The sequence below is a fragment of the Dipodomys ordii genome, unplaced genomic scaffold, assembly GCF_000151885.1.
Source record: "Dipodomys ordii isolate 6190 unplaced genomic scaffold, Dord_2.0 Scaffold67, whole genome shotgun sequence".
Taxonomy (NCBI): Eukaryota; Metazoa; Chordata; class Mammalia; order Rodentia; family Heteromyidae; genus Dipodomys; species Dipodomys ordii.
Window position 1 is genome coordinate 8,446,380 of NW_012267283.1, and position 61,190 is coordinate 8,507,569.

General features: G+C 39.3%; 4 protein-coding genes across 12 annotated transcripts; 3 read left to right on the plus strand and 1 right to left on the minus strand.

Annotated features, from left to right (window-relative positions):
- Nucleotides 1–13,085: 13,085 nt before the first annotated feature.
- Nucleotides 13,086–24,807, plus strand: Aldob (aldolase B, fructose-bisphosphate). The gene is made up of 9 exons (XM_013023307.1): nt 13,086–13,182; nt 16,493–16,614; nt 17,338–17,549; nt 18,432–18,486; nt 19,268–19,428; nt 20,282–20,365; nt 21,354–21,528; nt 21,926–22,125; nt 24,316–24,807. The coding sequence occupies exons 2-9, from the start codon at nt 16,503–16,505 to the stop codon at nt 24,409–24,411; spliced, it is 1,095 nt and encodes a 364-aa protein (XP_012878761.1). The 5' UTR covers nt 13,086–13,182; nt 16,493–16,502; the 3' UTR covers nt 24,412–24,807.
- A 4,719-nt stretch (nt 24,808–29,526) lies between these two features.
- Znf189 (zinc finger protein 189) lies at nt 29,527–40,401 on the minus strand. 7 transcript variants are annotated; one of them, XM_013023297.1, is made up of 5 exons: nt 40,085–40,401; nt 39,819–39,919; nt 39,432–39,500; nt 39,231–39,315; nt 29,527–32,202 (listed from the first exon to the last, which is right to left on the minus strand). In XM_013023297.1, exons 3-5 carry the CDS (start codon nt 39,432–39,434, stop codon nt 30,476–30,478), a joined length of 1,815 nt encoding a protein of 604 aa, XP_012878751.1. In that variant the 5' UTR covers nt 39,435–39,500; nt 39,819–39,919; nt 40,085–40,401; the 3' UTR covers nt 29,527–30,475. The 7 variants fall into 7 exon arrangements, with proteins under 7 accessions (XP_012878751.1, XP_012878754.1, XP_012878750.1 ...); XM_013023300.1 differs by having other exon boundaries at nt 39,231–39,312; nt 39,432–39,554; XM_013023296.1 differs by having other exon boundaries at nt 39,432–39,554.
- Nucleotides 40,402–40,619: 218 nt separating this feature from the next.
- On the plus strand, nt 40,620–43,692 carry Mrpl50 (mitochondrial ribosomal protein L50). Its single transcript, XM_013023303.1, has 2 exons — nt 40,620–40,735; nt 43,198–43,692. The coding sequence occupies exons 1-2, from the start codon at nt 40,644–40,646 to the stop codon at nt 43,583–43,585; spliced, it is 480 nt and encodes a 159-aa protein (XP_012878757.1). The 5' UTR covers nt 40,620–40,643; the 3' UTR covers nt 43,586–43,692.
- Nucleotides 43,693–50,831: 7,139 nt separating this feature from the next.
- LOC105990724 (bile acid-CoA:amino acid N-acyltransferase-like) lies at nt 50,832–57,887 on the plus strand. 3 transcript variants are annotated; one of them, XM_013023204.1, is made up of 4 exons: nt 50,832–50,998; nt 52,393–52,945; nt 55,215–55,417; nt 56,482–57,887. In XM_013023204.1, the coding sequence occupies exons 2-4, from the start codon at nt 52,483–52,485 to the stop codon at nt 57,073–57,075; spliced, it is 1,260 nt and encodes a 419-aa protein (XP_012878658.1). In that variant the 5' UTR covers nt 50,832–50,998; nt 52,393–52,482; the 3' UTR covers nt 57,076–57,887. The 3 variants fall into 3 exon arrangements, with proteins under 3 accessions (XP_012878658.1, XP_012878657.1, XP_012878659.1); XM_013023203.1 differs by having other exon boundaries at nt 52,444–52,945; XM_013023205.1 differs by having other exon boundaries at nt 52,567–52,945.
- The last annotated feature ends 3,303 nt before the right edge of the window (nt 57,888–61,190 follow it).

Consider the following 61,190-nt stretch of genomic DNA (forward strand, 5'->3'; position numbering starts at 1 on the left):
CTAGGATGAGAGTGGTTTGATGGGCACCAGGTCTTTGTGTTTTCCATAGGCGCTTATTTGTTTCAAGATAGCAAGGAAGATATTTCTTTTCCCAATCATACCAGTAGCCACTGTTGTAGACTCAGTAAAAGGCTGAGTAAAGAGAAGTGGTTATGTCCATAGGCTCTGGGGCCGTAAATATTGGGATCATATCTCTGCTCATGAAAAGCCTGAGCAAGCGAGATAAATTCATGAACCTTCGACGTCTTCATCTGGAAAATGGCGATCATGATAACTCTCAAATAAGACAAGTATATAAGATGTTTGGTACATGTTGAAAGCAAGGCAACTCCTAGTTGTTGTTGCTGCTGTTCCTTGTCGCTTGTGGGGCCTGAACTCTGGGCCTGGGCGCTGTCCCTGTCCTCTTCAGCTCAAGGCTAGCGCTCTACCACTTGAGCCACAGTGCCACTTCTGGCTTTTCTGCATATGTGGTGCTGAGGAATCAAACCCAGTGAACCATGCATGTAAGGCAAGCACTCCACCACTGAGCTAACTTCCCAGCCTTTCCTAGTTGTTTTGATTTTGTATTTGAGGAGTAATGTTCAGAATGGGGCATTTTTTCTTTTTAAATATATTTTTTATTGTAAAAATAGTGTACAGAGGGGTTACAGTCACATGAGTAAGGTAATGAGTACATTTCCTATGGAGCATTGTTATCTCCTCCTTTGTTTTTCCCCTACTACCCCTTCCCTCCCCATCTCCCTAACTCCTCCCTCGCCCTCACAAGTTGTAAAGTTCATTTTCAATATAGTGTCTTGTACATCTCTTTGTTACAATGGGTCAACCTGTATCCCTATTTAAACATTTTGTTTTTTTCCCTTCTCCCCTCCCCCCCAAAAAAGTTAGAAAAGTGTATATACATGATGTAGGGCACCGGAATCAAATACAGTGAAAACAGGGGTTACACCATGGGGGAAGAACATACAAAAGAAACAAAAAAAATCACATAGTACATTATAAGTATGTTAAAAACAATAGCAAGCAAGAAAAAAAACACTTGTGTCCCTGTCTTGGGGTTCATTTCGCTTAACATCATCTTATATGGTCATATGTACATAGCTTTGATCCTTTCTGCTTGTCCTAGACATATACTAGTTATGGCAAATAAGGGAAACCATGAGACCTATGTTTCTTTGGGCCTGGCTTATTTCACGTAGAGCCCAGTTGCCGCAGCCCCCAAGAAGGTGGATAACATGGCAGGAACTCCCAAATACCTCTCAGTCCTATCTATCAACATTAACCGACTTAACTCTCCAGTTAAGCGACATAGACTGTCTAGTTGGATTAAAAAGCAAGATCCTTCTATCTGCTGCCTTCAGGAGTCACATCTCGCCCATAAAAACAAACACATTTTCAATGTTAAAGGCTGGAACAGAATCTACTAAGCAAATGGCCCCCATAAACAGGCGAGAGTTCAATCTTAGTATCATATAAAATAGACTTCAAATTAAAATTCGTGAGAAGAGATAAAGAAGGTCACTATATACTAATTAAGGGATCTTTCCTTCAGGAGGATATTACAATTCTAAATATCTATTCACCAAACAACGGAGCACCCAAATTTATCCAAGAAACACTACTTTCCCTCAAATCACATATAGATCCAAAGACATTAATTGTTGGGGATTTTAACACACCACTTTCCCCACTAGATAGATCAATTCATCAAAAACTCAACCGAGAAACCGCATAGATCAATTAGATTTAACAGACATCTACCGAACATTTCACCCAGCAGCATCAGAATACACGTTTTTCTCAGCAGCACATGAAACGTTTTCCAAAATAGACCACATTTTAGGCCACCAAGCAAACTTGTCCAAATTCAGAAATATTGAAGTTATAGCTTGCATTCTCTCAGACCACAAGGGCATAAAATTAGAACTCAGCACCAAAAGCCACCAAAGAAAGTCCTGTAACACATGAAGGCTGAACAACACACAGAATGGGGCATTTTAAGTTAGAGGTGCTGGTTAAAACGGAGACAATGGCAAGAGGAGAGTGAAGTATTTGTGGAGACGTACAGCTGATGGGATGTTCACTAAAAGATACAGATATTGTCTCTGGATCTGGCAATGTGCTTTGAGAACTAAATATGTTTGTTTTAGTCCAGAACAGAGAATAACAAAAAGACCCCAAAGCATAGCAGCTTAAAATAGATAGCAATGCATTTTGTCCTCATGAAACATCCAGAAGATAGGCAACTCTAGGGCTCTGTTACCCAGGCCTGGCTATGTGGGTGTTTGCCCTGTGTAGTCATACGAGATCTCATGCTCAGAAGCGCCCAGTGCTTGGTTTAATGATCAGCCGTCACCATCTTGAAAATCTCAGTAATTTTATATCTAAACACGTGTTAAGTAAAACCCAGTAAGAAAAGGGAACAAACCCAAGAAAAATGGAGACAGGAGGTGTTTTTATTTTACTTTTCTTGGTTCTTTTTAAAATTTTGTCTGCGTTTCCCCATTTGTTGCTGTTCCTGATTTCTGTACCTTTTGTCTTGTATATAAGTGTATCTGATTTGGGGAGGTGAAGGGGAAGCACAGAAATGGTGGGGCTAAGGGTGAACCAATTCAGCAGTGATAGCCACTAGATACTATGTTGGAAATGTACTCTGCGGGGAGAATGGGGATCAGGAGGGAAATAACTGGCAAAAAATGAGGGAGGGGTGACCCTGTTCAAAAAGCAATACACTCACAAAAAAGAAAAGAAATATACTCACTACCTGACTTATGTAACTGTAATCCCTCTGTATATCACCTTTACAATTAAAAGAAAAAGAAATGGAAAAAACTAAAATGAATTTGAGACGTTATAAAAGGGAACGTATACCTAAATAAAGGGGTACATAGTTGTGTGTGTATGGTTCCTTGGTGCCATATTTATAGAGAGTATAGACAATGCTCTATGAGAAGAGATTTCCAGTTGGTCCATGATGAATAGAGTTCAGGGAGAGTCTTAAAGTAAGGATTTGGGAGAAGGTACAGTTTGGAGAGGCTTTCCATTCAATCTAGAACTTGTCTCTATTATAGAAAGAAAACAAAGGAACTATAAGAAACTCAACCAAGGAGCCCTGTCACATCAATTCTTTTTGTATTACCTCCTAGAATCAGCCAGCTACTTACCCTGAAAATGATGACAGAAAAGAAAGAAAGATAAAGTGATCCCTTACTTCTGTTTCCTCTCAGTCCTTCCTTACACACCAGCAAGTTAAAGGTAGAGGCTGTTGATAGCAAGAGAAATGGAAACACTAAGTTATTTTTGTGTGGCATTTCCTCTCTTCTGGGAAGAATGAAATACATATGCATGTACAAACTACAGGATGCGAACTGTAAATTTTGTGATTCTATATACAGGTTGAATGTTCTTATGGTTCAATTTCAAGCTGGCATTGTATCATATAGAGATGGATGATTTAGATTTTAAGGTTTCTTTGCTTAGTTCATTCCATGGAGATAAAAATAACAGAGGAATAAATAGAAAGGGAACGACATTAATGAAGATGCATTGTATTCATATGTTGACATGTCGAACTGAAATCCCTCTGTACAACTACTCAAATACAACAATAAATAAAAAAGGGAAGCAAAAGCATATAGAAGAAAAGGAACTTGATAATTTTATGACTTTTTTTTAGTTTGTTGTTGGTCCTAGGGCTTGAACTCTGGACCTGGGCACTGTCCCTGTGCTTCTTTTGCTCAAGGCCAGTGCTCTACCACTTAAATCATAGTGAAACTTCTGGCTTTTTTGTTTTGAGTAGTTTGTTGGAGATAAGAGTCTCTCGGTACAAGTCGTTATGTCGAAAACGAACTTTACAACTTTCCTGCGGGGAGCGGGGGGGGGGGGGGGAGGGGGCGGGGAGGATTGAGTGGGGGAGGTGGGGGAGGATGGGAAGGGATGGGAAGGGGAAACAAAGGAGGAGGCTACAATGCTTGATAAGAAATGTACTCATTATCTTGCCCATGTAATTGTAACTCCTCTGTACAGTATTTTCACAATAAAAAAAAATGAGAAAAAAAGAAGACTTCTCATGGACTTTCTGACTGGGCTGGCTTTGAACTACAGTCCTCAATTCTCAGCCTCCTGAGTAGCTAGGATTACAGGCATGAGCCACTGGCCCCTGGCTAGTTTTACTAATAATGGCACTGTTCCTCTTCTTTTCGCTTGCGTTTTATATAGGAGCTCACAGATTGTGTAGCTCCTTCTTTAGACTGACTTCAACACCTTTTCAGGTCTAGCTCAAGAAAATGATGGTCATATCATCTGGAAATAAAGGAATTCCTGCCCCTTGTTAGTGCTTTTCTGGGTGGTTTTGAGAACTGTCCTATCCTCACAATCACAAAGGGATAGAACAAGTGTGCGTGCACACACCCACACCCACACCCCTGCAAGTTGTATCTTAGAACAGGACATATTCATCATACTCGAGCTCTCTGACCATGGCTCAGTCACTCTGATTCTTCTCCAAAGCCTCAGAGATTAAGATCTTTCTTCTGAACTTGGGCACAGTGCTTGCCTTGTTTCTCTTATGGCCTTATGCGGAAAGAAGAAACCAAATTGGTGATGTAATAGTCTACCTCTGAAGGAGGGTAAAACGTGTCCATGTAGGTCTAAAGGCTTTAATGAGTCACTTGTTGCTAGCAGAGCAGGTGGCTCTGACTGATAGCCCAATAAGCTGACTTGATAGGAGATTCAAGGGTTAGAGTTAACTTGGCACATACCACTCAGGAGAAGTGAGGCAAACCTTTGAAGGAAGAGAAGACAGAGGAGAGGTGAGGGGAGACGAGAGAAGGTGAGTGTCTGGCAGATGATACAAAGATAGTTCGGAACAAGGATGGCTAATGCTTGATTTTACATTGCCACCATGTGACACCTTCTCCTCTAAACCTTTACATGTGTCCACACAATGGGTTTCTGCCAATGGAATTCTGGGTTGGTTTGTTTTTGAGGGAAGCAAATGTCAAGTATCCCATCACAGCGAGGGCTGGACTGGTGCAGTGAAGCTGGGAGTTATGACCTCTGACCACGACTGGACTGATTCTGTGAAGTGGCAAGCGCTGAGCTAGGACGGGGTATGTTGGTACATAACTGACCCCAGAACTTGGGAGGCTGAGGCAGGAGGATCATGAGTGGGCCAGCCTAGAGTTTACTGTCTAAACAGAAGGAAAATGAACAGGAAGAAGAGGAGGAGAAGAGACAGGAGGAAGAGGAAAAGAAGAGACAAAAGGATAAGAGGATGGGAGATCTTATAACACAAAACCACGCCTGGGATTTCTCTAAAGCTAGAGAAAGACATTGGACTTTCTGAAAGTTCTAGAATGTTTGACCCAGTCTTCTCTGGATCTAAACATTCAAGAAGGAGCTGAGCTGAGCTCTGATACACGGGTAGATAGAATGCATACCTAGATAAATAGATACTTAGATACATAGAGGATGTCTACCTATCTGTATTTATCCATATTTAGGTATCTATCAGAGGGCTATATATATTTATATTTATATATGGTATTGCCTTATCTTCTCTATTAGACTTTCTGTCAGAAGGGACAGAGCGTGCTTTGTAGAAACCCTACAAGCAGCTTCCCTCAGGACAAACAAGAAGAAAGATCACAGAGACAAGACAAGCTGGATCTTGTCCTAATCCTTTGGGGGTTGGAGGAGGGGCAGAAGCAGAGTAAAGAGAACTGACAAATTTCCCTTTACACACTGTGAGCCAGCGCACACCCATGTTCATTGCAGCGTTGCTTACCATAGCTAAGATATGGAATCTACCCAGGTGCCTCTCAGTGGATGAATGAATCAAGAAAATGTGGTATTTATACACAATGGAATTCTAGGCCTCCACCAGAAAGAATGTTATTGCCCCATTTGTTAGGAAATGGAAAGGCTTGGAAAAATTATATTAAGTGAAGTAAGGCAGGCCCAAGGAAACAACAGGCTGCAGGGTTTCCCTCATTTGTAATAATTACAATGTGCTTATAAATCTACAAGTTAATCCAATGCATAGTAAAAGACAAATAATTACACTTGGACACGATTAAACAGCACTCCAAGCATTTGCACAGAGAGAACAAAGGAGGATATTCTTAGGAGAGGATCACAAGAGCTTCAAAGCTATGTGCATATGATCATATCAAATGATGCTTATTGAAATGAACTCCAAGAAATGGAAACAAGAGATTTTTTGGTACTGTTTGCAGTTCTTTTTTTCCCCTTTCTTTCATTTGTTTTATTCCCCATTGTTACTGTTTTTCATTTCTGTATCCCTTGTCTTGTATGTAAGTGTATCTGATTGGGGGAGGGGAAGGGGAATCAACAAAAATGATGAGACAAAGGGTGAACCAATGCAACAGTGATACTCACTAGACACTATGTTGGAAACTTTACAACTTGGAGTGGAGGGGTTCGGGAGGGGACGAAGGGGGAGAAAATGAGGTTGGGGGTAACAGTTCAAAAAGAAATGTATTTGTTACTTGGCTTGTGTAACTGAAACCCTTCTGTACATCATCTTTACAATAAAATTTAAATGAAAAAAAAAGCGAGAGAGCTGTCCACAATATTCCTGAACATAATTCCATTGAGTGACTGCCTCTTTATTCTTCCCACTTCTTGAGTGACAGCTTTCACATTTCCTCCTGAAACCAAGGGGGTCCCATTCTCCCTTGTTGCTCTCTGTTGCTCCAAAAAAGCAACAACAGAAGCGGGCACTGTGCCCCGGGATCAGGGTTGGAAACAGATCAAGAGCCAAGGAGGCTGTTGGCAGATCAGTACCGGAATCACTACTTGCACAGCCTCCTGCTGGGTGCAATGATTGGAAGCAAACCTCCCCTGGCCCCTGGCCACAGGGATAACTTGTTCCAGCCTCTTCTTTACACCTCCATCTGGCAATCCAGCACGTGGCTAGTGCCATAGGTCTCAGCTGGAGCACAGAGGACACGCTGGTCCCACGTAGCCAGGCCTTGTACTGACCTGGAAGGGTGTTGCTGATGAAATGACCTTGGCTGCCGGCCGGCAGACATCCATCCGTTTCTCCTCCTTTATGTCCCTTTTCCCTTTCTACCAAGAATAGTGTCATTTGCTCTATTCTCCTCAAGTCTCACCAGTTTCCTTCTGTATATAATTAACTGGTTCTTTTCCTCACAGGGGAAGAGTATTTTTGATTATTTATGTTCTTCATACTCTCTGTTGGGGGTACTTTTTCATAAGTGAGGACATGCAACTTGGAGATGTGTCCAGCTTAACTTCTCGACAATGTCCTCTAGCTATTAAGTCAAAATCTTGCTTTCTGATTCTCAAACTTTGTGTGTGTGTGTGTGTGTGTGTCCACCACAGGGGTACTAATGATGTCTAATTCTATGGCGTACCATGGTTGACAACACTAAGCAAAGTTGTGAGACTTCATAGTTTTCAAAGAGTTCATTCAGATGGCATCATCTGAGTGACACAGAAGCTCTGTAATGCTGGGTAAAACTGGTATTCCGAGGCTCTTGTGTACATCAGGAAAGGGAGGATACAAGGAGGCTAGATTGTCTTTCATTTCCTGGACAGTCAGAAGCAGGGCCACCCTCAGCACACAGAACCCCCTGCTTTCTCACTTGGGAGTTTTGCTTCTGGAAAAGCATTGTGTAATGTGTTTTCTACCTAAAGGCCAATAGTTTTACCAAAGAGTTAAGAAATACTTGTGAGACGTATTAGTCTGGGGGCACGGGGTGCCATAAATGACATAAGTAACCAATAACCTGATTAGATAGTGAGAGAGAAGTTGGACTTTGAAATGATTGAGCAAAAGGCAAAGAGAGAACACTGACAAAGTAGTAAATAACCCAGTGTGTGGGGGTATGTCTGGGAACATGGGGATGAGTGGCCACTGAGGTCCACAGTGTAGCTCTCTCCTGTCAGATAATTCCTGGTCCATCAGTAACTGAAATTCTTACCTATTCACTCTGTTCTTATGTTATCTTGACTGCATGGACATTTCTTGGGATAAAGAAAACCTCAACTTCTTTTCTCCCCCTTCTCCTCCTCCTCCTCCTCCTCCTTTGCCAGTCCTGGGTCTTGAACTCAGGGCCTAGGCACTGTCCCTGAGCTTCTTTTTCTCAAGGCTAGCACTTGAGCCACAGCACCATTTCTGGCTCTTTCTGTTTATGTGGTCCAAAGAATCGAACCCAGGGCTTCACGCATGCTAGGCAAACACTCTACCACTAAGCCACATTCCCAGTCCTCTTTCTTCCTTTTTGACAAGATCTCACTAACCTGACATCACACTGAGAATCCTCTGCCCTTCCCTCCTGAGTATTGGTGCGACAGGTGGGTACCACAACTATGCCCAGCTCAGAAACCACACATTCTTTTACATATATGAATTCTTGATGAAGGAATACTTCCTATTCTTGAGGAAGAATGAATGTGGTTTCAGGCAGCCATGATTCTTCTAGTCGCAATGTGTAGATGTGGTCTCCTTTTATGAGAGCTCTTTCTCCATTTCAAATTTCAGTTTCTGTCCTGAGAATGGGATTTTGAGGCTCTACAATATGGGCTTTTTTTTTTTTTTGCTGATCCTGGGGCTTGAACTCAGGGTGCTGTCCTCTTTGTGCTCTTTGTACTCGAGGCTAGTGCTCTACCACTTGAGCCACACTGCCACTTCCAGCTTTTTTGAGTAGTTTATTGGAGATCTGCCTGGGATGGCTACAAACCAGTATCCTCACATCTCAGCCTCCTGAGTAGCTAGGATTTTGGGATGAGCCAAAGAACAGTCTGTTGTTGTTGTCAGTCCCTAACTCCAGGCTTGGGTGTTATCCCTGAGCTTTTCTGCTCAAGGCTAGCTCTCTACCACTTGAGCCACAGCTCCACTTGGACACTCTTAGATTCATTGGTTCCTTCCTTTCCCTCTTGATAGGCCTTCTACTTTCATGTCTTTTTACACCCCTCCCCAATTTGGATTATATATATGAGAAATCATGAGATGCTTGGCTTATTTTGGAAATCAAAGTTTTTTTTTTGTTTGACTGCTTTTGTTTGTTTGTGTTCACTGCTAGGGATCAAACTCAGGGCCTCATGCATGCTAGGTGACGCTCTACCACTGAGCTTCACCTGCAGTCCCACTGAGCACGTTGTTTGAAGAGATATTTGTACATTCACAATCTTGGCAGCATTATTCACAATAGCCAAAAGTGGTAGCAGCCAAAGGGTCCACTGACTACTGAAAGAATGCACAGCATTTAGCAAATACAAACAATGGAACTTTCAGCCTTTGATGGTAACAAAATTCTGACATGCTGCATGAATGAAACTTGAGGGCATCGAGTGAAAGAAGCCCCTTATGAAAAGAAAACAGCATGATTCTACTTACAAGAAGTATTTGGAGTGGGCCAACTCCTAGCAGCAGAAAATAGAACCCTGGTTTCCAGGACCTAGGAGTAGTGGCACAGAAAGCATAATGGTTCAGTTCTACCCAAGTTCTGGGGCTTAGTTACATAACAGTGTACTTATACTTAATGCCACTGCCACAGACACCTAAAAGTTTTAAAAATGGTCATTTTCATGTCATGTGTATTTTCATCTTGACACTTTGTTTTTAAAAATTGAGAACTACGGTTCTTGTGTAACATTGCAGGGGACCTAGAGCATGACTTACTATAAAATTCCAAATAAACAAAATTAGAGGAAATTTCAAAACCTAGCTCCATTTTATAAGGAAGTGAGAGTTATATCAATTAATGATTTCAAAGACCCCAGGGGTAAACATTGTAAGCCAGTTATTCTAGGTATGTCTGACATTTATATTGAGTCATTTACCTATTTATTAATCCACTTACTTAGCCAAACTTGTTGCCTGCTGGGTTCTGGCCATGGCACTGGATGCAGAAGAGAGTGAGGAAGCACCAGTGCCCTGCTCTTCCAGGTCTAGCACACGGGCTGGATCCATCAGTCTGAAGTATGAATTGGCCATGAATGAACACTATTTAGGATGTTTCAGGTATTTTCTTCCTTGTAACTTCATGGAGTCATCTATGAACACTGTGAAAACCATAACCATCATAGTCTCTTACTGCTTTTTATACTTCTGACCTCAGCCCTCTCTTTCCATCTCTATAGTTGTTTAGTTTCTTAAGATTAGGCCCATATTATCCTTTTTATCGTCTCAATGAAAAGCATATCCACTACAAAATGTCTCCACAGCTAAAAAAAATGCCTTGCACAAAGAAACTCAAAGAAGATTTTGTGAACCATCCTAAAATAACACTAGCTCTGTCTCCATGACCAAACCAGTGGCTCCTGATTCCCAACCATGAAAGAAGCTTCCAATACACTAAGGGCATAGCTATATCACAGAGTGGAGAGGATATAATTCTTTGTCAGGATTCTTGCAACTGCATTGTGTAGATGTGGCTTTGAGTGAGAGCTCTTTTTTCTTTGTATAGCATCACTTTTACAGAACTGTGGGAGAGATGCATGTGTGATTGTGGATTCTCATCAGCTAAGCATGAAGACCTTTTACTTCTGTGTCACCCTCAGATATTGCAGGTATTGATAGTAATGATCATGGATGATATAATACTGCCTGTTAATGGGTGCCTCTAAATCACATTTGCAGTCTGATCCAGCGATTTAATTCTAAGTCATGTTATTACATTCATATTTCATAGCCACTTCCTAATGAAGGCATTACTCGCTTATTTAACAGTTGAGGGGAAAATCTGACCCCATGAATTCAAAACACATCCCAAATGTTTCCCAGCCTCAAAGTGTCATGCTCTTTCTAAATATTGTAAAACTCAATTTTGAACATTTTAAGGTTTGTGAGACTTAAAATAACAAGAACAAAATGCTTCCAGTGATTTCCTCACCAAAGTCCAAAATGACAAAATAATACAATAAAAAACAAGCAAGCAAGCAACAACAAAATGAAATTAAAAAGAAAAAAAAACACACCTCAACAACCCTGCATGTGGTCTGTTTTGGTCAGCAGTTGCCCTTTCTCTAAGGTCCAGTAAGTCATTAGCCCTTCTGAACTTTTCTGGACTTTGAGTTTCAGTTGTACGTGAAGCTGTGGGGGTGGCACATGCCACAGGAGCAGCAGGAGGTGGCTCTGCTCAGTAGCAGGCACACTGCTGTACCGCTCACATGCCTGCCCAGACTGCTGTTCACGTGAAATGATGCCTGCCCAGCAGGCCCAGGAATAGTTAGCTCTGCCAACCGAAGTCAAGTCTTTCTGACTAATGCAGGTTTAATGTCCAAGGTTATACACTGCTGATAGGAAAAGACTTCATCTATGCTATCTGTGGTCATCAGACTGGAAGCAGGACTGTGTTAGACCACCAACAGACTGCATGTACCGGTGCTTTGACTACATAGAAACAAGTTACTTTTCCAGTGAACCAAAGTTCCTTTAGCTCTTAATATTACTGTCATTGTTATTAGCAAGAGTAATGAGAGCTAGCAACATTCGTGGCCAGGTGGAATGTCTTAGCTGTGGTTCTAACCATCCCAGCTTCATCCCACCCAGATCATCACTATCTTCACTCTGCATTATTTTATCGCCATCTACCATATCTTCCTCCATTTTCTTCTAACAAAAATCATCCCAGATGAAACCTTCTATCTTCTGATCAAGTCACCTTGTCGAATCAAGTAGTGGACGCTTGTCTGAGCACCAAGTAGAGATGAGAGAACCAAAGAATGTGCCTATCATGAGGGTTGCAAATGGAGTCTATGGACTGATGGTAACTATACCTGGGCTGGCCCTCTGACATGTCTGAGATAGACCTTGGGCAAAACTTCCCAGGCCTCATGAACGTCAGTTTTAAACATTAAGTGATTATATTTTCTTCAATAATGACATTCATTGTCTATCTTAGAACTTTTAGAAGCTATTTGAACTTTGCTTTTAATTTGGAAAACTAATTCACTGCATTTCCACTCTTCATTGAAGTTTAACTTTTCCAACAACAGATTATAAAGTTAGTATTCAGGCACTTTTTTTTTGGTCTTGCTGTCCATTTTGTGTAAAAGGAATATGCTCCAGAGTTTTTTTATTTTTCTGCAATTATGGTCATTCCATTTTTTTAGAGTTCTCCTTCTTACCTCATTGAATGTTTCAGGAAGCATTTAATCTTCTTAACTACATTCTCTTGAATTAGTTTAGAGTTTGATCAGAGATGAAAATATGCATAATGAAACCATACTTGGTGCTGTATCTGGGGGTCCTGGTGGCTTAATTACTTTGTGTTTAATTCTAGTTTTTAGCAACTTTGAAGACAAGAGTATAAAGGCTGAAGTAGAATGACAATAGTACAAGTGAAAATGGCTTCTGGCATAATATACATTGAAGACTGGGAGGAGAGGGAAAACCTGAATTTTCAAAATAAGATGCTTGGATTTGATTTTTTCCTTCCCACCCCAAAAAAGGTACAACTTTCTTTGCATTTCTTTCATCAAAAGAATGTTCCATTTTAAGTACATATTACAGAAAAATTGTTGGAACTGACTACTAATGAAGTTTTGAAAATGTATAATGAAAATATTGTGTTGCTTGCCTAATTTGGAAATGACTCTGGGATGGCTATTGTATACAGGCATTTTATAAACTCAGTGCTCCTAGGAAGAGCTTCTTGACAGAGGAGGAAATCAAGGTTCAGAGCAAAATAAACAAAATTAACTAACTAAATAAAGTTAAAATAAACACATGACCTTGACCAAGGTCATGTGTTTATTTATTATAAAAGCTAAGCTAACATTTTTCTCAATACCCCTTGATGGACATTGGAGTTCAGTTATTTGTTAACTGATTGATAGGCAGAATCTCACAATCCAGTGTCTAAATTTCCTCACTCATGAAAAATGTAAGGTCTGAATTAGGAACTGCATAATCTAAAAATGTCTTTTGTGGCTTTAACAGTATATCAAGCATAGTGCATGTGAGCATGGGTATTACGAACTGGTTGCTTATTAGCCAATCAGAGATATTGAATTAATACCTCCCTATTGGTTGGTCTAAGATAAAGAGGGAAGGGCAAAACTTAAAAAAAAAAAAAGACTGGGATGAGACCTCTATAAAAACCATGTGTTCCCAGAGACCCGTCCATGTAGCAGCTACCACTTCACTGACAGCTTCCAATACCTAAGAGGACTCTGCTCCCTCAGACTGTAAGTAAAGAAAGTTCCTTTGGAAGCCTAGGCAGCTCGAGTGAACGTGAGGGTAATGATAGGGCTAAGCCTGGACAGGGGAAGGTTTGTTTGCCTTTGTTTTTAGGGAAATCTTGGTGTCTAGTAAGCAGAACTACTTATTCACCCCTTTCTTGAAGGTGACAAAATACTCTGGCTTGATTGCCACTTCCTGTTTACCTGTGTGAAACAGTTCCAAGTCTTTATTCTGAGAAAAATAAGGTGTGTGTGTGTGTGTGTGTGTGTGTTCAATTTTATCTTGGTTTGGTTTTGTTTTAGTTTTTGAGACAGGGTCTCATTTTATATCCTAAGTTGGCCTTGAACTTGCTAAATAGACCAGGCTGGTCTCGAATTGGTCCTCCTTCCTCAGCATTTTGACTGGTAGGATTACATGTGCTGTCCAAATAACTCAATCATAACTTAGAAAAGACATTGGATATAATCTTCCTGGGCCTCAGTTTACTTATGCCTAAAGTAGTAGACTCTAAGGTCACTTATAACTCTATCTTTACTATTCATATACCATTGTCCTAATTTGTGTATGTAGATTACCTCTCATATATATATATATATCATATGTGTATATCTATCTGTCTATCTATCTATCTGTCTGTCTGTCTATCTATCTATCTATTTATCTATCTGTATCTATAGACAGATATGTGCTGAGTAAGAAATCTAGAATGAATGAAGTGAAATGTGAGGGTTTTCTCATCAAGACTGATTACGGATGGCTTATGTAGATGTTCAAACAGTATACAAGTATATCTTTTTTATTTCTTAGTTAAAAACAGGGTGATTGTATGCATTGCATAGGTCTCTAAAACTTTTTCCTTTTCTTCATTTAAAAATATAATGTGAACAACTTCTCAATACACTTTAAAAATAGTTGACTAGAGACTTTAGTGATTACAGATTTAGGGAAGTAAAACTCAGGGCCAATCAATTTCCTTTCCAGGTTGGCCTACTTTCTCCGAGTGGTGAACATTGGCCTGTAACCCTGTTTTATGATTAACAGAGAGACAGTATTTGTGCTGATGTGGTACAGACCTTTAGTCCCTCTGTAAAATTTAACTTACTGCAAACAGAATGCGTTTGACTTTTCGCTGTTATTCTGAGTCAGCATACCCAGATAAGGAAAACAGATCAGTAATAGAAACATTGAAATCTTTAGGTGTGTTTTTTTTTTAACAAATTGGAAAAAACAAAATTGGAAAAAAATTTGCATTTGGGGTCTTTGTTGCCATTGTTATTTTTATTAGCATATGTTAATTATACAAAGAGATTTATTATTATTTTTCCATGCACATATAATAACTACATTTTGTATTTCATAAGACATCTTCATGCCTCTCATGCAAATTCAACAAGTACATTTTGAGTTGCTCTGGTGTTCAGGACGTTCACAGGTTACATGTGAGTTACTTATTCATAAGACAACCAGAATAAATATTGTCACCATCTGGTTCATGGTACACTAAGATGCAGCAAAGTTACTTGACTTGCCCATGGTTACACTTATGGGAGGAGGAGCTGGTCTTTGAACACAGGTTGGTCTGACTTAATAACAATAAATCTCTATGTAGATGCAATAGATGTTACAAATTGTTCATGTCTGTGTTACAGTGACTCACAGCTTGAGGGGCTTTCTGGCCAATTTCTTTCACCAACCCTAAGCTTTCCCTTGAATAGAAAAGATCACCATCACCCCTTATCCCAACTGTGGACCTTATTACTATCAGTTCTTGAGCAGATAATTTATTTTATTATTATTTTTGGGGGGGGTCCGGTCGTGGGGCCTGAACTCTGAGCCTGGGCGCTGTCCCTCAGCTCTTCAGCTCAAGGCTAGGGCTCTACCACTTGAGCCACAGCACCACTTCTGGCTTTTTTCTTTTTGCTTATGTGGTGCTGAGGAATCGAACCCAGGGCCTCATGCATGAAGGGCAAGCACTCTACCACTGAGCCACCTTCCCAGCCCTTGGTCAGACAATTTAAACTCTCTTATTTTCTCTTCTAGTCGGTTAAATGAGAGGACAAAAGTATTTAACTATTTTCTAAGATTATTGTAAGGAATAAATTACATGGTGCATGTCAAATAGATAGAAACCTTGGAAATAGCTATTTTTTCCTTTGCTTAGTTGAGGAAACTTAAAAAAAATCATTTTGACCTTTGTGCAAATGGATGTACTGAGAGGGAAAATTTGTACTTTGGTTTGAAGTCAATACTCTCAAATTGGATTTTGTCTGGTTGAAAACAGGAGGTCCACACCCAGAGCTAAAGATCTCTGACTATAATAACAAAAGTTAATTTATAAACAGGGCAAATCCCATCTGCCAGTGTCTGGGATATAATAGAGCCTTGAAAGATCAGCTTCTTTAGAAACTGATTCTTACTAGTTTTTCTTTGTCCTCCTGTGAAAGCATTATGGTTCCATTCCTTTGGCTAAAACATAATCTCCTCTTGAAATAGAGAGTAGCAAGTACAAGGTCATCAGTTTTACCTTCTTGAGAATTATTCAGTAGACATTGACTCTTTCTATCAAGGGCCAGGTATTAGAAGCCTGCCCTGAAGATATGCAGAAAATGTGAACAAGTGGGTTTGTCATAAAAGACAGGTATCTCTGTCTCATGCCGGTTTGGAATCTTGAGTCGCAGTCTCTCCTTGCTAAAGCAGCAAAGCTTAAAGTCACTGCAACCGAGATTATCATACAGTGTTAGCAGCCTCTATAGCCAGAAGAACCTCCAGGCCCTGAAGCATTTAGTAAAAATTTTCCCTGGTCTTAATCAACAAATCTCACTCAGAGGGTTGAGTGAAGGAGACTTGCGCCTCAGTCTCTCTAGCCTAAAGTAAAAGGCGTTAACTTCAAGGCCATGTGTAGGTTTCTACACTCAAACTGTTTCCTGGAAAAATAATCTGCTGGAAGTGCAGGCTAGAACCAAGTGGGGGATAGTTAGGAGGCTAGAGGCCTCACTGTCCCGTTCTTTAGCCAGTCAGGGCATCCCTTGGCAACAAAAATCCACAGAACAGAGAGCTGGTCCATCATTGAAGTTGTCTTTCTTTGTTAGATTTTAGTGGTCTTAGTGGTCTTAGTGATCTCCAAAATGTCCTCGAAAGCATTCTGTTTAGAATCACCATGAACACTGGTCATCTGGCCTTTATCCATGGTGACTACTTGCAGCTACTCAAGTGAAGTAAAACAACAAACTTACTTGTTGATCCATCTATGAAAATGAGCCAGAAGCATCACGGTCACCAATTTTCCATGCATGACCCTCTTGCATTTTTTTCCAGACCTGTCACCATGGCTCACCGATTTCCAGCCCTCACCCCAGACCAGAAGAAGGAGCTCTCAGAAATTGCTCAGCGCATTGTTGCTAATGGAAAGGGCATCTTGGCCGCCGATGAATCTGTAGGTGAGTGTGGGAAACAGGTCATACAACAGCGTTCTCTCATTTTCTGATAAGCATTCTTCCTCTTGGAGGAAGTAAAGACTCATGTACACATGAGTGGAAACAAGACTCAATGAGTCCCTATGTCTAGCAGACAGAGCTAAGAAAAGCATAGGGGAAGAGACTCCAAGGAGAGAGAGGGCATTTGAATTCAGTCAGTAGCAAGGCCAGGAACTCAGGAACCTGGATGAAGTCAATGAGGATTTAGTTTAAAGACCAATCAAGGAGTTCAGGGAACATCTATATCCTGAAGTAGGGCAGAATATGACTGCGGGAATCCCATGCTGGCACAGGCAGTGCTGTGGCAAGTTTGCACAGGCCGTCCTGAAATGATACATACTAGAGTCAAGAGCCTGCATCCTTCCTTCCACTGCATGCTCATCCAGTGAAACTGAGCACTAGATCAAGGGAGGGCTGGGGCCTGAGGGACTTCTATATGCATCTGGATCCAAGGGTAGCTTCTGTCCTGGTCCCTATACGTGCAGCAGTACATTTCCAATTCATCATGACAGGTTTGTACCCTGAGAAACAACAAAAAAAAGTCAGAAGCTATGAACATTTAAATTAAAAAAGAGAGAGTCTTGCTTTCCATCCTGGTGAGAATATTGACTAAGGTCACAGGAAAGTCCTGGCTTATTTCTTAACGCTGCCTTCACCACCCCAACTCTCCCAACTCTTATCCTTTAGGCACCATGGGAAACCGGCTGCAGAGGATCAAGGTAGAAAACACCGAAGAGAACCGCCGGCAGTTCCGAGAAATCCTCTTCACTGTGGACAATTCCATCAACAAGAGCATTGGGGGCGTGATTCTCTTCCACGAGACCCTCTACCAGAAGGACAGCCAGGGGAAGCTGTTCAGAAACATCCTGAAGGAGAAGGGAATTGTTGTGGGCATCAAGGTGAAATTTTTCACCCATACTTCACCCTGGCTTCCTCCCAGGCACAGGCCAGAATGGTGGCCAAGATAGGGCCTACACCAAAGGTTCTTAGTGTCTAATTTCTCACTCTTTTCCATCATCATCTTTCCATGGAGAACCAGATTATCTCTTAGACTTTTTTTCCAATGTGTTCATCTTTCTTGTTTTTTTTTTTTGTATGTGTTCACCTTTCATTCAGGTTTTCTACAAAATACTTCATCTTTTTACATCTGTACCTCTTATTAAAATATGAATATTTGTATCTTCCTCATGAAGTTCTTACAATAATGAATTATGTTTTCAAAACAGTTCCTATCACATAACTGTTCACTGAAGAGCAGCTCCTTTTAGTAGAAGCATTTGCTTTTCTTTTAACTACGTCTTCTGTTTCTCCATGAACTTCTCTGGTGAAAACCAGCGCTGACATAATTTACAATTCCAAACGCTCATTCCATCTTCAACACAACCTATGGAAGTAGACTTTGTTATTATCTTTATTTTAGAGAGAAGTAAAAACAGAACCTCATGGCATAATATAACTTTGTACACAGTCAAGACTATCCAACTCTTCAGTTCAAGGTCTTCTGCTATGTTGAGAGTAGATGTTGGACCCTTATTTTCTTTACTTCCCTCTTGTCAGACCACAATGCCTGGCAGGAGTGAGTATGCAGAAAATGTCAGAATTGACATTCCTACACTGCTCCTTCCAGGAAACATTCATTCTGCTGTGTACTGAACTGCAACCCTCAGTGATCACCAATTCACTCCTTGGTTTGTGAGAGCAAGGGGGTCACCCGGAGCCCTCCTTGTGTTTTACTGATACATGAACTCTACTAATTTATTGTTAATTATTTGTACCCACAGTTAGACCAAGGAGGCGCTCCCCTTGCAGGAACAAATAAAGAAACCACCATTCAAGGTAAGGATATTGCCTACTCTTATGAGTCACCCCCATATGTTTAGAAATGAAAGCTAGTAAAAAAAAAAGGGGGAGGGGGACAAGTTTTTAAAAATACAAAGATTGCAGTGTTTTTAGAGCCACTCACAACTAGTTTTCAGTCCCAGCATCTTGATAGAATGATAATGTGACATTGAGCCACTCACCTTAAAATAGGATAACAATATCTACTTTGCAGAATTGTTGTAGGACTATACACAATGTACATAAAGTGTGTGTCACAGTACCTCTCAGAGAAGAAACTCTGTACTGGGAACAATTTTAAAAGAACAATCCAGCAGCAGTAGAGAGGAAGGCCTACCAAGTTTTGGGCTCAAACATTTGAAATTGAATCCTCATTCCATTACATGCCAAATAATTTTGCAAAGTAATTTATTAACAGGTAGACCAATATTTTCCCCAACATTGGTTTAGCTAAGCAGAATTTGAATTCTAGCGGTCACTTGTTAGCTGAAAAAATTTCATGGTAAAGTCCCTTAATCACTTTGTACCTCATTTTCCTCATCTGTAAATGAGTTTATTATGAATTCCCTCTATCCTACATAGAGTATCCATTATGTACACCAAAGCCATAATTATTAAGCTTTGGGCCCAGTATTATGCTTGACACTTACGTGCTTAGATGCTGTTAATTCTCAAGGTCTGGGATTGAAAGTTAAGAGAGAACTTCACTTCTTCATAGGCCCCTCATGAACCAGATATTGGAGTATAAGGACATTTTTCTGCCTTTTGTGATTTGCAGGACTTGATGGTCTCTCAGAACGCTGTGCTCAGTACAAGAAAGAGGGTGTTGACTTCGGAAAGTGGCGTGCTGTGTTGAGGATAGATGATCAGTGCCCCTCCAGCCTTGCTATCCAGGAAAATGCCAATGCCTTGGCACGTTATGCCAGCATCTGTCAGCAGGTATGGGAATCTGCTTTTCCCTTAGACAAATAAACAGCAGACTGAAGCTTTCTTTAGAACTTTTCAATTTTACCATAACCTCTCAAATCTCATCTCTTCCCTCACTAGTATATTCTGGTGCCAGTTTTGTTCTATCACTTTTGCTATAATCAAGTATACAGGGAAACATTTGGTTCCACAAGCCAATTAGAGACTCACTAAGTGGTGGGTGCAAAGCCAATGCCATCAACTGCTTCCCTCTGTCCAAATCCTTAAGTCAAGTCTTAAAGATGATCAGGCTTTTGCTTGCTTGAATACCCTCCATAATGTCCAGGATAGTATCCTCTTTGATCCAGAGCTAGAAGATAGTATTTCTGACCTAGTCCCAATCCACATAATTACCTGGAGCATGAAGGTTTGATACCAAAGTTTCCAACCAAGTATTTCTGGGTCCAAATTAAGCTTGGTTTGTTTCTGTGGATACTATGTTGCAGTTACTGGAGTTTAAATCACCTGGAAATTTCCAGTTAGAACTGTACATTCTGCTTAAATTCCTTAACTAACTCACACTGTCCTAAAAAGTTGCCATTAAGGTTCTGAGGTAGCTAGAATAGTTTCTAAAGTAAAGTCCGGAAATGAAAGGGTTCTATTTTTATCCTTTTCCTGAAGCCTTTCCTTTATCCTTACTGTCCTTACTCTCCTTCCTGGGCTAAGCCACAAATCTCACTAGACACTTTACCAATTTCTTTTTACCACCTTCAACTCCATAAGGGCTTCATTTTACACCAACTACATCTGTTGACTCTGCTCCAAAGGAAAGGATCACATTTAACATGGATTCGCTTATCTTCCTTCCTTCCATTTTCTCTTTAAGAATGGGCTGGTGCCTATTGTTGAGCCAGAGGTACTTCCTGATGGGAGCCACGACTTGGAACACTGCCAGTATGTCACTGAGAAGGTACTTGGTCTTATGTATAAAGGCACAAATTCCAGTTGAAAAAAAAATCTTGTCTTAAGAATCAGCTGTTACTCAGAATATAAAGAATGTCATATTTGAAATACCCTTTAGCTCAGAATTGTTACATAGTATGGAGCTTGTGGAGAGGCACTCATCAATTCTCCTTTTGGGCATATAGTATGTGGCTGTTATGAAAAAGAATTTGCAATATGAAGGCTTAGGTTGGAGAATCTGTTTTCCCACAGTGGGACCTAGAGAGTCATATTATCTCCTTTGGACCTCAGCTTTATTATGCATATGCTAAGAATTTTTTAAATAAGACATGAGCTCACTTGAGAAAATGTAACTAGAACTTACATTGTTCACATTTAACTTTCTAGTCACAGTGGTTTGGAGAGGGCTTTTCCTCAGGCACTGTGAGAAAATATAATGACACCAGAGTTTAATTACTGCACTTGCAAAATTATGTAGCTGAAATGGGAGAGGAAAGCACTGTTACTAAAATGTATGTTCTTTTAATGACCTTTCAGCTTCTATGACAGTGAAAAGTAGATGTCACCAACTAGCTAAATAAGTCGCATTAGAGGGTACACTGATTAAAGGAAGAATCTCTAGGGGAAGCTAGAGTAGAGGTAGTGGGGAGAGGTAAGCTTGTGTTTAATAGCTATAGTACTGACTAGGAGAGACATAAAGGCTGGTTCAGAAGCTTTATACCCACACACAGAGGAGAGAAGATGAAGGGAGGGGTTAAGGGATTATAATAAAGGGGTTGAGCTTGTTCAAAGTGCACTGTATGTATCTATGGATTCTCTACAAGAAAACCCTCATTTACTATTAATGCAAAACAATGAGATTCATAAACCAAAAGCTGTGGTCACACAATACTTCGGAATTCCTTCAGTTTGCATTCTTGTGGTATAGAAGTATCACCATCTAAAACATCTGGTACTGATTCTGAATACACTGATTTGGATCACTTGTCCTTCAGGTTCTGGCTGCCGTCTACAAGGCCCTGAATGACCATCATGTTTACCTAGAAGGCACCCTGCTAAAGCCCAACATGGTGACTGCTGGTCATGCCTGCACCAAGAAATATACACCACAGCAAGTGGCCATGGCCACCGTCACAGCTCTCCACCGCACCGTTCCTGCAGCTGTTCCTGGTAAGACCTTGCTTCTCTAACTCTAGGTCTCAGTTACCATCCTTTGAAAGCCCCACAAGTATTTGTGTTTGTATGGAGTCTGCTTCTGTGCTTGAAACAAGATACCAGCCATCTCAACTTCAAGTGTCCAGCACTCCTACTCCACAATGACAAATATCCTGAGGCTCACATTCATTTATATCTCCTCAACATTTCACTCCACCCCCCTTATTTATTAAAGCCCTCTCTCCTTAACTTGCCTAACCTCAGCAAAGGCAAGCGACTTCTATGATGCAGTCCCATGCAAACCAAATACAGAGAAGTGAAACCTTACATTTCTTTTAGGCTCAGTGTTTGCTTTCTCAGGCAGGGTACATAAGGTGGGACTAATACAGTGGAATGGCCTTTCTCCTTCCAGGCATCTGCTTTTTGTCTGGTGGCATGAGTGAAGAGGATGCTACCCTCAACCTTAATGCTATCAACCTGTGCCCTCTGCCCAAGCCCTGGAAACTAAGTTTCTCTTATGGACGGGCCCTGCAGGCCAGTGCACTGGATGCCTGGCATGGCAAGGCTGCAAACAAGAAGGCAACGCAGGATGCTTTTATGAAACGAGCTGTGGTAAGATGCTCCTCCCTCTTATTTATGTGGTCAAGTTGTTACGTGGGCCTGACATTCTTGCATAGAGAAGCATTGGTTTCTTTAGGTAGTGTCCTGGACATCTTAAAATTTGTCATGAGAGATCTATAGGAAGACTGGAGCTACAAAGAGTTTTGAATTATCCATCATGCTAAGCAGGTTGATAACAGCAGTTGGAAAATTTCAGCAGGGGTGATTCAGAAGGAAGAAAAGGACCAAGGGATGAACATGGGATACCTTATATCAAGAAAAGGTGAACATGAAAATCAGCAATTAATAATTGGATGAACCAAAGATCCTGGGAAGAAATATAAATGAGTTACAATAGTAATATGACAGGATGAGAAAAGGCCTTTGGATTGGTGTTTAGGAGCACATTAGTGATCCTCAACAAACCAGTTCTTAAAAGGAGAGAGAAGAGAAGGTTCCTGTTTAAGAACTTTGTCAGAAAAGGATTCCTAAAGATGATCAGGATAAATGAGCACCAAAAATGGGTTATTCAACTAGAAACCATTATTTTTAAAATAATTTCTGTGAGCCAAACAAATGACTAAGGGAAACAAGTCAGACACAGACATTTCTTTCAAGGAGCTGGGAATTTTAATAAAACAGGAAAGAGCTTGGCATGATTAAATTACAACAAAAAGGAGCCTAAGGAGAGAATAAAGATTAGGGGACAGATATTCTTGAAGACAGAAATCTTGAGGATATGGGTGTACATGATACTAAATATTCCGTATGGGGGACATGGTTGGTTGTAGACAAAGGTGAGCGAAAGACAACAAAGAAGAAAGAGAATGGGGCATGATTGTAATAGGTTTGGTAGAAATGAAGAGATAAAGCAGTTGATCACCAATTACTCCTTCTGAGAATGATAAAAAAAATGAAGATTTCAATCCTGACAATGGAGAAGGCAAAAATAGTTGTTGAAGGAAATCATCTAGAAAATTGACCAGACATTATGGCCAGACATAGCCAAGTATCAAGTAAGGGGCAGCTGAAAGGAGAATGGATTTGTGGTTCATTAGTTAGTTCTTTCCTGAATTTTCCCCACAACTCTCTTAAAATCTTAAGAGAGATTGAGATTCCGATTCAAATGGGCATCATCCAGGTAAGTGAGTACAGTGTTTACAGGAGGGAGAAGAGTGGTGAATTTTAGTGATAGCTTCCTCTGGCTCATTGATTGTAGAGGAGTACCAGCAAGGATCCAAATTAACCGAAAGTTTGGAGATAAGGCTTTAAAGGAAAGGAATCCCAAAGGAGGATGGAAAGCCATTTCTGTACATTAGAAAAGTGTAAGCCATTTAGAGATTAGCACTTTTCTTTGGTGATAGGACACGGGACATGTATGTGGTGGCAAGTGGCCGACACACAACATGGACTAATAATTCTCAGTGCAGGTTGGAAGGGCCATCCACAGAGAGAAAGAAAGTAGGATTTCTTACCTAAGACAGTGGTGCTCAAGCTTGAGTATGTCCCCTGATCACCTCAGTGTTTGTGAAAATGCATGTTGCACAGTCTCTCCCACTGATTTCTTACTCAGTCTGGGGTGAGGCCACAGATTGTTCATTTCTAATAAGTTCCTAAGCAATGCTTATAGTTCATGAAAGACTCTTTGAGAACTACTGATAGAAGATGTTAACGTCATGGAGCATCTTGGAGAGAATAGACAAAAGCAACAATGAACTAGAAGAAATGGTACCACTGAGTGGCATTTGGTTAGCACTATAAAATTTCCATAAATTTACCGTTCCTAAGAATGTAGGTGGGGAATAAAATGAGACTATGTAACAGCTACATAAAAATTACATCTTCTTGTGGACAGATAGAACATGGAAAAAATTTTAAATAAGTATTTTCTTAGAATAGCGTTCAATACTGTATGAGTGGGAAATTTCTCAGCTTTAACTTCTAGTCATTTTGCAATATGGTTGGGACTAAAAAGAGTTTTTTCCCAGTAACTGACACAAACATCAGGCTTGCCAAAGAAATGATAGAAAAGTGCAGATTAAAAAGTAGAGATAACATATTCTGGAAGGAAGGGGTGCCTGCAGTCTGATCATGGAGGAGAGAGAAAAATGAAAGTGTAGGTGGTTTCAAATGAGAACTAGAGAGGTGCAAGTCTGGTCTGTTTTCCTTAACTCCCTGTCCTTTCTTGTGCTTGTTTTGTAGGCTAACTGCCAGGCAGCCCAAGGACAGTACGTCCACACAGGCTCTTCCGGTGCAGCTGCCACCCAGTCACTTTTCACTGCCTCTTATACTTACTAGGCCCTGATGTCCACCAGCTGGGTTCCAGCTCTTCTAGTGTCTTGGTGGGAGGCCAAAGGGAGTAACCCTTCAACCACCCCTGGCAAGTAGACAAAGATCAGACTAACCGCAATAGAAACCTCAAATCAGTTACTGAAACATGAGTAGGTATGTCAAGCGTCTGACAAAATTTCACACAGTAGTTTCCTTACATTTCCAGTTCACCATGTTCCAGAGTATTTAACCAAGGAAAGACTAGATTTTATTAAGAAAATGATTTCTTTGTCCAAATAACAATTTTTGAGTAAAACATACAAAAGCCCACGGTGGAGAAGTGCATCTTATGAAAGTCATAGGTTGGTAGGTTATAGAAACAGTTGCAACTGACAAAGAAATAAAATGTTCTGTACAACAGCAGTGGGACTGGGGTTTCGTTTTTCCTTTTTTGTTAATGAACTTAGTGTATTTCATTATCTTTTACTCTACTGGGCATGATTGGCATTAAAGGCTGGGATTCTCAACTTTGAGTCCTCACTGGAAATAGCAGATTCTCAGGCCAAATCTTATCCCAATTAAATCAGAAACTCTAGATATGGGCTCCTTGGAACTACTAGACTTTTAAGAAATTCTCTTGGTGATTGTACTGAGCAGCCAAGTTTGGGAACACTAGCCTAATTTCAAGTTGGAGGGTATGAAGTCAGCTATCATGTACAATGGTTTCTTGAAACTTGTGGAGGTGTTAAGAGAGTACATGTGATGCTGATGCTTGGAGCATTCTTCTGTAAGTGCCCAGGCTTGGTGAAATAGAAGACTTTCCTCTATACAGTCAAGCATGCAACCTAGTTTTGCAACTAATAATGGTCATATTACTATAGTGTATAAACTTTCACTTTTCTTAAGCTATAGAAAAAATACTACAGAACATCATAGTTACAAAAGGGAATTTAAAGATAACTTTGAACAATATAAAAAGAATGATTAAACTGATAGAACCTGGGAAAAAGTGAAAAAGTAGAGGAAAACAAAGGGAGTCAGGAATGTTACATAAACTCGATAGGTTAATAAAGGAAGATCTAGAGCTATGGCTTAGCGTAGAATGCCTGTCTAGAAAGCACAAGGCCGAGTTCAAATTCCAGTACCAATAAAGCACTAAAGGAAATGGATATACATCATTAAAAATGAATATTGCAAATTAAGACTATAGATGAACTTGTCTTAAATACCAAAGATATATTTTAAAAGATAATACAAGTAAACAGAGGCAGCATAAGCATTTTAAAGGTGTAAGATAGAACTAGGGTGAGTGTGGCTCAGGTGGTAGAGCCCCTTGGCTAGCAAGAGCTTGGGCCTGAGTTTAAACCCCAGTAGCGTTAAAAAAAAAAAAAAGCCGAAGCAGTCTTCTGAGGAGAAAGATTGGGGAGGAAGGCACAAGAAAGATCATTCCTACTCATTATGCACCTTCTATAGCATATGGATGCTTATTTTATATGCTTGTCATTCCTTTTCTAAAAACAATATTCATCTAAGCAATTTAAAAAAAGTCTAGGTTATTTAGACAAGGACTTTCACTTTATATATGTCAAAACCAAGCTCAGAGCAGTTAAATTACTTGCCAAGAGTCACACTTGTAATGAAGAGCTCAGAGGATAGAATTCAGGTCTCTTTCTCTTATAATGGACACGGAGCCACGAGGAAAGGTGTGTGATGTAAGACCTTGGATTTGTAGATATCTTCCCTTAGGAAGACAATAAAATTTGTCACTCCGCAAAATTACGGAGAAATGGAGTATGATAGTGGATTCCAACAATTTGCTGCCAGATTCCTTTGCTTAAAAAATTTATCTTTGAACTAATGATTTGCTTCATCTACTTTTTGACACTAATTTACTTCCAAAATTGTTTTATATGAAGCTGAGCACAGAGGGCTCACACCTATAATCCTAGCTACTCAGGTGTCTGAAATCCAGAGGATCTCAGTTTGGAGCCAGCCCAAACATTAAAACCTATGGGACTCATTGCTAAAATAACCAGAAAAAAAGGCTGGGCTGGAAGCATGTCTCAAGTGCTAGAGCACTGGCAGTTCAAATTCTGGTATGAGAGAGAAATCAGACATTAACTTAAGAGGAATTTGAATACTATCAAACTCTGTGATTTGAGCTCTAAAAAAAACTTATTTGATTCCTTCCTTCCCCTATTTTATCTGGTGTCTTCAAATCTTTATCACAAATCCCCAACTGTCCCCAGAAACTATGCCCAGTCCTCCTCTTTCCCTCACAAAACATGAATTTACTTATTTGCAAAATATGAGTCACTTCAGATGACTTCAATTTTCACCCTTCCTTAGTGAGACACTAGTAAATCTGACTTCTTTTTTCTCAAATAAGAGGAAGGTCCCAAAATGCTAGGAACATCAATGCTAGAATTCATGTTAGCTCATCCAATAATTTAATCAGCTCTCCTCCCATTGTTTTCTGTCTTCAACCTCTTGATTAGCTATCTTCCAAGACAAAAATGATCTCAATTTTATTTAATGTCAATCTACAGCCCTCTTTTTAAATTTAAATTTCATTTTGACAAATAATAATTGTGTGTATTTATCAGGCACAATGTTATACAACTTTCTTTATATCCAGACAAGTAATCTCCTTTATTCCTTTGTCAGATCTGGAAAACAGTAAAAAGAATGAAAAATAAGTTCTTGACACTTTTCTCAACTAAGACATCCATTCAACAGCTGTATCCTCCCATTACTGTTATTTTAGAAATAATTTGTTCACTTGCAAAGGGCCTAATTTCATAATAAACAAACATTAACCAATTAAATTTTACACTGAATGTAATTATCGTAAAATCTGTCTGTCTTGGCAGCTGATGCTCTCCTCTCCAGAAACTATTTAACCCTCTGATAATGATCCCTTCTCATCCCCAAAAGCTGCTCTTATAAAAATCCTTTAATGATTTCCTGACAACCATATCCAAAAATCTTCAGCTCTTCCTTCCTGTCCTCTGCAACACTAGTCCAGGTCACTTTCCTGTTGTCTTCTCTTTCTCTTCAAATTAACACTATACTCATTCTATTTATAAGTGCTCCTCAAACCTGTCTGTACACATTCCCTTCACTTCAGCTGAATCACTATAATTTCTCAACTACTCTACTGTAAGGCTGCTGAGGTTCTTTACATTATACTTTTGAGACAATAATTTTGCATGGAAATTGTTTTTGCTTTTTTTGGTGGTACTGGGGTTTGAGCAGGCACTCTACTACTTTGAATCACACACCCCAGGACATTTTGTTCTGATTTTCTAAACAGGGTCTCACATTTAAGCCCAGAATGGCCCTGACTAAAATCTTCCTATGCAGATATCCCATGTAGCTGGATGACAAATGAATGGCATCATGCCCAGCTTTTTATTGAATGAGGGTCTCGAGAACTTTTGCCCAGGTTAGCCTCAAACTATGAGCTTCTTGATTTCCATCTCCCAAGTAGCTAGGATTACAGGCATGACCACTGCACCAGGCTACATATGCAATTTCTGAAGCATAATGCACACCTAAGAAAGGTTAAGAACTATGCTCCTAAATCATTTCCCTCCCATTCATATACAAATATTGTGTACTGACTTAAAATAGAGGAAATTTAAGATGTTTTTGTGTAGTATTTGGAGAGTACACAAGGGGAATATTTAAGCAAAGTGTTTCTTAAGCTGGATGCTGGTATATACAATGGTGTACGTTTTTATTTTGCAAAAACTCAGACCTCTACAATCTAATACATACAGCATACTTAAATATACATCACCACAGAAACGTTAGGTAGAAGTCTGCAGAGCACAGTAACTTTCTTGATCTGTGGCCTTCTTACCTCCTGCTACATTACTGAATCATCAAGTAAACAAGAGTTCAACCCTGAAGTTACAAGAGTCTGTCAGAATTCTTTAATGTCACCTCCGCCAGTACACATATTAGTTAAAGCATCTCCTGTTGATATACTAACATTTTCTTTTTCTCTTCTTTTAGATTCTTCCTTTCCCTCCCCAGAGCCCTTTACACAATTCTATCCTTTTCTTGGGAGAGAAGTGAACACAACTAGTTTAAAGTAAAAACCATTCTTTGGGCTAGGTTTTTTAAATAAGCAATGAATGAAACATGCAGTTAAGAGTTATCCACTGTTACTGGAGTTTTCAGTTGTCACTCCAAATTCACATCCTTGGTTGTTAAAAAAAATTGTTAAAATTATATAATTCTATTATGTCATACAACTAGAGCCCCAAATATGGTGAAGTATTTTTTAAAAAAAGCACCAGAGTATCTTCTAAACAAGATTAGTATAAAATTTCAGTGAAAGACAAATGTTTTAATGTGCCTTCATTGAACACACACTTTGCATTAAGTTTCTTAAAAATCTTGAGAACAGAGGGACTTCATTTCTTAGTTAAGTCTATAGTCTGGGAATGACTGGTAAAACTAGGATAGGTAGATAATTTTATTGAAAAGGTTGCAGTTTGTTACTTTTTTACACTTTTCACTGTAAGACATTTTGTTTTGAAACCTTAAATGTAAAACTGTAAATAATTTTAACTGAGGGGGTGAACATGTACATACACTTCCACATGCACAAACATGAAAATTCAGAGACGAGGTTTAAAATTGCTAGAGTATATAAAAGAGGTCATTTGCTCAAACTATTAGAAAGTTAGATACTCAGAAACTAAACAAAATAGACTGTGTGTGTGTGTGTGTGTGCTGGTAATAGGTCTTAGACTCAGGGCCTGAGTGCTGTCCCTCAGATTTTTTGCTCAAGGCTCATGCTCTACTTCTGGCTTTTTGGTGGCTAATTGGAGATAAAAATCTCATACATTTTCTTGCTGGGATTGGCTCTGAACTGTAATCCTCAATCCTCAGATTTCAGCCTCTTTTGTAGCTAGAATTACAGATGAGAGCCACCAGTGCCCAGCTAAAGTTTATTTTGTACACACACACACACACACACACACACACACACACACACACACACACAAATCCTAGCAACAGGCTCAGCAAATAAGAGCAACTACTGTAAAATTTCTGATCTAATTTAAACATCCTAGCAAGGTATTTAATAGGACTGATTTTAATATTAAAGTAACAACTCTTAGGCAGAACAAAAACTAAAACAGATTTTAATGATTAAAACACATGAATTAATAGGTTTATAACAACCATTGAGGGAAGCCCTAGAACCAGGATTTCAAAACAGCATGCAAAAATCTACCAAAAAATCTGAAGCAATACCAAAATATCTCAGCTTTCTAGTATAAGCTTCATGTCTTTGTATTTCCAATTCTTGGTATTCAAAATATGTACAATTTCACATGCTCCTGGTGTGAATGAATAAGCTTATTCATAGAGTATTACATTTTTCACAGATGGGAGGACAAAAAGAACAGTACATTTCCCCAGTTTTTTGGGGGGGATTATGAGGGAAAGGCACTCCCAAAGATTCCTTGATAACGTCTTTGTAGGTTTCTTATCATATTAACATGTGAAATAAATGATGCACTCAGTTCACTGATCTGGAAACAAGGTATGGGGATCACCTTTCATTAACCCACATGCCAAACAACTGAAGAACCAAAAGCTTTGTATATTGGTTTCAAAACATCTGTGCTTTGTTTGACAATATACATATGCCTATGCTTAATCACTTGGATTAGCTATGAATAGCTAAACATTCTAGTGCAACTGAGGAATTGTCATATGAGATGGTACTTGAGAACTCTTTTAAGTCATTATTCTTAGTTTTCCAACAGCTTACAAGATCCTCCACCTTGACTCAACTCTCTCCTTCAGGACACCCTCCCAAATGCTCTGTACCTAGGTTCAACTTCTCTGCTGAATGATCTGTTAAAGAAAGATGCTTAATCTTTCTCCATGATTATGAAAGCAAAGAGCAACTGGAACTCATTTGCCCACAGACAGTTACTAAGAGGATCTTGCCTGAGGGCCAAGGAGAATTTGCTTTATTACTAAATCTGACCCACACTGAGCCATACTGAAACTGCACTTGGGTAGCTAGTCTCAAATTTAATCAAAACTATTTATTTCTCTACATTTGCTGCATCCATGCAGTATGTAATTTTTGATGCTGCATTAGAGAAATGCGGCAGGTAAAGGCTTCACCACAAGCATCACATTCATGGGTTTCTTGAGTTTTCATCTCTGCATGGATCTTCTGATGATTGACAAGGCTGCGCTGCTGACTGAAACTTTTGTCACACTTCTCACATTTATATGGTTTCTCCCCTGTATGTATTCTCTGATGTTGAATAAGACCCGAGTTCCGACTAAAGGCCTTCCCACATTCTTCACATTTATGGGGCTTATTACCTGTGTGAACACCCTGATGTCGAATAAGATTACAAAGCTGACTGAAGCTTTTGCCACACTGTCTGCACAGATAAGGTCTTTCGCCAGTGTGGATTCTCTGATGTTCAATAAGAAATGAGCTCCGACTGAAGCTTTTCCCACAAACAGTGCACAGGTAGGGTTTTTCACCAGTGTGGATTCTTTGATGTTGTACAAGATGAGCACTAACACTAAATGTTTTCCCACATTCATCACATTTGTAAGATTTTTCCTTAGGATAAACCTCTTGTTGTATAATAAGACTGCAATTTGGATCAAAACTTTCCTTAGTTTCACTGTATGGGTAAGTCTTTTCCCTAGTGTGAATTCTCTGATGCTGAATTAGACCTGAGCTTCTACTAAAGGCTTTTCCACATTCCTCACATTTATGAGGTTTGTCTCCTGTGTGAATTCGCTGATGACGAGTAAGGTTGCAAAGTTGACTGAAACTTTTCCCACATTCTTTGCACTGATAAGGTCGTTCACCAGTATGGATCCTCTGATGTTCAATAAGAAAGGAGCTCCGACTGAAGCTTTTTCCACATTCGATACAAAGAAAAGGCTTCTCACCAGTGTGAATTTTTTGGTGTTGAATAAGGTATGTACTTAGTCTAAAGGCTTTCCCACATTCACCACACTTATGGGGTCTTTCCCCAGTATGAATTCTCTGATGCTCAACAAGCAATGAATTTCGACTAAAGCTTTTCTTACATTTGGTACAGTGATAAGGCTTTTCACCAGTGTGAGTTCTTTGATGCTCAATCAGGTGTGACTTCCAACTGAAGGCTTTCCCACAGTCACTACATTTGTGGGGTTTCTCACCTGTGTGAATTCTTTGATGTTTAACAAGGCTCCTTCTCTGGCTGAAGCTCTGTTTACACTGATTACACTGATAGGGTCTCTCTCCAGTGTGGATTCTCTGATGTCTAATAAGGGTTGAGCTCACACTAAAGGTTTTTCCACAGTAATTACACTCATAGGGCCTTTCCCCAGTGTGAATTCTCTGATGTTCAATAACAAATGAGCTTCGACTAAAACTTTTCCCGCATTCGTTGCACTGAAAAGGTTTCTCACCAGTATGGACCCTTTGATGTTGAATGAAATGGGCCTTGCGGACAAAACCCTTTCCACATTCTTCACATTTATGGCATTTCTCTTCTGAGTTTGGTCTCTTACGGATAATATTAGTGTTTTCTCTGAATATTTTCTGTTCCTGGGTCAAAGATTCCCGTGGTATTTCCCATAAGAAGATCCCTCTCTGTTTATCTAATCTACCTACAAGTTCAAAGGTTTCTTGGCCCATGGGATCTTGCTCAATTTCACTTTTTATTCTTGTAACTATTACACCTTGTGGTTCCACATCTTCCTCAATTTCTTCAATTTCTTGTTTCACAATTGGCTCCTCATGCTTATCTCTGTTCAAAACATCTAGAATATTTGTAAATAAAATATGTAATGAATAGCCAAGTTCTTTAAAGGAAATAACAAACTTTAAATAAGGTAACTAAGATAAATTATTTGACTGAATCATGATACAGTCTGCTACTTACAGTATTATGGGAATTAAATTAGTTCATATATGGAAAAGTCTTGCTATGCAGTTCATGCTGGCTGGCCTCAAGCTCCTAGGCTCATCAAGTTCTCTTGCAGATGAGAAGCTCAACTATAGCATTTGTTACTGTATCTGGCTTAATATTAGTATTTGATATTTTTAGTTATCTGACTAAAAGAATAAGAAATTTTTTGAGAAGTGTATGAAGAGGGTTTAGGGGCCAAAAAATAAGAGTAGGAGTAAGAAGAGTAGAAGGGCTGTGAAATCCATAGGAATGATTATTATGAGTGAACAACAACAACAATAAAAGCAAAACACATAGTGGTGGGATTATCAAGGAAAAAAGGTAATGGAGGAAAAAAAAATTAGGTTCAGAAAAATTTAGGATGAGAAAGCATTTCTGGGATGTATGCAGACCAAATAATTGACAGAAAGGAACAGATTAGGGCTGGAAATGTGGCTCAGAGGTAGAGTGCTTGCCTAGCATACATGATCTGGATCTGATTCCTCAGTACCACATAAACAGAAAAAGCCAGAAGTAGAGCTTTGTCTCATGTGGCAAAGTGCTAGTCTTGAGCAGAAGAAGCTCAGGAACAGTGCCCAAGCCCTGAGTTCAAGCCCCAGGACTGGCTAAATAAATAAAAAAGCAATAGATTATAGGATCTTGGAATGATAAAAGACAAAGGACCAAGGGAAAAGAAACTAAAATTTATTCACTAACCATTAAAAGCATACAGACACTATGTAATGAGCCAACATTCAAAGGTAAGACATAAAGTCTCCTATGAACTACAATGAGTGCTTAATAAACATTTATATGATAGTAATTAAAAATTAGCTCCTAAAGATAAAATAGCTCAAAAAATGTATAAAGGGTTGAAGTAACATGGTATCTTATGAGCTGATAACTGACAGGAAAGAATTACTAAGCAACTGCTTAGAACCTTGATTTATTCTTTGCCTATTCAATGTTCTTTCCCAAATTACTTTTCGTGGACTGTTCCTTTCACATAATAAACAAGGGATAAAAGAATTTCCTTAACTTTTTGCCCTATCTATAAAATTATCTTCAATAGTACATGCAGATAGATTTTGCTCATATCCAACGATAACACATCTACCTCTTCCACATCCAATTCACTTTTGAGCATTTGTTCAATTACTGTTTCTGCTCTTCTCAACCCACGCTTTCCAATTATATGTTCCTATCATCATATAAATATATCTCATTTAATTTGAACCTGAAATGCTTTTCTTGATGAAAACCAAACTCTGAAAAGAAGATTTTAACACGATAGCTTCATTTCCTGCTTATCGTGTTCAATATTTTCTTATTCAATTTATTTTGCATACTATTACAAAATCTGTTTCTAGCACACAGGGAAACATCTCATCAAATCAACAAATAAAATGGGAATTTTTCAGTCCTTAGCACTTTCAGCAGCATCTGACACTGTTGGGTCATCCTCATTTTTTTGTTTTCTATTATGGTGTTTTAATTTGCTCTCTACTTCTCTGACCTTCTGTAATTATTTTCCTCATTTATTTCTGCTCCTTTGACAACTAGGTTACATAACTGTTACCCAGATTTATGTCCATATACATCCTTTATATCCTGGTGCCAGCTACACTGCACTTAGTGTTTGTTATATTTTTGTCTTTTTTTAGATTGTAAGTTCCTGGTGAGAAGGGAAAAGTCTTTATAATGTTTATATAGTAGATATTGCTTTTTTTGTGAGGTTCTTTACTCAGCACTAAAACAAATTTGTCACTACTTGAAGGTATCATGAATGGCTACTTCAACTTTCTGAACCAAATGAAAATAAAATAGCAACAACATGATAAAAATCTGGTTCTTACCAACAAGAAAAAAGTAAATATTATAGAAAAATAAAATATGCTAATCTAGCAGTAACAAAAACTATAAAAATAGGAATAAACATCACAAGGAATGTACAGATCTAATCAGAAACGGTGGTGCACAAATCCTATATATCCAGCCACTTCAGAGACTTCTTATAATATTACTATTATAAGGATAATTCTTACCAAACTATTCCATGAAACTAATATTCTTATAAAAATCATATGAACCAAGTAAAAAACAAACAGGAATCTAAATTTCAACCAGAAAATTCAAGCAACTTGTTAAACACATTTTGAAAAGGAATACTAAAGAATGATATCAGATATAAAATATTATCCAAGTAAATAAACAATGAAAAACTACAAAAACAAATAGGTAAACAGAACAGGAGGAAGAAGAAAATGAGTGTAGGCTTTCAAACAGAGCAGCACTGAAATTACCTATTTATTAGATCTGGACTTAATTATGATGTCGTGCTTGTTTTTGTGATCATACCTAATTTATCTATAGTAGGCAGTTGGCTAAAACTGAGTCTCTTCAGAGAGAACTAAAATACCTACTTAATTTGAATGTGGCCAGGATTGTCATCTAGCCACAATATAAAAGCTAAAATGAGAGAAACATATGGTCATAAAAAGGCAAGAATACTCTGCTAAGGGGAAAAATCAGAGCAGAGTGCTGTGAGTAAAACGTTTCTCTTCTGAAAATTCATGTAGATACCCTGAGCCCCAATGTGTTGGTATCTGGTAGATAAGATCATGGGGGTAGGGTCCATATGATGGGATTCTAAGTTCTTGGAAGCAAAATAAAGACAAGCATACTCTTCCTGCTCTACTTCTGCTATGTGAGGACAAAGAAAGGAGGTAGCTAGCTTCAAGTCATGAAGAGGGCTCTCACCAGGAATCAAGTCTGACAATATCTTGATATTGGACTTCCCAACCTCCACAACTATGAGATAAAAAATGTCTGGTACTTAAGCCATCTAGTCTATAGCAGTTTGTCAGAGGTGTCTAACATAGAATATTCTGACTTCTTGAGACTGATTCAGTTTCTGCTTTTAGCCTTTTTTTGCTGTTTAGCTATACTCATGATCATATGTTACAGAAGACATCCTTATGTTCCTATAATAATTTCATAGTTGCGGGGGCTGGGAAGGTGGCTCAGTGGTAGAGTGCTTGCCTTGCATGCCAGAGGCCCTAGGTTCGATTCCTCAGCACCACATAAGCAAAAAGAAAAAAGCCGGAAGTGGCGCCGTGGCTCAAGTGGTAGAGCGCTAGCCTTGAGCTGAAGAGCTGAGGGACAGCGCCCAGGCCCAGAGTTCAGGCCCCACGACCGGACCCAAAAAAAAAAAATAATTTCATAGTTGGATTAAGTTAGGTTGAGTTTATTTTAATAATCTTTAAACAGTTCTAGCAATATGGGAGCTTAGGGGAGAGAGAGTAGGAAAGAAAATGGTAGATATACTATAGGACAGAACAAGATTGGGTTAATATGATGGCAAGTTGTATTGATGGAAAGTTGAAATAAAGAAGACAGCTAGCTGGGTGCTGGTGGTTCACACCTGTAATCCTAGCTACTGGAGAGGCTGAGATCTGAGGATTACCGTTCAAAGCCAGCCCAGGCAAGAAAGTTGCTGAGACTTTCCTTATTTCCAATAAACTACTCAGAAAAAGTCCCATGTGGCTCAAGTGGTAGAGTGTTAGCCTTGAGAGAAAAAGCTCATGCCGTGAGTTCAAGCTCCACAACCAACCAAAAAAAGAAAGAAAGAAAGAAAAAGAAAAAAGAAGAGAGCCTAAAAGCACAAGATCATGGATGAGTTCACTGCCATGCCTTTTGTCCTTATGGTATTCACACATACTCCAGCAGGCAGAGCTGACACTGGTCTGGTTCTATCAAGCAGGATACTATAAATATGGATAAGTTAGCAGTAACTCATAGAAACCACTGGCATATTACTTTCTTTTTTTAAAATCATCATCTGATATGGCTGATAACAGAAGAGACAAAACATCCAGGCCAAAGCTATATTTATATTTAGTCCCAGTATAAGAAATTAAAATGTCCTTTTTAGTCAGTTGTGGGGCTTGAACTCTGGGCCTGAACACTGTCCTTGAGCTCTGTTTTGCTCAAGGCTTGTACTTTACCACTTGAGCCACAATGCCTCTTCCAGTTTTCTGGTGGTTAATTGGAGTCTCACAAACTTTCCTGCCTGGAAAAGTCTCACAGACTACAATCCTCAGATTTCAGCCTCCTCAGTAGGTAGGGATACAGGCATGAACCATTGGTGCCTGACTAAAATTTTTGGCTTTTAAAGCTATAAGAAACCAAAATTTCAACCAATGAATACATACCTTAGTACCAGAATATGTGAAAAGAAAGGGAGACTGGTAGCCTTAGCTTAGTTTAAGAAAATAATCCAGGTAGGAGATATGGAACCCTAAATTAACTGTACTTACTCAGTCACACAAATATTAACAAACATACAAAGGAGGTAGATAGCTACCTCCTTTCTTTGTCCTCACATAGCAGAAGTAGAGCAGGGAGAGTAATGCTTGTCTTTATTTTGCTTCCAAGAACTTAGAGTCCCTCATATGCACCCTACCCTCATGATTTATCTTATCTGTGATAAATGCAAGAAAATTAAATGAAGCTGATAGGAGTTACTGTGGCTAGAGAAATAACATTAAACAGGGATTACAGAAGAGGATGATAAACACTATTAGTACAGATAAAGTAGTTCAGAGAATGGAGTATTTAACTTCATTTAATTTTAAGAACTTACTGGATTATTTGCGATTTGCCTGTTAGAATTACTTACATGGCCTTCAAAAAAAGATAACTAAGAATCTGAAATTCAACACAGGAGATAACAAGAATAATCAATATTTATATTGTGCTTAGGGCCCTAAGTGCTATACATATGTATTAATTTAATTAATACTGACAATAACCCTAAGAGGCTTTACATTAAAAAGAAAAGCGACTGAGGCACAGAGGAATGAACTAATTCATTCTTAGTCATAAGGCTATTAAGGGGTGAAGCAGGATTTGAATGTAGGTAGTTAAGTTCCACTCTATGTTGAAGACATATCATCACCTGTCTTTATATCATCACTTAACAACACTTGACATGAACTGAGTGGAGGTAAGATCCCCCAAGCAAAGTATGCAGATTGTGAGGAAGTCTGACAGTGCAAACAAATGGTGAGAAACAATAAAGAGGCTGAAATAAGCCACATGTGCTGGTATATGCCAATACTCTCAGCACTCAGGAGGCTGACAAGATCATGAGTTTGAGGCTACCCTGAGATACATAGCAAGACCCTGTCTCAAGAAAAACCAAACCAGCTAAATAAGAATTTCAGATATTCATAAAGAGGTGGAATAAATTAATGAGGTCTTCTGCATTTAACAATGAAGTTAATATTAACCACTATTTAGCAACTTAAGGGGACTGAAGACAAAACAAAATAACACAGAAATAAAATAAAATAAAAATAGTATGGAACACAGAAAAATTTGGCTGTGAAGAAAATAAATAGCAAGTGCACCAAGAGGTATACCTTAGCTCAAGGACAAATATTTTTCTTTTCTCCCACTTCCCCAGATGTAAAGGCCATGACCATACCTATAATCAGAGTAAAGGTAATATGGGATAAAGAATAAAGACTAGAAGCTATTAGAGAAAAAAAGATGATTGATACAATAAGCTCTGGAGAAGAAAAAAGATGAGAGCAGCTTCAAGGGTGTGGATAAGGGGTAGAGAAGTTGAGAGTTCATGCTTAGTGAACTATATTTTCTTTGTGAAACAGAAGTGAGGTTCATAGAGTTAAGGAAAATACTAAATTTTAAGCAGCCACTAAAAGATCAGATAAAAATATCAAGAAAAAAATGCCAAAATAAAAACCTAGCAGGACTTTTTTTTTTAAAGCCATGTATGTTTACAGTACTGACCCTTCTGGTTAGTGAATTTTTCCTGCTACTCAAGTAGAAGAGGTGAAAAGGCAGATTTTAAAGGACAGGATCTCAACATCAGCTCAAGATGGAAAGACAGTATGCTGGTAATTTACATGGGAGGACAAAACCAGACACATCTAGGGGTAAGAAGCACATAAAGAAGGAGTAGGTTTAGTGTAAGGGTATAAGAGAAATAGAATGTTAGATGGTAGTAAGCAAAACAGGGGCAGAAAGCATGGCTATTTTGGTCAGTCAATAAATAAGTGGAAAAAAATAATTAAGTGGTCAGAAAATGGTATAGCGAGGCTTCAGATTTGCCTGTTAAAAAAAAAAATGAGGGCCTTATTAACTCTGAGTAGCTTAATCCATGAGGAAAGCAGGTTCCTTTACATTCACAGAATCCAGATCCAATGAAGCTCCAGAATTGACTGGGTCAAGAAAAGATTGTGAAATGTGATAAGGTAACATGTAAAGGACCAAAGGCAAACTTGATAGAAGACGGTGAAAAGGAATTCAGTGGGTTGAGCAAAATTGCTGGGGCTTCAAAGGAGAGGTTTTGTTTGGGAAGTTGGGAAACTGATGCTTTGGGATCAGCACAAATGAATTGCAAGAACAATAACTTCTCCCTTCCAGTTTTGAGACAAAGGATGGGGAAGGAGGAGGATGTGGGAGAATAAGCAGCCCCTCCTTGAAGGACTGCCAGAGAAGTGATGTCCTTGGAAACCTGCCAAGTTTCAGTTAAGGGCAGGAAGGGTAAGGAACACTGTGTGAAGAGGAACAGGGGCTCCAGAAGGCAGAGTAAAAAGGGGTGGGAGGAAAACAGTGGGAGGATGTGCCAGGAGGGAGAGTACAGAGCAACATGGGAATGAGATTATGAAGACAGGAAGCCAGAAAAGCTTGTATCTTGGTCACTGCAAAGAAGCTAGAAACAAGAGAGTCATGGAAACAATTCATGGGTGAAGGATTTGAATCAGAACTTTGAAATAAAGTAGATTTGATACTAACCCTGGTCTAAGCATTCTGGGTCTGAGTTCTGGTAGTTTCTCAGATATTTTACTTAGGGAAATAGTACATTCTTACCCAGTGAGACCAGGTTTCCATAATTCTCCACCATGACATCTTTATACAGGCTTCTCTGAGCTGGGTCCAGATACTCCCACTCCTCCTGGGTAAAAAACACAGCCACATCCTCAAATGTCAGCAACCCCTGAAACTGTACGATTTCTGCAGTCAGTTCCTATAGTCTCAAGGACACATTCAGTGGTAGAAGTAATCACTTACCATGGCCCAGTAGGCTAGAAGAAATGTGGTAACTAAGAGTGCCAAAAGATGCCCGATTCTGGGAACTGACTGTAAGAGATGGGCATCTCAGACTAGAGGTTAACTGGGTTCGATCCTTGTCCTCTGAAGTAAAAAGCGTAAGGATAAAGTTTTGGGGGTATAATACTTACACCCTAACATGTACACTTTAGTAAACTGCTCCCAAGGCCTCTAAGTTTCCCTTAGCTCACTACCCTGCTAGACTATTCTCATTGCAGTATGAGCCGGTTCAATTCAAATCCATCCGTTTCTCTAAGCACCTACCTTGGGGTTCAGGCATCACCAACAGGTACAAGAAGACAATAGGAGGTCCGGTGGGGGTAGGGGGTGGGGGAAATCAAGCCTCACCTGGAGAAGCTCACAAATGAGAGCTAGCTTGGAGCGTTGCTAATTTTCCCCAGCCGATTTATCGAGTCGCTCTGGAATGTACTGGAGCGCTGGTGGGCGATCTGCAAATAGACCGTACCCCAGAGCACCCGAGGAAGGGAGGCGGGGTCCCGGCAGGGCACTAGCGACCGGGAGGTGTGGAGCAGCAAAACCGGGGGGTGAGGGGGGGCGGCAGGGGCTGGCCTACCCGCCCCAGGCTAAGTGATAATGGGGATCCCTAGGCTTACCTTTGGCTCCACCGGGGGGCTCGGGGAGGCCATCTCCCGGCCAGAGTCCAGGGCGCCCGCACGGAAGAGAGACTCTGGTGGGGGCCAGAGGCTGCAGGAAATTAGGCCCAACCAGGACGAGGTTCCTCGATGGGGGCCAGCCAGGTCCTACCTCGGTCCCCGGAGCGGTCACGTTCCCAGCAGCATATCCAACCCGCTTCCCCGCCGCCCTGAACGCCCTCCCCTAGCGGGGTTGTGCCGTCTTTCCGGCCTCCCTAGAGCCTCCTCCCAGCTGCCAGTTCCACCTCCTCCTCACAGCCCAGCAACGCGGTGACCGACCATCCGCCCCCGGACCCGAAGGCGTCACCCAGAACCTTCCCCGGACGCCCTCCAACTACAACTCCCATCATGCCCCGAGGGTGAGCCGTGGCCAAGCCTTCGCAATGGCTGCCGAGACTACACTTCCCAGCGTGCAAAGGGTGAGGACGACTACCGCGGCTACTAAGCTTGCACCCGATTGGCTGAGAAGGAGAGCGTGAGCGAGATTGAGGGGAGGTCAAGGTTTAGGCTCTCCGTGAAGATGGCGGCACTCCGTGTGTCCGGCGTTGCTGCGAGTGGCTTGACGTGGGCCTGCTTGGGGGCAACGCGCAGAGAACTTTGGTCTCTCACCAGGTAGAGTTTGAGGAGGTTTTTTTTTTTTTTTGGCCTGTGGCTTACATTCACTAAAAGTAAAGAGAGGCCCGGAGAAAAGTGAAGGACGGGCTGAGGCCGCGTGGTGCCGTGTTAGATTGGGACGCGGGTCCCGGGCTGGTGGAGGAGCGGCGCCAGGTGAAGTGGATCGGGGTTCCCAGGGCGGAAGCTTCGGGGTCTCCCTGTCCGAAAGGGGGCTCCCTGTGCCTCCATCGCATTGGGTGGTGTATGGCCGTGCGTGCACGCCAGCCGCCCCAGGCCCGTGGTTGGGGGCGGGCCGCTTCACCGACGGGCGCGCGGAACCGCCGCCGGGCCGAGCTCCCTGCGAGCAGGCCCGCCTCTGCTCCCAGCCAGGCCGCCAAGGGCAGCGCCGCCGCCGGGGACGTGTGTGCTCATTCGTTCATACACTCGCCGGCTCTGCAAGGGCGTTGTTCTTTTTCTTTTGAAACCTTTATTACTAAATAGTTGTGCAGAGAGGTTCCAGCTCCATAAGTCGTGTTAGGAGTAGCGTGCATGTTGATCTTTGTCACCCCTCCCATTCATTGTTCTTCGTCTCGCCCCCTCCCCATCCTTACCCTCAAGTTACATAGTTCACTTTTTACATATTGTACGTTGAATATAATGGCCGTATTTGCTCACTCTTCCCACCTCCCATTCGTGTGGGAGGGTATTTTTTCCTAAGCGTCAGGATAGAGAATCACAGACCTTTCTTTTCCGACTGAGGAAACGGAGGCCCCACCACAGGAACGTATTTTCCCAACATTAGAAAAGACAGAGTTGGTTCTAGAACCAGGTTTCCTAGTTTTCTATCTCCTATTTTTCCCCACTGCATTGCGTCCTGTCAGTAGACCTAGCTAATTTTTAAGGGTATCAAAATATAGGATGGAAACTCTTAAATTTCAAGTTAGTCCTAACAGAAGGGTTTTTGTCATCAACTCTTAGCCCCCTCTCTACCTTCTTTGGTCAATGTTTGTTACTTACTGCCTGTCAAGTCTACAAGTTTGTGCTTGTTATTATTTGTCAAGTAGTTTAGATGAAGAATAGAGTGGCTAATTAGACCAAATTAGTAGAGGGAGGAAAATGACCAAATATAGAATATTATTTTTAAGTAGTGAATTATGAAAACTAGAGCATTTAAAAGATAACTAAGCTAGGTGTAATGGTCCACACATATACATGTAATCTCAGCACTCTGGAGACCAAGGCAAAAAGGCAAGAGTCTCTGTCTCAAAAATGTGTGTGTGTGTTTGCATGTTTGAGTCCCTTATATTACCTTATGTTTCTGAGGTGTCTACTATAATATTTCCTCTTACAATTTTGATTTTATTTAAGTTAAAAAGGGGTTTTCAACTGTTATGTTTTCAAACGACTCAGTTTTATTGGCTTTGCTTTTTTTCTATTTTTATTCTATGTTGGATTTCTATCACTTATAATTTTGTCAATATTGCAGTTTGAACACAGGTCCTTGTTCTTGCTAGAGGTGTTCTGCCATCTGAGCCATGCCTTTTGCTTTTAACTTTTTTTTGGCAGCCCTGGGGCTTGAACTCAGGGCTTGGGCACTGATCTTACTTTTACTCTGTCGCATGAGCCACACTGCCACTTCTGGTCTTTTCTGTTTATGTGGTACTGAGGAATTGAACCCAGGGTTTCATGCATGCTAGGTAAGCACTCTACCATTAAGCCACATTCAAAGCTCATTGCTTTTAACTGCTTTTCAGGTAGGGTTTCCTACTTTTTCCCTTAGACCAGCTTTGTACTGATTTTTTTTTTTTAATGCTTCCCATGTAACAAATCATTTAAGTAGGAAAGGAGGAATTGGTGGTGTTCTTGACCAGACACCATTTCATTTCTTGTGCCTCGTATCTCTGTAGGGATGATAAATTCCTGTGAGATACCATTGAGGTTAATTAAATATTAGAGAACTAGGGATCTTAAACAAAATGACTTACATTGATTCTTAGGTTTTTTTGTTTTAAGTTCTGGAGCTTGAGCTCTGGGCTGGCACTGTCCCTGAGCTTCCTTTGCTCAAGGCTAGCACTCTTATCAACTTGAGCCACAGTACCACTTCCAGCTTTTTCTGAGTAGCTTATTAGAAATAAAAGTCTCATGGACTTTCCTGCCCAGGCTGGCTTCGAACTGTGGATCCTCAGATCTCAGCCACCTGAGTAGCTAGATTTACAACTGTGAGACACCCACACCTGGCTGGGATTCTTAGAGTACATAAAGTATACACTAAGCTCTTGTTTCTGTTTGCATTAATTCATTCAACCAGAAGCATTCCTAGGAAAAGAATCTCTTAGGCTTTTCCATTCTCCACAGTGCTCAGAAACTAGTCAATGTACAAATTATTTACTGATTTTGATTGAGGAGCAAAATTCAGTCAGATGTTAATGTCATTAATAAAGTGAACCAGAGATTGATATACTTGCTTTTGGACATTCCAGAAAAGAAAAAGAACCGGTGGTGGCTGAGCCAGTAGAAGAGATGAGGAAAGAACCTGTTCTGGTGTGTCCACCTTTACGAAGCCGAGCATACACACCACCCGAAGATCTCCAAAGTCGTCTGGAATCACGTCTTAAAGAAGTTTTGGGTTCATCTCTTCCTAGTGATTGGCAAGACATCTCCGTGGAAGATGGACATATGAAGTTCAGTCTCTTGGCACACTTGGCCCATGACTTGGGCCATGCAGTACCCAACTCTAAGCTTCACCAAATGTGTAGAGTCAGAGATATTCTTGATTTCTATAAGGTCCCTGTTAAAGATATCTCTAAGTTTGATGAACTTACTGTCAGTAATTTGCCTCCTAATTTGAAAATCACCTGGGGTTATTGAGCAATTCAGAAAACGGACACACTGAACATAATTTTGTTCTGAGCAAGCTGAATGCTTATTGGACCTTTTGATACTTTGTGTTTTATAAAACAACTTTCTGTAGAAGATTAATATCTCTGTCTTGTTCTCTCTTTTCTCATCATGAATCAGCAAATAGCAGGCTTTTTTCCTGTTTTTCTCATTTGCTGAAGCTGTTTTTTAAATACAGTTTAGTCATTAATAATTTATGGAAATTTTTCTTCAGAGGACATTGTAACTTGGGTTTAGGATAGTAGGCTATTGCAAATTCAGATGTTGTCTTTACCCTTTCTAGGTATAAACTAATAGTTCATGAAAATGCCCTCACTAGGGCTCTAAGATCTAAGATGAAAATAGTATACATTACAGTCATATACAAATGAGGGCATTTGTATTAGATTAAATAATTAAAATAAACATAAAGGTGTGCTGTATATTTTAGAAGGTGGTTTTGTCCCTGTTGACTGTTTGAATAGACTAAAAACTGCTGTATGTTCATGATTAATTGCTTAGAAGTAAAGTAAATTTCTTAAAATATATTGTATCTTTAGTTTTTTAAAGTGAAAGTTGATGGGAGGTTTTTGCCTTGTGATTTTCTTGAAGTATTATTTTTTAAAAGTAAGAATATGTGGCAACTATTAAGAGATACGCCAGGTTCTTTATTTAATTGCATATTCTCGCTATGCTTATTTCAAACTTTTTTTTCTAGAAGTTTCAGGAAAAAATGGCCTTAGATTACTTATAATTACTAGATAGGGTGGCAGATCTGTCTACTTTGATGTACTTAGTTTGTGAAAATTGCTTGAATAGATTACCAGATGATGAAGAATGGCAAAATTGGTGCTCAAATCAGAAATGGTTTTTCCTCACAGTTTAGATATAACTAGAAAGTAATGAAACAGGAAGATGTTTGTTACATAGTTTATCTTGACTACTTACAATTCTCAAAGAATTTTGAGAATTGCATTTCTTCTTTGTGCCTGGGTAACTTCTTTGGAAAGGGAAATGAAAATTCCAACATTCTCGGGAAAATTAGTTAACAGTCCATTCATGCCTTATAAAATGTCACTGGGCAAGAACTTCATTCAAAAACATCAGAAATCTTTGTGTGACCCTAGAGCTTAGATGTTACAGCTGATAAAATTTTATCTTTCTATTTTTGAAGCAGGATTCAGCATGGAACATTTGAATATTATGTACAAGATTAGATTGTCTTGTTTCCCATTCAAAGGCAAAATCAAAATAAGAAGTGAAGTGATTAGTGTAGAAACTTTGGTTACAACTGGAGACATGAGGGCAAAAATTACGGTTTGGAGATTGCAAAAGCCAGACCTCACAGCACATGATATCCCAGCATTTGGAAGTTTGAAGCTGGAGGATTTCAAGTTCCTGTACAATATGGGAGAATCTTTAGAAAACAAAGCAACAGGCTGGGAAGGTGGCTCAGTGGTAGAGTGCTTGTCTTGCATGCATGAGGCACTGGGTTCCTTCCATTCCTCAGCATCACAAAAGCAGAAAAAGCCAGAAGTGGCGCTGTGGCTCAAGTGGTAGAGTGCTAGCCTTGAGCTGAAGAGCTGAGGGACAGCGCCCAGGCCCAGAGTTCAGGCCCCGTGACTGACAAAAAAACCCAAAAAACAACAAAATTCACCTTATGGCTAATAGAGAAAGTACTCCTTTGTAGTCTAGAACAATGTTCTCCAAAATTTAAACATGTATGTGAGTCATTTGAGGATACTGATTTAGTACGTCTGGAATAGCTTGCATATGCCTGAAAAGCTTATATATTTGAAATGCTGCTAATGTTTTGAGTAACGTGGCCCTAGATGTTTGTATTGAAATGAGAGAAAGTACTCTTCTGAACCAACAGTTAAACTGTACATCCATCCATAACTAGAGGACATCCTTGGCTTATAGGTTAGTACAATGGTTACTTCATTAATGACTTTTAGTTTTCCTGTAAAGGATAAAACTAGGTTTGCTAATTTGTTTACTGAAGTGACCACACTTACTAGGTTTATATATTTTAATTTTTAATATGGTTACTATGTGAAAGAGGTGTCAGTTACCACTTTTATTTAATTGCATTTTAAAATTCAATGGTCTACAAAAACCAAAGTTGGTCAAAATCAGGGTCAATAGAAACGGTTTTAATAGACTATATGCTTCAAGTAGTATAGAGAGACTTTTGACATCATTTTTATGATTAAACATAGCACATTCTTTTTACAAAACCAATTGTAAGCATTGTGCCTACCTTTGGTTCTCAGTTCCACCCAGACCTGAGCTCCTCCCAGCCCTGGAGTCCCCAGCCTACAGCTGGTCCCTCCCTCCCTCCCTCCCAGCTCCCACCTACCTCACTTCCTGTCCCCAGACCCTCCTGCTACCTGGATAGGGACAGGTGGCATGTGCTCCCTCTTGGGGGAAATGTGGCTCCTCTAATAAACCTTGTAATAATCTTTCTCCGGTGCCTGCTTGCCTCCGCATGGTCCCCTGGGATGGATGTGAAGGATCCCTTCACAGATAAATGCAAAAAAGCATTAAGAAAAAGACTCATTGCCATCTCATTCATTAGATTCTATTAACATTCTTGTGTATTTTCAAATGGAAAAACTGTTTTTTCTATCTTACAACTACTGTAGCATCATGTCCCCTAACTCCCTTCACATTATGAGCACTAAGAGAAAAAATGTTTTGACTAATAGCATATTGTTCAATAATTGGACATTATGCAGCTTTCCAACCGATAGTTTACTATTGGATATTTAAATTACCTGTGTTTATTTGCTTTTATGTTGTTTTTATCTGCTTTTCAAATTCTTTAATGCCTTAAAACTCCTTTCTATTCACAAGTTCTGTAAATTTATGACCTTAAAGATGGAATCTGCAATTTGATCCTGCATCTTTGACTCTCAATTCATTAGGAAGTCCTCTGTGAATCCTAAAACACAAAATGGTAGAAACCTCAAAAATCCATTAACTCAGTCTTACCAGCAACTATGTTTTTTCTTTATTGCGGAAGACAGGAGGTGGGGGGTGGGGGGGGATGTCAGGAGACAGTCCTTGGGCTTGAACTCCAAAGCCTGGGTGCTGTCCCTAAGCTTTGTTACAAGTTTAGTGGTCTACTACTTGAGCCATAGCTCCACTTGACAACATTTTACTGGTTAATTGGAGATAAGAATGTCATGGACTTTCCTGCCCAGGCTGACTTTGAATCATGATCCTCCAATATCAACCTCCTAAATAGCTAGGATATAGGCATGAGCCACTTGCAACTACTGTTTTATCCTATCATGTTTTCATTAGGTTACTTCACAATACAAAAGAATGCTTTTATTTGACTTTTCTGAATTTAAAAGGAGCCTGTGAGATTAGCTTCTGATATGACAGAATTCAAATGTGTAATTGTAGATGTACAGTGCACCTTTTCATCATGAAATATCAATCTATGCCTAATATGTAGAACAGTAATTATATAGTGTTCATATTAAAAATTTATCAGTCTTGGTAATGACCTTAATAGCAATTTGTTGCAATTTGTATCTCAAATGTTCCCATAGGCTATGTGTTAAAGGCTTGGTCAACAACATTTGGCACCCAAAAAACAACGCAATTCACCATGGGCTGAAACCTGAAACCATACCAAAATAAACCTCAGGGATTAAAAAAGGTGATGTGCAGAGTCAGGTACGTGAGTACATTTCCTTTTGAAAGTGTCACCCTATCCCTCATTTCTTTCCCAGTTTTTCCTCTCCCAATTTTCCTCCCCTCACCCCCTGAAGTTGTATAGTTCATTTCCAACATAGTGTCTAGTGGGTTTCACTGCTGAATTGGTTCACCCTTTGTTCTACCATTTCTATGTGCTTCCCTTCCCCTTCCTAAATCAGATAAACTTATATAAAAGATAAAGGGTACATAAATAAAAAACAGCGACAGAAGGCAATAAACCAGAGGAAAAACAGAGAAGAAAAGAAAGAAGTGCAAATAGTATAACAAAAAAAAACATCATATTTCTTGGAGTTCACTTTGATAGGCATCATTTTATATGATCTTACACACAGCTATTGAGCCCTTGTGATCCTCTCCTAGGAATATCCTCCTTCTGAGGGGCATCTGGGTTGGTTCCATTCTTTAGCTATGGTAAATAATGATGCAATAAACATAGTTGTGCTGATAGCTTTAGTATGGCCTGTTTGTAATCCTTTGGGTAAATGCCCAAAAGTGGGATTGCTGGGTCATGGGGAAGCTCTATGTGGAGTCTTCTGAAGAACCTCCATACTTCTTTCCAGAGTGGTTAGACAAGTTTACACTCCCACCAACAATGCTGTAGGGTTCTCTTTTACCCACATCCCCTCCAGCATCTGTTGTTATTAGAGTTCTTGATTTTAGCCATTCTAACTGGGGTGAGGTGGAATCTCAATGTTGTTTTGATTTGCATTTCTTTTATGGCTAGAGAAGTTGAGCATGGATCAAGAAAATTTGATGTACACACTATATGTACACACATACAGATATAATGGAATTCTATGCCTCCATCAGAAAGAATGACATCCCCCTATTTGTTAGGAAATGAAAAAAATTGGAAAAAAATTATACTAAGTGAAGTAAAGCCAGGCCCAAAGAAACATAGGTCCCATGGTTTCCCTTATTTGCAATAACTAGTTTACATCTAGGATAATCTTACCAGAGAAGCAGAAAAGGTCACAAGCTATGTACATATGACTATATAAGATGATGCTAAGCAAAATGCACCCCAAGATATGGACACGAGGTTTTTTTTCTTTGTTGCTGTTGTGTTTAATGTACCATGTGATTGTTTTTTGTTTCTTTTGTATGTTCTTCCCCACTATGGTGTAACCCCTGTTTTCACTGTATTTGATTATGTTGCCATGCATCTTGTATGTACATTTTTCTAATTTGGGGAGGAGGGAAATAACAAAATGCTGAAACAAGGATACAGGTTGACTCATTCCAACAATGATTCACACAAGACACTATGTTGAAAATGAACTTTACAACTTGGGTGAGGGGAGTTGGGGGGTGGGGACGGAAGGAATAGTAGGGGAAAAACAAAAGGGGGGTAACAATGCTCGATAGGAAATGTACTCATTACCTTCAACCCCTCTGTACAGTATCTTCACAATAAAAATATTAAAAAAGAATATCCTCCTTTGTTTGCACTGTGTGAATGTTTAGATTGCTATTAATTAATTATGTCCAGGTGTAATTATTTGTCTTTTACTATCCATTGGATTTGCTTGTAGATTTAGAGGCACATTCTAGTTACTACAATTGAGGGAAACCATGCAGCCTATGTTTCTTTAGGTCTGCTGTACTCTGCTTAGTATAATTTTTTCCAAGTCTTTCCATTTCCTTACAAATCGGGCAATGTCATTTTTTCAGATGGAAGCATAGAATACCATTGTGTATATATACCATATGTTAAGACATCTCCAATCTAGGAATCCGTTGTGGTTCATTTAGTTATTTATTAGATATTAGATAGCTTCACTATTCTCTTTCATCTGAAACCGTTTTTCAATATTACTTTTTCAATTAATTTATTCAATAACCTCAGTTGTGATAATAGTTTACATAAATGTGGTCAGAATATCCCCCCCCCCTTTTCCTTTTAGTGTCTATTGCAGCTTTCATGATAAGCTTTCATTCTAGGTGCCATCTTACTTGTTTTCTATCTTTTTTAAATTAGGTCAGGCTAACAGGTAGAGTTTGCTGATTGCATTGATTTTTCCAAGCAAACAACTTTTCTGTAATTTTTTCTAATGTTTGTTTTCTGTTTCAGTAGTACATGTTTTCTTCATTTTCTGCTTACAAACCATTCTTTTTTTTTTTTAGATTTGCACTTTTTAAGTGCTACCCATTTCTTCAGATAAAGAAGACTCAAGTGACTGTTGGTTTTTTTTTTCCCCCTTTCATTTGCTTGTTAATTCACTATCATCTACAGCTATGTCAAGAACCTGTGTAAGCTGACTGTCGGGGGCTCACACCTGTAATCCTAGCTAGTCAGGGGGCTGAGATCTGAGGATCATGGTTCAAAGCCAGCCCGGGCGGGAGAGTCTGTGAGACTCTAATCTCCAATAAACCACTAGAAAACTGGAAGTGGCGGTGTGGCTCAAGAGGTACAACACTGACCTTGAGCTGAAGAGCGCAGGGACAGCACCCAAACCCAGAGTTCAAGCCCCATCACCAAAAAACAAAAAAACAAAAAACCTGTGAATTAGATGAGAAAAGAAAGGAAATCGCTTGATTTAAGTATCTTAAAATCCTGAGTGAAGGATAAAGCCCTAGAAGAAGTTGGTTTCCATGACCACATTTATAGTTCCCAGCTGCTGTGGCCTCTGCCAACTGTAAAATCCATTACAAATCATAGCCCTTTCCTGTAGTTGCCTTGACTGCTTTATTTGTAGGTCAGATGTGCCAAAATGGTGCCAATAGAAGTAAAGATCCACAAATACACACCCTGGATGGTAAAAGACAAAAAATACATTGGAACATGTATTATTCAGAGACATTATACAGGTCTCTAGATATTCACATAGTGAGACCAAAGGAGGCTATTCTTAGGAAAGGATCACAAAGGCTCAATAGTTATGTGCATATGATCATTTAAAATAATACTTAGTGAAATGAACTCCAAGAAATGGAAACAGAGGGTTTTTTTCCTTTGTTGCTGTTTTTGATTTTTGTATCTTTTGTCTTGTTTCTAAGTTTATGTGTTTTGGTAAGGGTAAGGAGAGTGGACACAGAAAGGAAGGGACGAAGGGTGAACAAAGGCAGCAGTAATACTAGACTCTATGTTGAAAAATAACTATACAACTTATGGGTGGAGATAGGAGTGACCACTGGGAGAGAACAAGAAATGTTCAAAAGAAATGTACTCATTATCTGACTTATATAACTGTAACCTCTCTACATCACCTTTACAATAACAATACCATAAATTTATTTTTTAAAGTAATGAGTAAATGAGTAAATATAAATGTAAAATGAGTAAATGTGGGCAAATTCTAAAGACTACCTGTAAGAGGAAGGCATTTGAAGAACACAAAATGAAAAGAATAAAAAACAGGAGGAGGCTGAATTTACTGAAAGTTAATAGTTAATAGTGGAGCAAGGAGTGGGTGGTAACAGTGGTGGTGACACTGGTGCTGTGGTATTATTAAACTATAAAAGACCTGAGCTCTGGTCTTAAGTAAGGACAATCTTTTGCTGGAAAGAAAGCTCAAGAGGACAAGGATATTTTTCTGTAATGATTAAAACAGGTTTAAATCTGGTTGTTTAGTTTTTGTGACTTAGCAGTTTACCAAGACAGTCTTTCTGCTAATAATCAACTAGACCTCTAATTCAAACAGCTGTGGAATACCCAAAGGTGTTCAGGTAAGAGGAGCTTTTCAGGCAGATTTATTATTAGAATGAATGTTAATAGCAACTTACTAATGATGATAGTACCAATCTCTAATTATGTGTTTTGAGGAGAAAGAGTACCAGAAATCACTTTATTCTATCCTTACTAACCCATTAATGTGTCTCCCTCTTTCTAATAATATTTTGTAAAATACTGGAAAAATCTATCTGGAAATTGGGGTCTTGTTTATATTTTGCTTGTAGGTTTAGAAATAATTTGTTTAAAGTACAATTAGTGACCTACTAGGATTAAATTCTATAAAATATTTCCTAAAGCTGGACTATTATTATTAGACCTATTTATGCAACTCAGGAATGTTTTCTGATAGCAACCATCATTTTGATAGAAAACACCAAAACAAATGCAAATGGACTAAAATTAATGACTTTCCAATTCATTTCTTTCTGTTTGGCTGATTATGTGATGTTTAATGAGATTAATGTATAGAAGGAATTCTACACCCTGAGCTATTTTAGAACCTAATCTTTTAGTCACCTAATCTTCTAGTGGTTATCATATGTAGACCCCTGATAAATTCTGTTAAACTACTAATCACTTTGACTAAGAATTGGAGATATGCATTGTGTTTCTGACTCTTCTGTATAACTCTATGTAACCCTAAGTATTCAATTTCTTGACTATTGTAAAAAGTAAAATAAGGTACTTTTGAGCTAAAAAAATCACTTGTTTTAGGCCTCTTAGGAAACAGAAGCAATGTCTTATCCACTGATTTCCTTTTTATAATTTAATTTTATCATAAAAGTGATGTACAAAGAGGTTGCAGCTCTCATAATTGAATTCTGACTAGTTTATATAAAATTTATGACTGAAAAACTAATATTTACCTCCAAGAAAGAACATACCCCTATTCTGCCAAAATATTGGAATTGGGGGCTGTGTCATTCTGATTGGAGCTTGAACTGCATTGCCCCTTCATTGTAACTTTATTTGATTGAGTTGCTTCTGGCTTTCATTTTTATTTACTTATTTGGTTGGGAGATTGGACCTTTCTTATCAGAAGATCCTGATATAAATGCACTTCTGGGGGGAGATCTTTGTTTTATGACCATGTTTCTAGTCTTTCCAATTATCTACCAAGAAGCCACAAATGGAGTTACAGCTCAGGTGCTAGAACGCTAGTAACTATGAACAAAAAAGTTCAGGGACAGTGCTCTGGCTCTTGAGTTCAAGCCCCAGGACTGGCAATAAATAAATAAATAAATAATCAACTTAATCTCTCAGATGTCTTGTATTACAAGATTGATATTGTAGCAGAATATTTTGTAACAGAATATTTTCTAAAAGTTTAAAACAGTTCTAAGAGGTGTAATTGCCATCCTATTTCACTATTCATTCACTTCATCAGTATTTTCTTTCATTCATCATTTTTCCTTTCTCTTTGGGGGCTTTGTTGAAGATATTTCTGAAGAATCACCCAAGAAGCCACACTGCCAAAATGGTTCAAATCATAGCGACACCTCTCAGTGCACTTGCTGATGAGCCAGTGCGGATCCGCGTTACAGGCCTGATCCCTTTTCAGACGGTGTGTTTTCAGGCATCGGTGAAAGATGAGAAGGATGACGTGTTTCGTTCTCAGGCCTTCTTTAGGGCCAACGAAGCGGGTGAAGTAGACTTGGAGCGTGATCCTTCCCTTGGAGGTGACTACACGGGCATCCACCCCATGGGTCTTTTCTGGTCCTTGAAACCTGAAAATCCTTTAAGTCGACTGCTGAAAAAAGATGTGATGAATAGTCCCTTCCAGATCCAATTGAAACTTTCTGAACTACAACCGCCATTAAAAAATGCTCACAGTGTTCCGAAAGCCAGCCTGACTTTGGAAAGGTGGTATGTCGCGCCCGGGGTCACACGGATCTTGATAAAGGAAGGTCGTCTTCGGGGGGCCCTCTTTGTCCCTCCAGGTGAGAAGAATGTTTCTAGTTGTTGTTATCCATATCTTTTTCCTCTTTCAAATGCCTTATTCCAATAGGAATTGAGCTGAACTGATTTCCTGCCTTCAAAATTAGGGATCAAAACAGGAGTGTGGTAATAATTGCACTAAAAACCTAAGTTTCATCACAGTAGTTCTGGAGTTTGTCTAAGGATATGATAATTTTTTTTGGGGGGGGGGTCCGGTTGTGGGGCTGGGCCTGTGCGCTGTCCCTCAGCTCTTCAGCTCAAGGTTAGCGCTCTACTACTTGAGCCAAAGAGCCACTTCTGGCTTTTTCCTTTTTGCTTATGTGGTACTGAGGAATCGAACTCAGGGCCTCAGGCTTGCAAGGCAAATGCTCTACCACTGAGCCACCTTCCCAGCCCAGGAAAGTAATTTTTTATTCTCAATTCACCTTTAGCCAAATCACTACGTTTCAATGAATGTCATTAAAAATACTCTTATACGAATAGAATACTCATGTAAGTGCACTGTGAATTTCTTTCAGGGTGTGGGAATTACTTTATTTTGAAAAAAGATAAGCTGCCTAAAAGAGAGAAAGTAGAGGAAGTAGAATTGTGGCTCAAGTGGTAAAGTGATAGCCTTGAGCAAAAAGCTAAGAGATGGCACCCAAGTCCTGAGTTCAAGTACCAGTGCACTCTCTCTCTCCTTCACTCTCTCTCCCTCTCTCCTTACCCAAGTGTAAGTAGAATGATACTCTGATCATCCTTTCTTTCATTAACCATTGGTGTGTTTTAGGCTGTATTAGGTTGAAGGGAATAGAGAATACTCTCTATTATTGAATGAATGAGTCATTATTTACATCTGCTTGGGTGGAAGACCCCATCACTGGTTACTCAGATAAATATAATAGAATGTTCCATCTGGGTTTGAGCCAATGTAATTGCTTCAATTTTTTTTGAGCCATATACTTCTTTGAAAAATTAAATCTGTGATTTCCTCCTGTTTGACAGTCGGTTTCTATTACTGTAACAAATACTTGAGGTAAACATAGTTAAAGAAAAAAGTTTAGATCACAATTGTAGAGGCTTCGGTGCACAATTGGTTGGCCTCATTGCTTTGAGCAAAGCGGCACCTCATGGTAGGCATGTGTGGTAGGGAACAACTGCTTGCCTCATGGTTAAGAAGCAAAAGACAGGAGTAAGAAGATGGGGTCCCACCACCTCCTGCAAAGTATCCTCTCAATGACCTGAAGACCACCCATTAGAATTCAAGTCTTAAAGGTCCCACCACATGCCAGTACTGCCACCCTGGGACACACGACATGACTTTGGGGGACATTTCAGATGCTAGAGCATCTCCCATCAATAAAATACACATATGAATGGACATACCACATCTAGTATCTCATTTTAGGACTTTGGTAGGTTTCTTGAAATTTATTTGTACATATATTAGAAGTTTAAAAGCTTGCTGGGCACCAGTGGCTCACACCTGTAATCCTAGCTACCAAGGAAGCTGAGGTCTGAGGATCACGGCTCAAAGCCAGCCCAGCAGTAAAGCCCTTGAGACTCTTATCTCCAATTAACCACCAGAAAACCAGAAGTGGTGATGTGGCTCAAGTGGTAGAGTGCTCACCTTCAACTGTAGAGCTGAGGGACCGTACCCAGGCCCAAAGTTCAAGCCCCATGACTGACAAAAATAAAAAACAAAACAAAACAAAAACTTTAGCACAACTTTTATGGCTTTGTTTATAGCAAAACTATAGAAATAAGCCCCATTTTCCTTGGCTTCAGAGATTAAACAGGTCTAGGGATATGATTCGTAAGAAAATGTCTAGAGACAAGCAGAAAAGATCAAAAGCTATGTACACATGACCATATAAAACGATGCCAAGGGAAATGAACCAAAAGATAGGGACACAAAAAGTTTTACTTTTGTTGCTGTTGTTCTTAATGTACTGTGTGATTTTTTTTGGTTTCTTTTATATGTTCTTCCCCCATGGTATAACCCCTGTTTTCACTGTATTTGATTCCGGTGCCTGCATCTTATATATAGATTTTCTAATTTGAGAGGGGAAGGAAAATGACAAAATGCTGAACCAAGATTCCAGGTTGACCCATTGTAGCAATGAGATGTACAAGATACTATGTTGAAAACAAACTTTACAGCTTCAGAGGGAGGAGGGAGACATATATATACTCATTTCAAAATTTGGATGCATTTCTTCTTTGTGGTTTCATATTTTATTAATAACTGTACTGTGTGTTTTGTTTGTTTGTTTGTTTTTTAATTTTCAGGAGAGGGCAAGTTCCCAGGGGTCATTGATTTGTTTGGTGGTATTGGAGGCCTGATTGAATTCAGGGCCAGTCTCCTGGCCAGTCATGGCTTTGTTACCTTGGCCTTGGCCTACCATAGCTATGAAGACCTGCCCTTTGTACTTGAAAAGGTAGATCTGGAGTATTTTGAGGAAGCTGCCAACTTACTACTGAGACATCCAAAGGTAATTTTTTCATTCTTTAGTAGATGTTAGTCCCAATGTTGTTTGTATTTTTCATTTTTATTATCTTTAAATTAGTTGTACAAAGGTGTTTCAATTCTGCAGGTCAATTTATGTATACAATGCATCTTGGTTAGTGTCATCTCCTCCATTATCCCTCCCTCGTCTATCCCAGCTCAGGCTGTCCCCTTAAGTTCTCTAGTTCCGTTTTCATATGGGTACATATGCATTCACATCTGTATCCCTCCCTTGATTCCTCTCTCCATTCTTCTACCCTTCTTGAAAGTCCCACTCCCCTTAGACAAGACAGGTTTCAGCTACTTAGTCTTTATTTTGTTGAGCTGTCTGTTAATTGTTCAAAGAGATTACACCATGGAAACCCACCTTTGCACTTACTGGGTTAGCGGGCTTGTCTGTGTGCATTCTTATGTCAGAGAATTTATAATCCTCTGATTATCTAAGCTTTCCTTTCTTCCCTCATCTCTCCATCTGGCAGAGAGCTCCTCGATGATAAGATATTGTGCCTTTCTAGTGCTTATTTGATGACTAACAATAAAAAGAAAGCTGAACTAAGCCCCCTTTCGAAATCTTTTGGAAAGCAAGCAAGCCAACGACTTTATTCAAGTTTCATATTCTGTCATTAATTTCTACTTCTTCTCTCGCTGTAAGGTGCCCACTCCTCCGAATCTCAAGAGACTCGGATTTTGTGCAACCAAGTTTACCCATTGGTTAGCCCCCTGACCATTGTTCACAATATTATTTTTTTTCTCCTCTATATCGTTATTTCTTGAAAGCACCTTGAACTCATAATAAAACACAATGTCGAATCCATAATATATAGGCAGTAAAATGTGACAGTAACTATAATATTTCTTTGTAAATTCATAGAATTCAATATTCAATAATACAGAGTTCTGTATTCCAGAACTCTAGAAATGGTTTATATAAATATATGGATGAGGATTTTTTTGCTTACTTTGTTCTCATTTCTCACCCAACTTCTTGATTGAGATAGTACATTTCCTAACTGAAGGAAAGAATCCATTTTGTTTCCATTTTATTTTCAGGTCTTGGGCCCAGGCATTGGGATAATCTCTATATGCAGAGGAGCAGAGATTGGACTCTCTTTGGCTATTCACCTAAAACAGGTCACAGCCACTGTGCTCATTAATGGTCCTAACTTCATTATTGATGTTCCACATATATACCGTGACAAGATCATAAAGCCCACCCCTTTCTCTTTACACCTGCAATCCAATGATGTCTTTGGATTTGCAGAGTTTTATCAAGTTTATGCTGAAACTGGATGTAAGGATAGCCGTTATTTTCTTCCTATTGAAAAGGCTCAGGGACATTTTCTCTTCATTGTGGGAGAAGACGATAAGAATATCAACAGCAAATTACATGCTGAACAAGCCAAGGAACAGCTGAGGAGACATGGGAAGAACAACTGGACCTTGCTATCTTACCCTGGGGCAGGTCACCTGATAGAACCTCCCTATACTCCACTGTGCCGTGCCTCAAAGCTCAACTCCTTGACCACAGCCATCCACTGGGGAGGAGAGGTTATCCCACATGCAGCTGCACAGGAACATTCTTGGCAGGAGATTCAGAAATTTCTCAGGAAGCACCTTGTGCCAGTAAGGACCAGTCAACTCTGAAAAGACTAGATATGCCTTAGAAACAGAGAAGTAAATTTCTTTATTAGCACCTTGTCTCAGTGTTTATGGAGGAACAGCTTTGATCTCTTCTTGTAATAAAGAAGTTAAAATGAGAAAAGGGCAGAAGGACTGAGAAAGGGGGAAAATGATTTCCACTTAACCAAATAGACATTGGGAGTCCTACATTTGAAGAAGTAAACGTACCTGCCCTAAATATTGTCAGCAGAGCAATTCTCAGCCATAGCAATTACCAAGAGAATAAAGATAATCGATGATCAGTCACAGAAATCTTAGGCTTATAAAAACAAACTGAAAACAATTAGATGCCATTTGTTTCCTAAAATTCAAATTGATCACATTTCAAAATATTTTTGAAATTGCTTCATGAAAATAACATGCATATTTTCATAGTTGCTTTATTATTATTAGAAACTCAAGCTGGGTATTTTAAGGCAATTTGTAAACACGCCCATAAGATCATTGAATCATTTATGATCAATAATTTAATGAAAGCTAACAAAATTATGTTTGTGCTTCAAAATGTACAACAGTTTGTATCCTCAATGATTTGAAGGGGAAATCAAGACCCATAAAATTGTATCTCAGGGAAGTAGTCATAATATTAGGAACTAGTTACCTTTCTGAATTAGGAGCTAGTATATTTTTTTCTGTAAACTACCAGAGAATGAATATTTTAAGCTTTGTGGGCCAGAGGTCTAGACTACTATGTCTTACTTTGATACTTTAACACAAAATCAGCAAAGATAATGTGTAATGAATGATAGTGTCTGTGTTACAATTAAACATTTATTAAAGGATATTAAAGTTTCCCTGTCATAAATTTCATTCACCCCAAAAGCAATTTTTAAGATTTTCTTTCAAGCATTTTACAAATGTAAAAGACTATCCTTAACCTACTGACAATATAAAAATATTCTCTGGGTTCATGGAACCTAATGAATTCAATGACTCTGAGTATAGACAGAGCAAAAGGTCATATATGTGGTTCAAATATTCCTGAGTTATTGAGTTACAATGAAAGTGAAAGGTAATAATCAAGGAGAGAAGAATCAGTAGAAACAATTTTGAATCATTTTGGAGGTATGATGGGTGAGCTAGTAAAGAATCTGAAGAGCAGAAAGCACAGGATGATCCTTTTCTGCTGTGTCTGCCTAAACTTACTTCCTTCTATTTGCTTTCTAATACTATTTCAATTAAAATAATTCTGTTTATTCAGGGTGGCACAATTACCTTTTCTCCTCTCTTATTCGGAGAAGTGGTTACATTTCACACCCATGGTCAATCAGAATACCTCACTTCGACTCTTCTAACCAGTAAAGTTGGCCTGATATATATGCCTCAATTTATATTTTATGGACTCTTCTCAAAACTAAGACCATTTGGGATTTTTTTGTGTGCTTTTTTTTTTTGGACATCACCAGAATGTATGAATTCAACAGTCTCTTGAATAACAAAGGTTTGTACCCTTAGTAGTATGTGTATATTTTTCTCGTCTTTAACTGTTTTTTTTCCCTCAGATTTGTAATCATGTTAGTCACTTTTTTTGTCAGTGGGACAAAATACAGAAGAAAAATGATTTAAAAGAGAAAGGAATTTTTTTAGCTGTTGCAGAGCGTTCAACTCGTGGTCATGTGACTTCATTACTGCTGAGCCTCTGTGTGGTTCAGGGAATGTGTTGGGGAGCAACGTGGCTCACCTCATGGTAGGCAGTGGGAAGAGAGAAAGACACACAAAATTGCCAAGGACAAGATATACCTTCAAAGATTTGTCCCCAGTGACCTACTTTCTCCAATTAGGTCCCATTTCCTAATAGTCCATTCAGTTAGTGACCTCATGACCATACCAGTTCCCAGTTGTGCTATTATCTGAGCTCCAAAGTGCAAAACATGAACCTTTTAGGGAGACACTTCTTGTCTAAACCACAACAATAATCCTGGAGGTATTCAGGGTTGGTGTAATATTTGTAAGTTTCACTTGGCAGTTGAATATTTTGCATACCAAATATTTATATTAGTCTTAAATCTGTATATGTGTATACATGTGTGTGTGTGGATGGGTATGTGTGTGTGTGTGAGAGAGAGAGAGATACAGACAGACAGACAAGAGAGGAAGAGAAAGAAAAAGAGAGAGAACTGGGGCTTGAAGTTAGGGCCAAAAGTTCTTGCTTACTCATGGTTGTCACTCTATCACTTGAGCCATGTGTCCAGTTCGAGATTGGTTTGTCTGTATGTTGAGATAAATAGCTATGAATTGTGATGCTGATGTTTTATGTAAGCATATTGGTGTTGACACCACTTTAAGAGAATTAAAACCATAGTGTTATTGATAGCAATTGATATGATGAAATTATCCCGGAGTGATAAATTCTCATTTAAAAACTCTCAGTTTTTAATCTTAAAATGTAAATTGCTTACTTGAAACTTTGCTAGCTGTGACCACATACCTGAGAGAAACAACTTAAAAGACAAGAGATTTATTTGGCCCACCGTTTGAAAGGTTTCAGTCCATGGTTGGCTGGTACCACTGCTGTGAGGAGGCCCAACCTACCATGAGTCAAAGCATCATGGTGGTAGGAACATGTGACAGAGAATATTGCTTACTTCACAGTGAAGGAAGGAGAGAGAGAGAGGGACAGAGACAGGAAGACAGAGAGAAGAGAGGAAAGAGAGATAGGAGAGAGCAAGAGATCTAAGAGATCTGTAAGATAGCTGTAGAGACATGAGGCAGGGACAAATTTTATATATATATATATATATATATATATATATATATATATATTAGGGCCATGCTCCCTTTTCACCCAACTAGATCCACCTCCTAATTTCTACTACTTTCCAATAATGCCATCAAATTATGATTCCATCAGGGATGGATCCATTGATTAGGTCTCAAAAGTCCATCAACTGGCAACCAATCTTCCAATGTGTCAAGATGTCAAGGGACATCTCAGATTCCAATTGGAACAGTGGCCTTCCACAAGGACACCTCAACAGTCTTATAACTATTGAGTATTTTGATTATTAAGGACTTTTAGTGAAAGCCAAATATATGTGTTTTTGTCTTAAGGTATATTTCAGGTAAGATTATTAAATATTTAATGAGTCTTTTCCCACAGGTTTATTTTACATAGTCATGATATTATATGTAAATCGTCATTTTCATCCTTGCTCTGGGTCTTGTAGGGGACAGGCTCATACATGAAATTTAGCCATTGCTATAATTTTAATGTTGATGTCTCTCTAAACTTCATATGTTGAAATCTATCCTCTCCCCCTGCCTACCTAAAGATAATGGTTAAGAGAAGGGGCCTTTTGGTAAATGATGAACTCCTAAGTTTTCTGCTGTTATGATGATGGGATTTGTGCCCTGATACGAAGGTTAAAGGAACCTGTCTTGCTCCTTCTATCATGGGAAGATGTAGAAACAAGGTGCCATCTATGGAACAAAGAATGGCTCTACTAGCCATTGAATCTGCTAGCACTTTTGGATTTTCTAGTCTCCAGAACTACTGCTATGAGATATGAGGCATTTATTATAGCAGAAGAACAGACTTATACAGAAAATTATATGAAGTGGGATGTTATTAGAACAAATACTAAAATGTGAAAATTGGCTTTAGAACTCAGTAAATGAATAAAGGCCAGTAGAGTTTGGAGGTACGTTGCTTTGAGAAAATTCAGAAAAGAGTAGAGCTGTAATGTTTCAATCTCTTAGGAAATTACTTAAGTGTTAACCATCAGAATATAGATAGAAGCGTGGAAGGTGCAGGTCACTGTGATGAAGTGTAGCAGTATGATGTATGTTACAGGACACAGGGCCAGCTCACAATAGACACCAAATCTGAAGACCACTCCAAAGGGTAAGAAATAATTATTACTTAGAAATTACGCATTCTAAGGTATTTTGTTACTGCAACCCCAAAAGTATACTCACTTTCTTTTTTTTTTTTTTTTTTGTCTGTCGTGGGGCTTGAACTCTGGGCCTGGGCGCTGTCTTTCAGCTCTTCAGCTCAAGGCGAGCGCTCTACCACTTGAGCTACAGCGCCACTTCCGGTTTTCTGGTGGTTTATTGGAGATAGGAGTCTCACGGTCTCT

What these genes read in the sequence shown, in the direction of transcription:
- Aldob (XM_013023307.1), top strand. Translation starts at nt 16,503, where the DNA reads ATGGCTCACCGATTTCCAGCCCTCACCCCAGACCAGAAGAAGGAGCTC. An exon ending in GGCCGCCGATGAATCTGTAG is followed by an intron (nt 16,615 to 17,337) that starts GTGAGTGTGGGA and finishes CTTATCCTTTAG; the next exon opens with GCACCATGGGAAACCGGCTG. An exon ending in CTTTTATGAAACGAGCTGTG is followed by an intron (nt 22,126 to 24,315) that starts GTAAGATGCTCC and finishes CTTGTTTTGTAG; the next exon opens with GCTAACTGCCAGGCAGCCCA.
- Znf189 (XM_013023295.1), bottom strand. Translation starts at nt 40,117, where the DNA reads ATGGCCTCCCCGAGCCCCCCGGTGGAGCCAAAG. An exon ending in GCCCCCCGGTGGAGCCAAAG is followed by an intron (nt 39,316 to 40,084) that starts GTAAGCCTAGGG and finishes TTTTTTACCCAG; the next exon opens with GAGGAGTGGGAGTATCTGGA. An exon ending in TGGAAACCTGGTCTCACTGG is followed by an intron (nt 32,203 to 39,230) that starts GTAAGAATGTAC and finishes CAAATATTCTAG; the next exon opens with ATGTTTTGAACAGAGATAAG.
- Mrpl50 (XM_013023303.1), top strand. Translation starts at nt 40,644, where the DNA reads ATGGCGGCACTCCGTGTGTCCGGCGTTGCTGCGAGTGGCTTGACGTGG. An exon ending in GAACTTTGGTCTCTCACCAG is followed by an intron (nt 40,736 to 43,197) that starts GTAGAGTTTGAG and finishes TGGACATTCCAG; the next exon opens with AAAAGAAAAAGAACCGGTGG.
- LOC105990724 (XM_013023204.1), top strand. Translation starts at nt 52,483, where the DNA reads ATGGTTCAAATCATAGCGACACCTCTCAGTGCACTTGCTGATGAGCCA. An exon ending in GGCCCTCTTTGTCCCTCCAG is followed by an intron (nt 52,946 to 55,214) that starts GTGAGAAGAATG and finishes TTTAATTTTCAG; the next exon opens with GAGAGGGCAAGTTCCCAGGG. An exon ending in TACTACTGAGACATCCAAAG is followed by an intron (nt 55,418 to 56,481) that starts GTAATTTTTTCA and finishes TTTTATTTTCAG; the next exon opens with GTCTTGGGCCCAGGCATTGG.